This window comes from Chelonia mydas, chromosome 4 (assembly GCF_015237465.2).
Source record: "Chelonia mydas isolate rCheMyd1 chromosome 4, rCheMyd1.pri.v2, whole genome shotgun sequence".
In the NCBI taxonomy this organism is placed as follows: Eukaryota; Metazoa; Chordata; order Testudines; family Cheloniidae; genus Chelonia; species Chelonia mydas.
Genome location: NC_057852.1, coordinates 6,230,994 through 6,303,082, shown reverse-complemented (window position 1 = coordinate 6,303,082; position 72,089 = coordinate 6,230,994).

The window sequence follows — 72,089 nt, the reverse complement described above, 5'->3', positions numbered from 1 at the left end:
AGGGCCTTCCACAGGGGCAAGTGCATTTGGGTGTTGGGGGCAACCCACCATCCTCCCCATTGGGTCCACTGGAGTGCAATCCCCCCTCAAAGGAGGGCCAGGTACAGCTGCTGCCAGAAGAGGCCTGAGCAGTGTGGCAGCTCTGGCGCTTCCCAGATTCAGTGCAGACCAGGCTAGTCCACAAACCCATTTCCAGTAAGCAAACGTGTTTGATGATGGTCTAAATACGATTTGGTGAAACATTTGGATTGTTTTAATAAAAGTAGATAAAATCATTGCTGAAACATTCATGAAAAACAGCAAATTTGGGTGGTGTTAATATTTTTTCCTGAAAAGTTGAGTTTGGGGGAACTAAAGTCTATTTTTCACCAGAAAAACATATTGTGTTGAATATTTTGACCAGCTCTACTACAAACAAAGTTTTGACCTCAACGTTTAGCTGTTATCTTCTGAGTCAGTGAAATGAGCCTTTTCTTATGATGGGAAATACATGTTTTCCTTTCCACTCACCCATTAGTGAAAACGTCCCAAGAGATTTTCCTCACATACATAAAAATAAAATTACCTGGCAGAGCCCAGCCTGGCACCCTGCAGCACCACAGAAGAGCAGTTATGTGTGTGTAAATAAGGGTTTGGAATAAAAACTGTGGCCTTGTCCATACTGGCAATCTGCCCTGATTTCACCTGGGCAAGGAAAGCTGTGTTTGCTTTGGTGTCGTTTGCCTCTAATTAAAACAGGAGTCAGCACAGTTGGTGCAATTCCCTTGCATAAGGGATTGGTGCCCATGTAGCCCACAACAGCTGAGGATCAATTGCCTGGAGTTAGGGTACATTTCCAATGTAGACAAGAGGCAAGATTTTCAACAGCAATTTGTGATTTCAGGGCCCTGGTTTTTAGAGGGTGGGTGCTTAAGCCCCTTTATGGTGTCTCAGGTTGGGAGGGTGTCCCCCAAAATGAGACACATAAACTCACTAGTCACTTCAGAAAATCATGGGCAAGGCCTTTGCTGGGCACTACCAGAGCTTGCTACAGTGAACTCAACACATGGTGTTTACTCTGTATATATCCTATATATAACCTAGACTGCTTATACGCTGATTGATGTTGTGCATGTTTTGAAACACTGAGAGGGATATTTCCAAGGAAATTAATCAAGCAAACAGACCTATAGAAAGCTAGTTATAGCAACTCTATTGTATGGCAGTGAAATGTGGGCACAGAGGAAGCCTGCAAAGCACTGGCTCATACTTTCAGTGCTTGCCATCTTGGTCAGCTGCTCCATGTTGAGTTGCAAGGCAAGAAGAGCAATGAAGATATTCATAGCCAGCCTCACCAAACACCTCCATCAGCACTGGTTTGGTTTCGGCAACTTTCTTGATATGGATGAATTAGGATGGAAGACCAATGGGTTATGAAGGGCATTTACCAAGATATGCTGCTACATGGCCAGCGATCACCTGCTTGCCAGAAGCTCTGGTGGTGCGATAAGCTTGCCAATGACAAACACAGACTGAACGTCCAGCCAGACTGTCCTAAGCACCTAGCTAGAGATCGATGCAGGTGGTGCTTAATCTGCAAGGAGACCGTGACTCTTTGGGATTCGTCTTGATGATGATGATGATTGATTGGCAATGATGCAGAAGAAACTGCCATTCAGCACACTGAAAATCATGCTTCATCGTCTCCCTCAGAACGTATTAATCACATCTTCCAGGCAATGAAAATAAACAAAAGCATGGTAGTTCTGTTTAACACTAAGCCCTCTATTCTATCTATCTATCCTAACTACTTATAGGCCACTCTCCACTGTAATATCTGAACACCTCACAATTGTTAATGCATTTATCCTTGCAACACCCCTGTGAGGTAGGACACTGCTGTTATGCCCAGACAGGTACAGAGAGATTGGCCCAACACCATCCCTCCTCCCAGAAAGCAGCTTATGACCCAGATTTTAAAAAGAGCACAGAACAAACAATTGGGGGCAAGATTTTCAGAAGAGCTCAGATCCCATTTAGGCACCTAAATGAAGAGAGATTTTTCAGAAGTGCTCAGCACCCAGCAGCTCCCATTGTCCTTACTGGGGGTGCTGTGTGAACTTTGGAGATTCTGACTTAGGTGCCTAAACAGGAGTTGAGGTCTGAAAATCTGACCCTCAAATTTTGACACCCTGATTTAAAGAAATGCTATATTAAAGACATTGTCGAGGTTTTCAAATATACAACTTATAATTTCTCACTCCCTCTGAGGCCTGGGCTTGTTGTTGGATTTGTGGTGTTAAGATCATATAAATTTCAAAAAGATTTTTTCTGTAAATTATGTGACATGTATAATAGTGCAATAGAAAGATTTTGGCAAAACCTGGACGAACAACTGTGTTTTTCAATTATTGGAATTTTTGAAAAGTTGAAAAAAATCATTTCGAGTCAGCTCTAAACATTTAATTTGAATGGAAACAAAATGATTCATTTTGATGTAGAGCATTTTTATTGCCTTTGCATTTAAAAATAAAATAAAATTGAAGGACACTTGGCAATGAAAAGTTGTTTTGAATTGAAAAATTGACACCGTTAGTGTAAAAGAGGTTGAAATTAAATGTTTCAGGGCTTTTTGTGTGTGTGGTGGGGGAAAGGTGTCAAAATGAACAATTTGGCAAAACTGTCATGAATTTAGGAAATGTTTTGGTGCTGACGAATCTACATTTTTTGCCCCCTCCACCCCTCAGAAAAGTTTGGTTTAAAAATTTTGCCCTGCTCTAAATTGGGCTTCTTTGTCACTGTGGCAGTTTATAACAGCGGAGTATTTGGCATTATGTTGGCACATGTTGAAAATCACCTGAAAAAACTTGGTTGGGCTTGAGGCAAACACTCAAGCATCTGCATAATTTTACTCATGCAGTTAGTCCTATTGTCTATGCTGGCATAACTCATGTGGTTAAAGTTAAGCATGTGCATAAGGCTTTGCAGGATCAGGGCCTCATTTACTGATTTGAAGATAATCCTTCGGCCAAGAAAGTAAATGCAGAAATATTAGGTAAAATACTTGTTTTCATTAATAGTATTGTAGTCTGATTGTAGCAAAAACACAAAACATAAAATCCATGCTCCGCTTGAAAGAAAACCTTTTGGACATGTCTGTAAGTTTTTGTGAGCTTGGTTAGTTATTTCAAAATTAGAAATCTTTGCATTTGGCTGTTGGTAAAACCATGGCTATGTTAGCATTTGACACACTTTGAAGAGATTTAGGGTTCAGTCTGAAAAGTTTGGGAGTACCCATGTCCAATAGACTAGCAGTTCCAGATGATTTATTCTTTTTGACATAGAAGAGAATCATAGAATCATAGAATATCAGGGTTGGAAGGGACCTCAGGCGGTCATCTAGTCCAACCCCCTGCTCAAAGCAGGACCAATCCCCAACTCAGAGGTTCATTTCAAACTGTTTTAATTCAAGAGGACTCTTTATAACCAAAATAAAAAGCCATAGGTGAAAGCTGTCCAGTTTATGATGTTTAATACCTAGTTTTTATGGTGTCAGTCATTTCAGCATCACAACTGTATTAATACTTTATTTTTCATTTGAGACTTATTGGAGGACATTTCAGGCTGCAAGTGGCTGACACCGATAGATTTTTTATTATGGCCTGACTCTTTGCATCACGGACTTGAAAAGGCCAATTCAACCCCTCAGAGGATAACTGGAGCTCTGGCACACAAAGGTCTGGATTTATATAAACAAATAGAAGTTACAGAGCACAATTTAAAACATCCACTAGGAATTAACACAGACTGGAAGGCAACTAAGTAACTGATTGATAAAATTCACAAGTTTTGTGTAGGGCAGTGCTTAAAATATATGCTCAAAGGACAACTGTTAATTTGGAATCTGTATGCAGTGTCGTTGTAGCTGTGTTGGTCTCAGGATATCAGAGAAACAAGGTGGGGGAGGTAATATCTTTTATTGGACCAACTTTGGCTGGTGAGAAAGAGCTTTATGTAAGCGCAAAGCTTGTCACTGTCACCCGCAGAAGTTGGTCCAATAAAAGATATTACCTCCCCCACCTAGTCTCTCTAATCTGGAATCTGATCAGTTTCAAATATTCAATCCAAAGTAGTTTCAGGCACCACTCCTGTTTCTGGGTCCCCCGTCAAATTCTGTGGTTTCACACTTACATTTTTCCTTTGTTTTTAAATGCTTGGCTGTGGCAAGACCCACAGTAACAAAAGAGGAAATTGACTACTAACTTGAAATTACTGTCCAATGCAGCAAGTAAATAAACTGAGAAAAAGAACCGAACATAAGAACTGTCATACTGAACCAGACCCAGGGTCCATGTAGTCCAGTATCCTGATTTCAACACTTGCTGTTACCAGTCTGGGAGGGTGTCAAGAAGTCCCCACATGGACAAGGGGAAAGTCCATAGGAAAAGTTTCTTCTCACTCCTCCCTGCTCAGTCAGTGGCTGGCTTATGCCCTGCAGCATTAAGGTTTACTTTTTAAAAGTGCCTAAGGGATGTAAGAATTGCAGTGTCTAACTCCTAGGTGCCCTGCTGCCCGGCAGAATTCATAGTCCTATGTTGGGTGCACAGGATCTGTGTCCCTTGTATGGAAGAGTTAGGCACATAGAAAGGGTTTCTTAGAAGCCAGGACACTTGGGAGGGGGCCACCTAAACCAGCCAGGAGTGAAAATGTAGAGGAAAGAAGCAGGGGTTGGGGCCCAGATCTGCAAAGGTAGAAGCTCAGCTATCCTTGAGCTAGGCCTTAGGCTCCTGACTGACAGGCCAGAGGGAGGCACCAGTCTCTGCATGGGATTCTCAGCTGCAAACCCTCTCTGGGAGTTAGCTGCCTAAGCCAGGTCAGCGCCTTCTCATACAAATACAGAGCAAGACACCAACCATATTACAGCCAATAGACCAGTAGTCAAGGGCAGGACACTCACCTGGGAGTAGGAGACCTGTGTTCAAGTCCCTGCTGCAGAGAGCTTGAACTTGGGTGTCCCATATCCCAGGTGGATTCCCTAATCACTGGGGCTCAGAGGTGGTTTTTAGAATGTCAATGGCACCTAAATGGTGGACTTTGACACCTAAACAGGCAGTTGGGTGCCTAAATACTGTTGTGGATTTAGCCCCAGGAGCCTAATTCCCACCAATGTTTATTGAGACTTAACTTCCAAAGCACCTCAGTCGTTTTTTGAAAATGGGCCTCAAGAGCTTTCAAAAATGTTACCCTATATCTCTATGTCTTCATTCTATCTAATAAATCTGTGGATGTTGTCTTTTCAGTAGAAATGTCTAATATAGAGTCAGATGTTTGTTCTTATTTCCTTCACTAGAGCAATCTTGTGTGTTCCCAGGAAGAGTTGTAGCTAAAAAAGCCTAAAGAGGCATGATTTTTAACTTGACATTGTCCCTTTAAGTCTGACAAACAATTACCGTGAGGTATCATGTAAGCCGGACCCTGAACCACTTGCATGATTTTCTAAATGTTGATATATAGACACAGTATTTTATATATATATGCCGTAAGCATCATCCATTTCAAAAATAGACTTGTATCACTTGCTAGGCAGAGAATGAGACCTAATTCTGCCCTCATTTATAATGGGGCAACCGCAAGAATATTCACGCCATTGATGTTATAATAGTAAAGGGCGTTTTTTTTAAAATAGATGTGTTTATAGTGAGGTTGTTTTCTTAGTGAAAATGTTGGCTGGCCTTAGAAAATAGGTTTAAAGAAATACCGGTATTGGTATATACTCAGTGTTACTGCTGCAAAGTGAAATGAGCTGGAATAAAAGCACCTGCTTCATATATGTAACCTCAGGTCTCTATACAATCCTAGGGAGTTTTTTTGAATCACTAAGCAGTGATGCCCTTTCCACAACTATTATTACCTGCAGAAAACAGTAATTATGGGAATGGTGTCATGGGGCCAGCCCATCAGTGATCAAACTATGGCACTGTCATTTCTGGAAATGCTGTACAACACATAAGAGGAAAGTTGCTAATGACAAGAAATGTGTGGAAAAATAAATCCTGTGCCCTGGGCTCCAAGCAGCCTCATGTTTAGCTCACTCAGAGTTTCCCACCTTTTGTCATTGATTCATAGAAGAAGAAACTCTTAAAACTCCCATTTGAGAACACTGCCTGGTAGAAGTCCCCCAGACTCATGGACTCTAAGGCCAGAAGGGACCATTATAATGATCTAGTCCAGGGATCGGCAACCTTCGGCAAGCAGCCCATCAGGGTAATCCTCTGGTGGGCTGCGAGACATTGACCGTCTGCAGGCATGACCTCCCTCAGCTCCCAGTGGCCACGGTTCACCGTTCCAGGCCAATGGGAGCTGCGGGAAGTGGCGCGGGCCGCAGGGACATGCTGGTAAACTGGACCAGTAGCTAATTCCCCCCATTTTGCACCTTATTTCTTTTCTGAATTTTGTAGAATTTGCTAGTCTGTCTGTACCAAAGACATTCACACCTTCAAATAAAGGTGCATCAAAGGCCTGATCCAAAGCCCAGTTAAGTCAATTGGAGTCTTTCCACTGACATCAGACAGCTGTGGATCACAGGCCCCGATTTATGAAAAGAGGTGGTGTCTTGGGGGACATTGAACCTGCTTCCCTTCATTTCCTGTTACAGTTTCAAGTGTCCTGCTTCTGAGCAATGCAGTGGATTTGGCAGTCAGTAAAGAACTCCCGTTGTTAGTCAAGCAGCAGGGTAGCTTGCTATGAAAGGTAACACCCACTGCAGTGGGGAGCAGAGCTGAATTCTTCTTTCCCATTAGCTGTAATCAGAGGGATGAGCAATGATGAGCATTTAGTGCATTAAGAACTTCATGAACCGAAAGATAAAGCTTTTCATTCTTCTCCTTCTGGAGGCTCTCCCACCGACAAGGCAAGCCCCAAGCTGAGAATAGCTGGTAATTAAATGATTCCGAGGCAGCTGACTAACAACATGAAAGGCCTTTGGGATTTCAGTTCAAAACACTCCAGAAAGCAATGTAGCAACTTCATAAATTGAAGGAAGTGAATTAGCACTAAATTATTTAGAAATTTAGTTAGTTTCATATGCTTCATCAACAAACGTTATTAAATTTTAATGGGTAAAAACGGTGTAATAAAATGAATAAAGTTGGTTTCGCTAGCGAAATGCAATGAAGAACATGCACGTTTGTCGTTCAAAGGAAATACATGTGTTTAGCACAGTTTGTTTTACAACTTAATGAAAAGAGGATAATGGATTTTCATAGGATTGGCATAAGCAGCCAGTAGACGGTAAAGTCCATGAGTACAATAACTGTGCTCTTAGGTCTCAATCCTGTAAACACTGGCACATGTGAGTAATTTTGCACATGTGAGTAATCACAGTGAGCTCAATTAGCTAACGTGGGTTACAACAGCAATGAAGACCAGGCAACTGGGTTTTAACTTGAGTTGCTTAAATTCCACCTGAGGCTCCCTTATAGGCTTAAGCTGCTATCCTGAGTTAAACCCCAAGCTGCTGTGTCTTCACTGCTATTTTAACCCAAGTTAGTTAACCCAAGTTAAGGACTCATCTTTTTTGCCTTGAAGACGCTCACTAAGTGTTTATGGGACTGGGGCCTTAGAATGGTGGTGTCCTTTGGAAAATTTGACAGTGAAATAGGTTATGGGACACTAAACCATCTGTGTTGTAGTTCCTGACCACACCCCAAAACCCCTTCCCAAAATTGTTATGTCAGTCCTAGGCCTAGTAATAAGGATAGAACCAGTCACCATGGACCTAGAACCTGAGATTAAGAAGATGTTCCTGAAATGGTTCCAAAGACTGGGAAACCTAGGGGAAGAATGCCCCATTAAGCTCATACCAAGTGCAAACCCATTTGCTCTGTCCAACACTTAGGTCGACTTGCCTCCGTAGTGAAGACAAGCCCAAGCTAATGTAATGCCAATATTTAAGAAGGGCTCTAGAGGTGATCCTGGCAATTACAGACTGGTAAGTCTAACGACAGTACTGGGCAAATTAGTTGAAACAATAGTAAAGAATAAAATTGTCAGACACATAGAAGAACATAAATTGTTGCGCAAAAGTCAACATGGTTTCTCTAAAGTGGGATCATGTCTTACTAATCTATTAGAGTTCTCTGAGGGGGTCAACAAACATGTGGACAAGGGGGATCCAGTGAACATAGTGTACTTAGATTTCCAGAAAGCCTTTGACAAGGTCCCTCACCAAAGGCTCTTACATAAATTAAGCTGTCATGGGATAAGAGGGAAGATCCTTTCATGGAGTGAGAACTGGTTAAAAGACAGGGAACAAAGGATAGGAATAAATGGTAAATTTTCAGAATGGAGAGGGGTAACTAGTGGTGTTCCCCAAGGGTCAGTCCTAGGATCAATCCTATTCAACCTATTCATAAATGATCTGGAGAAAGGGGTAAACAGTGAGGGGGCAAAGTTTGCAGATGCTACTAAACTGCTCAAGATAGTTAAGACCAAAGCAGACTGTGAAGAACTTCAAAAAGATCTCACAAAACTAAGTGATTGGGCAACAAAATGGCAAATGAAATTTAATGTGGATAAATGTAAAGTAAGGCACATTGGAAAAAATAACCCCAACTATACATACAATATGATGGGGGGTAATTTAGCTACAACTAATCAGGAGAAAGATCTTGGAGTCATCATGGATAGTTCTCTGAAGATGTCCACGCAGTGTGCAGCAGCAGTCAAAAAAGCAAACGGGATGTTAGGAATCATTAAAAAAGGGATAGAGAATAAGACAGAGAATATCTTATTGCCCTTATATAAATCCATGGTACACCCACATCTAGAATACTGCATACAGATGTGGTCCCCTCATCTCAAAAAAGATATACTGGAATGAGAAAAGGTTCTGAAACAGGCAACTAAAATGATTAGTGGTTTGGAATAGGTCCCATATGAGGAGAGATTAAAGAGGCTTGGAAAAGAGGAGACTAAGGGAAGATATGATAGAGGTATATAAAATCATGAGTGATGTGGAGAAAGTGAATAAGGAAAAGTTATTTACTTGTTCCCATAATATAAGAACTAGGGGCCACCAAATGAAATTAATGGTAGCAGGTTTAAAACAAATAAAAGGAAGTTCTTCTTCACTCAGTGCACAGTCAACCTGTGGAACTCCTTGCCTGAGGAGGTTGTGAAGGCTAGGACTATAACAGGGTTTAAAAGAGAACTGGATAAATTCATGGAGGTTAAGTCCACTAATGGCTATTAGCCAGACGGGTAAGGAATGGTGTCCCTAGCCTCTGTTTGTCAGAGGGTGGAGATGGATGGCAGGAGAGATCATTACCTGTTAGATTCACTCCCTCTGGGGCACCTGGCGTTGGCTGCTGTCGGGCTGACCCAGTATGGCTATTCTTATGTAGAGAAGACAGGCATGACACTCAATGACAAGTGTGAATTCTTAAAAGATAAAATTAAGTTTCTAGGCCAGATCATTTGATGGAGCAGGGGTCAGACCAGATTGTACAAGAATGAAAGAAATTACCCACATGAAGGATATCTCAGAATATCAGTGAGATGCATCAATTCATGGCTATGGCAACACACCTGGCAAAATTTCTGCACTTAGTAGGGACGTCAAAGCCATTGTGAGATCTCTTGAGCCCACAAAATTCCTGGTATTGGGGAATTAAACAAACCTGGGCATTTACAGAAATAAAACAAGACTTGCACATTCCACCACTTTTGGCCCTATAAAACTACTGCAGTTTCAACAGATGCCTCAGCTTACAGGATGGGGCAGTCCTTCACTGTGGCATCTAAGACCATATCCCTCATGAGCACTCACCAATACAGAACAGTGCTATAAGCAAATAGAAGAAGCAGCCCTAGCCATTACATGGGCTTGTGAATGGTTCAGAAACTTTCTCATGGGCATAAAATTTCATGTGAAAACTGACCGCAAATCACTTGGAGGTTCAAAAACCATACATGAGTCACCACCTAGGATACAACATTTCTGAATGAGACTCATGAGGTTCCCATTCTCGATTACTCATATGCCAGGGTAGAACCTCACTATAGCTGCTATGATCTCCAGGGCCCTAATTCCCAGTGCACCACAGCAAGAGACTAAACCAGAGGAGCTGCTCATAGAAGGTTTTGTAGATGCCATACTTATTACTTTATAAATCACAGCAAAATGCCCACAAGAACTGAAAAAAGAAACAAGGTAGATGAAGTCCTGAGCTGAGTCATGACCCATTGCAGGGAGGGTTGGACTACCCAGAAATCTCCATGCACCCATATTGGGCAGTTTCAGGTGATCTTACCATAAACCGAGGTCTGTTGTTGAAGGGATCCAGGTTATCCCTACATCAGTGCAACAGGAAATCCTTGACAGACTACATGAGGGACATCAAGGTATTACATTATGCAGGGAGAGAACTAAATAGTCTGTTGGTGACCTGGGCTCAGCAAACAACTACAACAGAGAGTTAAGAAATGTGATGTCTGTGCTCGCATGAGAACCAACCCCTGGGAACCGTTACTGCCATGTGCTCTACAAGATAGACCAGGGCAGAAAGTCAGGACTTACCCTTTGCATCTGGATAATACAACCTAGCTTTTGGTAACTGATTATATTTTTCAAGGTGTACTGAAGTTGCCAAGTGGCTCAATACCACAATAGGTTCAATTGCTCAGAAGAGAAAATACATTTTTGCCTGTTTTAGGATTCCAGAGCAATCAGTCTCTGACAATTGTGCCCAGTTTCCCTCGGAGACTTCTGAGAGGTTTGCAGAGACCTAGAGTTTCAATCACTATACATCCAGCACCTTGCTTCCCCAGAGTAATGGGAACGCAGAATATGTGAAAAGACTCTCAAACAACTCCTTTTTAAATCCTCAGAACCTCATCTTGCTCAAGTAGCATCACAGGCACCGACTTTTCAAAGTGCCAAGGGGTGTTTGACCCCCCTCAGCTCCGCCCCAGACCCCGCCCCCACTCCATCCCTTCTGCCAAGGCCCCACCCCTGCCCCACCTCTTCCCACCTAGTTCCGCTCCCTCCCCCGAGCGCGCTGTGTCCTTGCTCCTCCCCCTTCCCTCTCAGCTTCCTGCATGCAGCAAAACAGCTGATTGCAGTGGGCAGGAGGTGCAGGGAGGGAGGGGGAGGCACTGATCAGCAGGGCTAGACGGGCAGGCAGGAGGCGCTGGGGTAGGGGGGAGGTTCTGATAGGGGGGCTGCCGGTGGGTGCTCAACACCCACCATATTTTCCCAGTGGATGCTCCAACCTTGGAGCACCCACAGAGTTGGCATCTATGATTAGCATACTGGCTGACACCTATAGCAAAAGAATTCAGCCCGGCAGAGCAGTTTTTGGAAAGGAAGCTGCAGACTGCTAGCCCAATCATCCCTTCCCAGCTAAACCCTTATTGGCTGGACTTCTTCAGACTACAGAAGAAGGAAGATCAATATAAAATGTGCCAGAAGAGGGACTTTGACAGGCAGCATAGAGTCAAATTCTTGAGAGTACTGAATCCAGGAGATCACGTGTGGATGAAAGACTCTCAGGATAAGGGGACAGTGCAGGGATGTGCCAGAACCCCTCGCTCCTACTTCATTAGTGTGCCAGTGGGAATCATCCCTTAGAACCAGGGTCATCTTGTTGAGTCATGCAGGAACCTCCAAAACACCCTGACCCCTACCCTGAGACAGAACCTAGGGACAACACCCTACTTGCCCACATAGAACTGCCAGCATGTCCTCCTTATCCTCTCCCTGCAAGAAGGTCTCCAGCTAGAGAAATACGACCTCCTGCATGCCTGGAGGATTACTTAAGCTCTTGAGAATCCAAGAAAGTCAGAGGACTCTTAGCCAAATATAGTGAAAGGTCAGAATAAGTCCCTGATGCAAGGCTGAAGTTTTGGGCATTCTACCCCATCCTTCCTCGTTTTTTTTATTTTTGTTTGTGTGGCTGTTTTATTTAGTTATATGGTGTTTATTTAAAAGTTTGGAAAAAGCTTTATCATCCTTCATCTTCAGAAAAGGGGGCGCGGTGTTAGTTGTGAAAAGACAGACTAGAGGCATACAGCCAGGAGGTAAAAGCCTGCATAAACAGGAAATAAAGTCAGTCTTGTGTTCACTTCTATCATGGTGTCCTGGGTGCCTCGCACCATGGGATACCATTCTTGGTTGATCCTTAGACACTTCTGTAATAAATGTGAGTTTTAACAATGAATAAGAGAATACCCAATAATAGTGAGAGGCCTCCTTGTACAGTTGCTTGGTGGGCTTTCCGGGCAGGGGGCACAGAAGGCAAAGGGGCCCTTCTCCGGAGTGTGTGCTGAAATGTGGACAGCCACACCATGGCACTGTGCTGGGAGAAGCAGGCAGTGCACCAATGTGGTTGCATTGGCTACAGTTCACAGCGATATCTAACACAGAAGACACATTGAGAGCATTCTATGTGTGGATCCACAGGGCCAGGTTTTCAAAGCTAATTAAAAACGAGGAGTATTTGTGGCACCTTAGAGACTAACAAATTTATCTGGGCATAAGCTTTCGTGGGCTACAACCCACTTCATCAGATGCATGGAGTGAAAAATACAGTAGGCAAATATAAATATACAGCACATGAAAAGGTGGGAGCTGCCTTACAAGTGGGGGGTCAGTGCTAACAAGGCCAATTCAATCAGGGTGGATGTGGCCTATTCCCAACAGTTGACAAGAAAGTGTGAGTATCAACAAACCCCGTTGCCAAATCTGTCCACATATCTCTTCAAGGGATTCCATCATAGGACTTAACCACATCAGCCACACCATCAGGGGCTCGTTCACCTGCACATCTACCAATGTGATATATGCCGTCATGTGCCAGCAATGCCCCTCTGCCATGTACATTGGCCAAACCAAACAGTCTTTGCAGAGCTGGAATTAATTTGTAAACTTGACACCATCAAATTAGCCCTGAATATGGATGGGTCACTACAAAAAGAAATTTTCCCTTTGTTGATACTCACACCTTCTTGTCAATTGTTGGGAATGGGCCACACCTGCTCTGATTGAATTGTCCTTGTTAGCACTGCCCCCCTCACTTGGTAAGGCAACTCCCATCTTTTCATGTGCTGTATATTTATACCTGCTTACTTTATGTTCCACATAAATAAATTTGTTAGTGTCTAAGGAGCCACAAGGACTCCTCATTCTTTTTGCTGACACAGACTAACACAGCTACCCCTCTGAAAGCTAAAGTGTCTACAGACACAGATTGGCACCTAGTAGGCTGTTCAAAAAGTGCCTACGCTTATTAGGTGCCTAACTCGTAGTGAAATCAATGGGAGTTAGGAGCCCAGTGCTTTTGAAAATTCCACTAGGTGCCAATCTGCATCTTTAGACATCTAAATAACTTGAAAAATCTGGAGCCTCAAAACCCTAATCTCTTGTTAGTTATAACTACGCCAGCTGATGTGCTGTTCCATAATGCTTTGCAGGTACTTGAACAGATGACAACACCAACATTCTCTAGTGTGGACAGGCCAATGTGTGCATCTTTAGGTGAACCTGGTTTTTGTAACAAAACCTGAAATACAATAAGGTTCATGCTGTCTCAGGCTTTCCTGTGATCATTCTGCACATCTCTAGATCATTTGGTAAAACTTATGTGTCTGTCCTGGGGAAACTATATAGCCACTTATGCACTGCTGAATAGTAGCCGCACAGAACTCCACTGTACGCTGGTTCACATATCAGGTGATCTACAGTACCTGCTGGGCACGGTAGTTATGTGGCAAGGAAATGTCAAGGCAGAAGGTGCATATGAAACTTTGTTCTCTTTGTGTGTATGTGTATGGGTTGATCTTCTGTGGCTTGCTCTTCTTCCCATTCTTCACCATCTCCTTTGTCCTGTTGCAATGTCACACATTAGACCTCAAGGTCAAGCATGCTCAAACTGTTTTTCACTACAAAAAATGGAACCAGGCTGCCAATCTGGATAATGAGGAGGTTGCTTTCTGTCTGGCAGCACATCTTTATTTGTGTTAGTGCCTACGCTGTGTATTCTGATCCTGCACTCTTCTCATTGTCACTTTTTAAATTTATTTACTTCCTTCCCCCCCCCCCCCATCTTTCTGCAGCCACAAAAACAAAATCATGTTTGCATGCAGTATATTTTATGTACCATAAAAATATATAACCCAGTTGTTAAAGAGCTGATAGGGAGGGGAAATCATTTTAACTGCAGTGCCATGGAGCCTCTGGGGTCATGCGTCAAAATCCAGCAAACACTCTGCAGGATCATAGCACCGAATTTTATACACTTAAGTCCAATTTTCAAAAGGGCTTAGCACCCACAACTGGAGCCGGCTCATTTAAAGAGCTTAGTTCTCTGTTAGGCACCTACATGAACAATGCAAATCTGGCCCTTATTTATGAGTTTATATGGGAAAAATATAGCTGTGGCTTTACCAACTACATGTGTCTAAATATTAGTTCAAAGGGTGTGTTCAACCTCTGAAAGCATATGGGTTGTTTCTTTTAATGTTAACAGATGTTTTGGCCTGGCTTTGAGACCACAAATATATAGCTATCTTTCTAGTGGTAGTAGCTATTTAAAATAAATAAAATTGAACCTGGCTGGATTTTTCCCCATGTAGGATAATACACACACACATCTAATCTAATCTAATCTAATCTAACCTAATCTATCTGCACCTGAGTTTAATACACTTTAACTAGCTCTCCCCAGAGAGAGGACCACAGCTTGCCAACCCAGTAAAACCAACAGGACAGCAAGAGTGTAACTGAGGACAGAATTTGGCTCCTAGCAGGTGCATATGAGCCGGGGGTACAGAACAGTGATTTTCTTTCCCCATTTTATTTATTTACTTCCATAAACATACAACAATGTTCCATTTACCAAAAGAAGAGAAGGCAAAAAATAATTCACTTGAGATGAGTAAACAACAGTAGGTGGAAAATTTGAAAAGGGAATGATTTTTCTTACAGGGGCTCTAGTTATAGGCACTTTTTAAAATTTCTCACAGCAATTGTTCCAAGCAAACTGTGTCACAGCTTCTGAAGTGAGGAAGTATGTTCATTTTAAAACATCAACCAAAAATATGATTACTTGAAGATCCAGAGCCAAATTCCAGTCACAGATAAATGTTGCACAGAGCCGTCTGTGTCCAAAATATACTCAGCCGGGTCCTGAAGTTTTCTAATGATTATTGGTGGGGGGAGGGGAAAGGCAACGAGGATGGTATTTGCTGTGTCTTTGATTAAAGGGACACCATGTGCCACTTTATTAAATCCCCATGGAAGCCCTTTCTGTGACTTCAGTGTGAGTTGGGTCAGACACATAAAAGGGTACACTTTACATGTGCTATATGGACCGCCACCAACTCACTATTCTCACATGAACAATCCCATTGACTGCACAAATAAAGCAAGAAAGGCTGGGCCGTATATGTTGACTCTGAGAGTATTCGTAGTTATTTTTGCTTCCTTGAGGGCTTGACACTCCCAACCAAATGTTAGGCCCAAATTCAGGATGGGTGTAAAGAGGCACAACTATGCTAAAGTAAATGTGATTCACTAGGAGGTTTAAATGTGACTATAGTCTTTGCAAATAAAAGGATTAAGGTAAATGCCTGAGGGCTAAACAGGTCATTAATAGCCCTTTAACTAGGAGCCAGGTTAGTAGCTGTTGTTTTCCCTTTACTGTTTCCTTTGCCAAGTAGTGCCCCTACCTGGTAGGTTTTGGTAGCAGCCTCTCTTTAAACGGAAGTGCTCACACTTGTTCTTGACTATAGGAAAGCTACTGCACTTGGAGCTGGGACTTGCTTTTCTGAGGATCCAAGCACCCAGACTTTCTATCCATGCTGACTGAGCTGTAAATGCCCAGTAGCTCTCAAAATTTGGCCCTGGTCAGGCACTGAGAACTGTACCTGCTCCTGTGGGAAGCCCTACTGACTTCATTGGGGTTCCCGGGGTGCAGCGTTTTGCCTGCATGCTTCTCAGTGTAGGATCAGGGCCTTGGTGAACTATGATTCTATAACCTCAGTTGGCAGCTGGGTTCACAACAGGGGAAGGTGAGATTAGCCAGTTCTGACTGGGAGCCACTGAGGGTGGTATTTTAAGGCACCTAACTCCCATTGAAAATCCCACACTGAATCCTGTCCTGTCACCCAGCTTTAGCAATTACTTTGGAGAAACCTATTGTAATTTCATAAGTTAAGAGAGGTGGATTTTTTTGTTTTGTTTTTTAAATTTCCTTAACATCTTTAATGGGAGGAATTTTAATGGCATTTTGCTTTTTTTTCTAAAATATTATTAAGTGTCCCCCGGCATTAAATATTGATGGTGCCTAGCTTGTTATTTGCCACTAGAAATTGTCTGTACCAATTAGCTGCTCAAAACCTCCCTCAAGCTTTGCATAAACTCTGTCTAACACCATACAAATCTTTCTTCAAGGTCTGCATGGAACTTGACGGCTTTGGTTTCATTATATACCGATTACATATATGTAGGGGAGTGAGAGAGAGACTTCATAATGATGCTGTGGGTGTATATCTCCCATTCTGCACCCTTCTATGTATCAGCCCTTTATTATTGTTATGTGACTAGTGCATACTTAAATCTTAATTAAAATACCTTTATCAGTCTTCATTTTACACCTAGCCACCATTATCCTTAATGGAATAGTTACAAGCTGAAGGATTCCCAACACTCCCCATCATGTATGATCATTGTCATGCTTTGCTGGATCTTTATGGAAGTTCTGGGCTTGCATGGAGTTCTGCTCAAACAAAGTGATCTAATATGTATGCAACCAGGCTAATGCTGAGGGTTCCTGGCTTAGGCTTTGTAGCTGCTTTGTCTGACACAGAGTAATAGTGCAGTTCTGTGGCTATAGCAGGCTAATGCTATATACATCACTGCTCTTCCTTATTGCCTCTCCACAAGGCCCCGGGGTTTAAATTTGATATCTGTGCCATGTAGGAGTTATCCTTGTTCTCTAATCAGAGATGAACTTTGCTATCATTTTCTTTATTGTTTGCTGGAGTCCATTGCACAATTGGATAAAGGTACAATAACATCACGGAAAGGACTTGGCTGTGGAGATCATTCTTCTATAAAGGTCAGTTTGCCGCACTTTCCATTTCCCAGGATGCAATACTTGCTGCTTGTGTTAAGGAAGTAAAGAACATTCCATTTGATTTGCTTATGCAGCAGACTTCAAAGAAACAAAGCAAAATCCATGGGGGAAAAAATTGCACTTGAATACAACAACAACTGAAACTTGATATCTACAACCATTTGTAATAGAAATCCTGTCCAAACCCATCTTTTACTTAACTGTATAAAATATATTTATTTCAATCAATATAGACAGTTGCAAGCTAGACATCAAACCTTAGAGAACAAAGATTCCAGATATTTCTCCTATATTGAGGTATAGCTATCAGAATATAAGATTTTGAATGGATGGGTATAGAAGACGTGGCTTGAGTCTAATTCCAGTAATAAATTAATGCAAGCCCAACCCTATTTTAGTTCCTTTAGCCTCCACAGGCTACTCAATACAAAACTAACTAAGAAGGACCCAAGAACAAGGCTAAAAAGATACAAGGAGGTTGAATAGCAGTCTTGTTCTCCTCCACTCTATGGCTTTGCCTGCATTTAAAATTAGATCGACCTAGCTATGTCTGTCAGGGCTGTGAAAAATTTCACTCACCGGGCAGTGTAGTTAGGTTGTCCTATACCCCGATGTAGATGCAGATAGATCAATGGAAGACCTAGCTACCACCTCTCACAGAGGTGAAAAACCATTTCTATCAATGTAGGAAACGTCTACATTATGGTACTACAATGGCACAGCTGCAGTGCCATAGGTGTGGCAGTGTAGTGGCTGTAGTGTAGACATACGCTCAGATGTGGAAGATGCGTCACCCCAGGAACAAAAACAAGTCAATGGGATTATTCACCTGAGTAAGGTTACTCATGTGCTGAAGCCCATGTAATAGCAGGTCCTAGATTTGCAACAAGACTGGCTGTATCGTCTTGGAAGATTTAATTGCAGTGGTGCAGCTGCACGACTATAGTTAAGTTCGCAACATGATGTCTATTTAAAGCTTGACCTCTCTATATCCTATATAAAATGTATATGCTTAGTCAGATTTTTTTGAAATTTGGTGTGCCTCAGGGGGATGAAGGTAGGGTTAGTGACCCAAATTTGGAGTCATTTGAGCATGGGGTTTGAAGGTATCAGTCCTGAAAATTTAGCAAAGCGGATTACATATTTATGCTGCGCATGCACCAATATAGAAAAACAGCTCATGGGTTCCCATTCCACCATTGTATATATTTAAATCTCAACTGTTAATTGGATTGCTTTGAAATTTCATGTATATCATGGGGACACAGGGTAGCATTAAGAAAAGGAGTACTTGTGGCACCTTAGAGACTAACCAATTTATTTGAGCATAAGCTTTCATGAGCTACAGCTCACTTCATCGGATGCATACTGTGGAAAGTGTAGAAGATCTTTTATACACACAAAGCATGAAAAAATACCTCCCCTCCCCACTCTCCTGCTGGCAATAGCTTATCTAAAGTGATCACTCTCCTTGCAATGTGTATGATAATCAAGTTGGGCCATTTCTAGCACAAATCCAGGTTTTGTCACTCCCTCCCCCCCCACACACAAACCCACTCTCCTGCTGGTAATAGCTTATCTAAAGTGACCACTCTCCTTACAATGTGTATGATAATCAAGGTGGGCCATTTCCAGCACAAATCCAGGGTTTAACAAGAACGTCTGGGGGGGGCGGGGAGGTTAGGAAAAAACAAGGGGAAATAGGTTACCTTGCATAATGACTTAGCCACTCCCAGTCTCTATTCAAGCCTAAGTTAATTGTATCCAATTTGCAAATGAATTCCAATTCAACAGTCTCTCGCTGGAGTCTCGATTTGAAGTTTTTTTGTTGAAGAATTGCAACTTTCATGTCTGTAATCGCGTGACCAGAGAGATTGAAGTGTTCTCCGATTGGTTTATGAATGTTATAATTCTTGACATCTGATTTGTGTCCATTTATTCTTTTACGTAGAGACTGTCCAGTTTGACCAATGTACATGACAGAGGGGCATTGCTGGCACATGATGGCATATATCACATTGGTGGATGTGCAGGTGAACGAGCCTCTGATAGTGTGGCTGATGTTATTAGGCCCTGTGATGGTGTCCCCTGAATAGATATGTGGGCACAGTTGGCAACGGGCTTTGTTGCAAGGATAGGTTCCTGGGTTAGTGGTTCTGTTGTGTGGTATGTGGTTGCTGGTGAGTATTTGCTTCAGGTTGGGGGGCTGTCTGTAGGCAAGGACTGGCCTGTCTCCCAGGATTTGTGAGAGTGTTGGGTCATCCTTCAGGATAGGTTGTAGATCCTTAATAATGTGTTGGAGGGGTTTTAGTTGGGGGCTGAAGGTGACGGCTAGTGGCATTCTGTTATTTTCTTTGTTAGGCCTGTCCTGTAGTAGGTGACTTCTGGGAACTCTTCTGGCTCTATCAATCTGTTTCTTCACTTCCGCAGGTGGGTATTGTAGTTGTAAGAATGCTTGATAGAGATCCTGTAGGTGTTTGTCTCTGTCTGAGGGGTTGAGCAAATGCAGATGTATCACAGAGCATGGCTGTAGACGATGGATCGTGTATTACAACTACAATACCCACCTGCGGAAGTGAAGAAACAGATTGATAGAGCCAGAAGAGTTCCCAGAAGTCATCTACTACAGGACAGTTGGGCCAGGCGAGATTTGGGGAGCTCAGGTGAGGGAGCTGCGGCATCTCACAGCTTCGCCAGTGCACCTCCAGCTCCCCTTTAATAGTGGACAAATAGGTGAGAGTGAATGAGTTGTGAAAGGTGGTGAAGAGCTTGAATATTTCTGCAACTGTGGAGTTGGCAGAGTAAAGGGGGTACCTGTTTTAATGGGGCACACTGGGGCATTTCCTAAAGAGAGCAGAGTTAATATTGCATGGGTAACCTCAACCGGGCCTTTTCTGGTTTCTAGAAATGTGAGTTTTCCTCAACCCACCATTCTGCAAGGGGACAATATACTATCAACAAAACATAATATGGTATTAATGCATTGCAGGGGTCGGGGATGGGATGGACTAGCAGATCTGGGGCGTGAATGGGGGGCGGGGTACATAATTGCTATTGAATAACAGAGGCTCTGGTTGAAAGTCCTTTGAAGACAATGGACATCTTTCCATTGATTCCAATGGGCGAGACACTTGTCAGCTCGACAAAGTATTCATTGTAGAAAGATCCTGTGTACACATTTGTCCTTTTAATTCAACCAGATGTGGAATACAAGATCTGAAATGCTCCATTAATTCTATTCTACTATCTGACATAACAACTTGCAATAGGCAAAGGATTTCAGCATATTCCATGCCATCAGCCTCTCATAAGGAGCCTTGATGGTATTAAACAGGGCAGATACATTCTGTAGCAATCTAAAAAAATAATAATTTAATTGATTCACAGGAAACCTAGGTGTTTTAATTAATTTGAATAACAAAAAGTCAAAGTCTAATCTGTAATTTCAACATTAATATTATGTATGATTAACTTAACTCAGTCTTTCTTATATTATTTTATATAATTACTTTTTGTAAGATGAAGGAAAATGTAATTTGAAATCATTTCTAACTGCACTGCTGCTCCTGCTAGGATGGATACTGGCATGAAATCTTGTATTGAATTTCTCCTGCTTTCACTGGGACTTGAAAGGAACCCTTCATCCCTGTGAATTCTCTTACAAACAAATGCATTTTATTGATGACACACTTGGGAAGATAACACAGGAAGAAAAGGGGCTCGCATAATGGAAGAGAAGTTGAGAAGGTTATTAACTTTTTTTTGAGAAAGAGAATAGCTGTTAATGGTTTTCTTGTAGAACAAGAGCTAAGAATTAGTTGGTGTAGCTTTGGCAAAATTATATATTGAATAGAGGATGGACCTTGTTTCTCTCAGCCCTGTAAAGAGAGCAGGCTCAGTCCTGAGATCATGCATGGGAATATCTTTACCCAGGGGAGTAAACCCCATTGGTCAGATTCTCCACCGCAATGCCTCCTGCATAATCACAGCTGTGTAAAGTCACTGCAAAATGCTATCATGCTGTTCTGGAAATGTTTTAGGTGCACTTTGGACTGGCTCAACTACTCTGTGAGATCAAAGTGATCCTTGTGTGTGTGTAGGACCAGGCTCTGACAGCCAAAGCAGCACTCAATTGCATATCGAGGAAGGAAGGGTGAAATCTGCATTGAGGGACGTCTTAGGAACCAGGGAAGCACAACACTGAGTCATCTGACTTCCCAACCACAGGGATTTAGTGATCTGCTTCTGTTGCTGGTATAAGACATAGAGCTGGTCACAGGAGACCTGGCATTCAAAATCCTCCTTAGCCTGGTTGGTGAACTCTGACAGTCTGGGCCTGCTCCTCATGGCTTAGAACCTCAAAATTAAGCAATACTTAAAGGGGCATCTGCCAGGACCTGAGCTATCCCAGCCAAAGAAAGATAATGAAGGGCTTTGAAGGCATTCTTCTCAGCATGGTCACCTAGAAGAGCTTGAGGCTCCTAAAAAGTCCTCACCTGAAAACAGGTGGTGATGAGCCCCTGGTTAGTTTGTGTTGCCCAGTGTCGTGTTCAATGATCACTCAGTGATTAACGTGCTGGCAAGAGAGCTGCTTTATTCTGTGTCCAGTTCCAACAAGAGTGTCACAGAGACCCACCCAGACTCAGTCTGGGAAGTTCAGACCTTCAAGACATGGTCCCCAAGACAAGATCCAGCACCATGGCCTTACCCAGGGTCAACCTCCCTGCCATGTAATTCATAAGCAGCAGGGAGCCCAGGGAAGTAAGGTCCAATGACAAATCATGCCAGGAATCAAGTGCAGTTTGGCCAGGTCATCTTCATCTCCTTGTGATGCACTGGGGGGTCTGGAGCTAGAACTGTACACCAAATGGTTAATGCCATAAAACACAAGGCTATATCTGAGTCTGACAAAATGGTCATCATTTCCCCTCAGCTTCATGCCCTCCATAGGGAGAGCTGACTTCTTTGCAAAGGTGGTGCCATGTTTGTGTGGCACATGGGTCCTGTAGCATCTCTTAGGCAAGAGGTAAAATATGGTGCACTGGCCTAATGAAGAGAAAGCTTCTAGCTTATCTTGGTGTCCCCTGACACCCCTCTTGATGTCCTCATGGAAAGGGTAGCAGGAGAATGGCTTTACCCTGTATGTGAACACTCTCTTTGTAGGGCCTGTCTGTTCTTGGGAATCCTCCCTGGACAAAATTCAGGACTGTGGACCCTCTATACCCAAAGGTGTCAAAAAACACCCTAGCGAAGATCCCAGCTTGCTTTTGGTAGTGCTCACTTTCCTCAGAGATCTCTACTATCCTCTGGGGCACCAGATAGATAATGCCTCTCCCCATCCTATCCGTTACCACAGCACTGGCCTGAGCTGTAAGGATGGTGGGGGTGAAAACCTGGTTACTTCTCACTCTCTCCCCTCCCACCAGCCAACACCTCCCCCTATATGCAGAAAGGATGTTTAGGGAGGCCATCAGCGTGGTTGTTAGCTGACCTGACTCCACACTCCTTGGCCCTGGTGTCTCCCAAATCGAACAGGCAACCTTCCCGGTGTCTGCCTGGGGCTGCATCTTATGGGGGATTGGCTCCCCTCAGGGGACAGTATTCCACAGAATGGACCAGGCCCTCTCCCCGTGTGCCACACCCCATGTGCCACTCTGACATTGCCACAGACACACAGACACAGCTGCCGCTCTGTCTCAGTGAGGTGGCAGAAGTCTAGGCCTGAGGGACAGAGGACAGGGTGCCAAAAGCCTGAGGACCAGCTGGGGTGGGATGGGGCGGAGTTGTCTGAGACAACCCAACAAGGAGCCACGGCTCAGAGTCCAGACGTAGGTGGTCCTTGAAGAAAGCCGATTCCCTAAAACAGGAGGGCCTGAGGGCGGCATAACCTGCCAATGGGAACAGACATACACTGAGTTTCCACTTGCTGAGGAATCTGCTCATTCTTACTTTGAAGGGGCTGTGAAGACCCCTCTGAAACTCATGGATTCCCTCCAGATCTTCCCAAGGATGGAAGATTCCCATTGGTTCTGCTGCACTACCTAACTGACCTGGCTGTTGGATGCTCAGCAGTTTTCAAAATGAGGTTATTTATTTAGGAACCTAACTTTAGGTTCCTATTTTTGAAAATTTTGGCCAGGACATGTGAGCACCTTCTTCCCTTCTTTCCTGAGGATCCTAACACATTCCACCATTAATGGCGGTATATATGTAGTACGATATATAACCTTTTCCAAAGGTAGATTATCTTGCAAAATGCTATCGGTAGCACCACCGTCTCCACCAGTAGACTGTGGCTTAGTTTCCTTAATAAACTGGAAGAAGGGAAAGCAGAGAGTATATATGGAATCTATGATGAAACTTAAATATCCACGCTGTGTTAATAGAGTTTCAGTTTTCCCTCTCCATAAATGGCAATATGAGATACTTAAATTTTTTTGCAGCAAACAAATCACCTTAATTGAGCAGAGTTTTCATCTGAAAACAAGCTGTGGAGCTTAAGGCTGAAGTCCTCCAGAGAAAATGGCCCTATGATTTATATCAGTTCTGTTAGAGCTAGAAGCAATTTGCAAGGTTGCACATGAATAATGCAGGGTGAGAACAGCACAGGATGAAACCATTGAAAAAATAGTGAATGAAATTCCTTTAAAAAGTGGTATATCTAGAGAAAAGTACTTTAATTTGAATTATTTACCAGTGCCAGTGATATTGCAGGAAGACCCACAGATCAGCAAATATTCCAAGCTTTAGGGCAGAATTGTTGTTGACAATTCCATAAAAAAATTTCCCCAATGACTAAAATGCATTAGAGCCAATGAGTATGCCAGGATATGTTAGAGATTGTCTGCTAAGTTCAGAATTTGAAAAAAGAATGGTATTGGGTGAACTCTAACATACTGTTTCCATCTGTTGCCTCAAGATCCACAGAGGCTGAGTCTAAGCCAGGTTGAGATACTGAGTGTCAACTGTTCTACAGAAACCATAACACGCGAACATATTTCAAATGTTGTTGACTGTAATGAGGTGCTGTATGAATTGGGGCAATTCTCAGCAACCCTCTAGAAATATGACCTACTGTTCTGTACTTGCAACCATTGGGTACATTTTTCTACTCAGCCAAGAACATTTACATTAAAAATGTTGTGGTGCAAGGTAGGAAGACTGTTAAAGCAAAATTAAAATGTGTGGACTAGCTAGGGCAGTGAATTGTAATAGAATATCAAGCCTTTCATCTCTGGGTGTTTGGTTGAAATTCAGAGTGGATTATGAGTGAGTGAAAGTCATTATTATCTCTCTGCTTTTTGGTGATGTAGAGGGGATGCAATCATAATTTCATTTGAATTCCTAGTGAACAGTTGTCCACTCATCACAATAGCCCCTAATTACCAGTAGCAGCCTCAATGTCAGGATGAGCAGAAAGACAAGACCGAGGCCTTGTCTACCCACAAATCTGTACAGATTTAACTGCACCTGTTTAGAAACTGATGTAGTTAAATGGTGCAGCTGCTATTTGTGGGCGCCCTTCCATTAGTTTTAGAGTGCCTTATAGCAATCTAGCTTAAGTCTATTCCATAGGCGTGGTCTATACAGAGACTCGAACCAGGTTAACTAATGGAGTGATTTTAAACAGATTTAGTTCAATCAGTGCAGCTTTGTGTGTGTAGACACTATCCTTGCTCATAGCAGTTTAGCTTGACCCTTATAAAAGTGTGTCTTTGCAGAAGTTTGCACTTGTGTGCAACTGAGGCCTAAGGAATAGACTTAGGTGTTTTGGAAATACTGCCTCGAGCCCAAGTTGCATTTTCAAGAGTGATTTAGGGGCTTAGGAGCTTACATCCAATTGATTTACTGTAATATATGGAGGCCCAGAACAGATTTGAACTGAAATAGGAGGAGATATTTTATTCCGATACAGGTTCATACAGACAACTAACAGGCTCCATTTTGAAAAGCTTCCTTACCGCTAGGGAACATGTTCAAACAGCCTTTGGGCTTCTATCAGGAAACAGCTATTCTCACATTGGCCACCAGGTGTCAATAATCATAACAAAGTTACAATATCACACTCCTGCCCCTTTAAATTATTAGTAATAAACTTAAAATATTAACAGGATTACGCCAAAAAAATAATCCTAAAATGTTGGGCTAGACTACCCTAATCCTCAAGCTACTCAAGGGATTATTCCACCCCCTTTTACAACTACAAGTCAAGTGTGTCTCTAGGTTTGGGAGATCTTCTGGAATGGCAGGGTGGAAACACCTGTAGTCGGTGATCCACAGCAGGCGCTGAAGGGCTTTCTGGTAATACAACCATATCTATAGTCTTACTTCCAAGTCTGCTGTAGTGGTTGGTACGGGATCCTCAGCAAACTCTGGATGCAGCAACTGGACAATCAACTGATTCCGTTAACACTTGGTACTTCAACATCCAAATGGGAATTCTGGACAGATAACTCCTCATTGTTCTGCAGATGAACCTGAATTGAGATGCCTACAAATGTGCCTCCCATCTGGTAACTCAGTCACCCAAGAAAGTGATCCCTCCTGTGCTACAATATGACCTGATAACCAACAACAGCCATTGCAAAAATTAAGATCATGTACTGCATTACCTACACCTTATATTCTTGGCGATGCCTGTACATCATAACTTTTCTGCTGCATGCTTTTCCCTGACCTGAGCAGCTTCGTCAGGGTGCACGGAGTAAAGCTGAGTTCTTAGTTTCCTTCCCATTAAGAGTTCTGCTGGTGCCTGTCTTGTTGTGGCTTGTCATGTTAACCAAAGGGGAAAAGAAGCCTGGCCAGCTTTTTACCATATGTCGTCTTCTTCATTCCGTCTTTTATGATTTGCACAGCGCGCTGCACTAGGCCATTTGATGAAGGGTGGCAGGGCGCAGTTCTAACGTGTTCAATTTTTTAAAAATAAATTCCTGAAATACAGCACCAGTGAACTGGCTCTCATTGTCATTTGCCACTGTCTCGAGCAATCTAAAAATGGAAAATAAAAGTTGAAATTCATCAGTTGAAGCCATGTCTGTAGAGGAGGGCATTATGTATTCCTCAATCCATTTTGAATGAGCATCAGTTAAAAAAAAAATCTTTCTCATACATGGACCAGCATAGTCTACATGAAGCCTGGCTCATGGTCACTGAGGCCATGCCCATGGGTGCAAAAGAACTTTCAGTGGAGCATGGCTGTTGGATTGGCAAACCACATACTGTCACATAACAATCTCTATTTCCCAAGCCATTCCTGGCCACCACACACAACTGCATGCGAGTCCCTTCATGCGCACAATGCCAAGATGTGCTCCACGTAACAACGTTAGCACCACAGGTCTGCTTATTGGAGGAATGTTCACCTGGGACCCTAATAATAAGCACCCATCCTGGATACTTGAGGACTCCTTTTAGGAGTAATAAAGTTGGCGTTCTGAGCTTATCCATGCTGTCCAACCATTTGTAACCATGCTCTGCAGTCAAGACAATAAATGGGCCTCTGTATTTGTGTTGCATTGATTAGATAATGACTGTGGTTTCTGTAAGCTGAGGTACTCTTGGTGGGCTCCTGGTAAAGGACATCTACTCAGAGCATCTGCATTATCCGATGCTTTTCCAGGTTTATAATCAATCTTGTACTCATAAGTTGCTAAGGTGCAAGCCCATCTCCAAATTCTGGTAGACATTGTAGGGGGTACAGGTTTGTTCTCCCCAAACAGACCTTTCAGAGATTTACGGTCTGAATGTATAACAAAATGCCTGCCACTATAGTTAAGAGTGGAACTTCTTTATCCCCCAAACCTTCTTGTTCTAGTGGGGGATAATATTTTTCTATGGAAGCTAGTGACCTTTATGCATAACTAATGGGACACTCAGACCCATCTGATATTTGGTAGGCTAGTACCACTCCCACCCCACATGGAAAGACGACACAAGACAATACTGTTATCATAATGAACTAAAAAGGATGAGGACCTTAGCAATTTCTTCGCTTCTGCAAAAGCTATTTTTGGTTTTTCACTGCACTGGAATTGTATCCCTTTTTGTAACAATTTATGTAATGAAGCCAGTACGGATGCCAAGTTGGGTAAAAACACTGTTTATAGTAATTTAGCAGACCTAGAAAGGATTTCAATTTGGACACTTACATTGGTGGTGCCTTGGTAATGGCCCATACCTTCTCCTCTAGTGGATGTAAGCCAGTTGCATTAATTTTGTGTCCCAGGTAAATGACTTCAGCAGCCTGAAATATACACTTAGACTCACAGTGTCATAGAAGTGTAGATCTGGAAGGGACCTCGAGAGGTCATCTAGTCCAGTCCCCTGCACTGATGGCAGGACTACTAGATCATTTCTGACAGGTGTTTGTCTGACCTGTTCTTAAAAATCTCCAATGACAGAGATTGCACAACTTCCCTAGGCAATTTGTTCCAGTGCTTAACTACCCTGACAGTTATGAAGTTTTTCCTAATGTCCAACCCAAACCTCCCTTACTTCAATTTAAGCCCTTTGCTTCTTGTCCTACGTTCAGAGGTTAGGAAAAGCAATTTTTTCTCCCTCCTCCTTGTAACAATCTTTTATGTACTTGAAAACTGTTATCATGTCCCCTCTCTGTCTTCTCTTCTCCAGACTAAACAAACCCAATTGTTTCAATCTTCCCTCTCAGGTCACGTTTTCTAGACTTTTAATCACTTTTGTTCCTTTCCTCTGGACTCTCTCCAATTTGTCCACATCTTTCCTGAAATGTGGCACCCAGAGCTGGACACAATATTCCATTTGAGGCCTAATCAGTGTGGAGTAGAGTGGAAGAATTACTTCTCATGTCTTGCTTACAACACTCCTGCTAAAACCGGACGCGGGCAACCCTATCTGGGACCCTCCCACCTCACAGAGTCCTAGAGCCAAAGCTCCAGCCCGAGCCCAAACATCTACATTGCAATGAAACAACTCCTTAGCCTGAGCCCCGCGAGCCAGAGTCAGCTGGCACAGGCCAGATGTGGGTTTTTAATTGTAGTGTAAAGATACCATTCATCATTTTTTGAAAATTTGACCCTTAAGCCAAAATCGTTATGAGGCACTCTTAAGGCTGTCCACACAAGGAAGTTACACTGATTCCACTACACCAGTTTCTAAATTGATTTAGTTAAATTGATTCAAATTTATAAGTAGATGTGGCCTGGTATTCTGTCTAAATCAGGTTTATGGGGCAGTCTGAAATGTCTTGTTTTGCCACTTCTCTTGCTATTCTCAATCTATGACTGAATAGAGGAATTTCCATTTTCTGGGTACCTCTTATTGACTACAATAATGGGCTTGATTCATCACTGTGTTACTCCAGTTTTACATCAGTGTAACCCCACTGAAATCAGTGGAGTCACACCAGCAAAACCCAATGGACAATCAGGCCTAAAGAGTCTTTCCAACAGAAAAGTATGATTAAATCTCCCAGATGATGGATCCCATTGTCTGTCCCAGGCACATTCCAATTACAAAGGGCAGTAATGAAATTGATGGAAGCTCAAATGATGACTCACAAAACAAAGTGATAATCTGCAGCTGTTGGATTTCTCTCCTTTTTCTAGAGAGCAGTTCAGCATAGAACTATGTGAAAAAGAAAAATGTTTTCCAGGTATTGTACAACAAAATTTCCCTCATTTCATTTCAGGCCATTAATGACTGAAATATTATTTTCACTACCTATTCTTGAAATGGCCCCAAACATGCCACTCTCAATAGTTTGTATGTTTCCGGTGTGACTTGATTCCTGAAAGGAATTCTGATGTATCACAATGTCACTTGTTTGAGGGGGCGGAGGGTGAGGAGAGGGGAAGCAGGAAAAGACTGTTTGGGAGTGAAAACTTGCATTTCCACTCTGCAATGGTCCTGTGACTTGGTAAAAAAATCTTTTAACAAATTCTAATTTTCAATAGTGGTCCTTTTTTTGCCCAAACCACACATAATTGTAAAGAAACAAGATACTATATTTCAGAAGTTGTTGCATTTACTTTTGAAGCTATTTAGTAGGCTCAGTTACTGTTGAAAATCCAAGATAAATATTTTCTCTTCTATTCAATAGGAAATTATTTCAGGTCCACAAAATCTCTCATAGGTTGAGAGGCTAATTCATCTCCCATTGAAGTCAATGAGAACCTTTTTTGTTGAAGCTTTAATGGGCTTGGGATCAGGCCCTATATAAACAACATTTGTAATGGTTTATGGAGTGGTGTAATTTTATAATAATACAAACTATACAGAGCCCAATTCTTATCTTCATCACATGGAAGTAAATTTAGAGTAACTCCCATGAAGTCAGGGAAGTTACACTAGATTTTCAATGAGAGCAAAATTTGTTCCTAGTGCCACTTTCACTAGGGAAAAAAAAAAAAGAAACTCAATGAATTGAGCACAGTGTATGCGGACACATTATACTCATCAGTATGGCTCATATAAGTGAGGCAGGCATGATGAAGCATTGTTGCTCATCTTTCTTGCCAGACAGAAACTAAGGGCCAGATCTTCAGCTGGTTAACTCAGTGTTTCTCCATTTAAGTCAGGGGAGCGTTGCTGATTTACACTAACTGAAGGTCTAACCCAGCGTCTGTTGTTTTGTACACTTGAAGCTATTTATTAGAAATTCAGGCATGTGAGCTGCCTTATTCTGCAATGCCTATTAGTGTCAATGTGGTAAATGACACAGTTTTCTATAGAAATCTACGGTTCAGGGTCTGTGCAGTCAGATAGTGGGAGGAGGGTAAAAGCTAAGGAGTTGGCAAATGCAAAAGAACATAAACAAGAACAATACTGAATTCAGAAGTAACTAATTTTTCCCAAAAGTATTATTTAATATCTGTGGGTAGTTTGACAAGACAGCTATTTCATTGCCCACATAGCTTCAGTAAACATTGTACTTGTCTTTAGATTATATAGTTAGCATGTGAGCAGCCAACTCCATCCAGAACCAGTCAAGTGCTCTGAACAGCTACTTGAATGTTTCACATAGTGGTCAAAAAATAAATCAACATGTATCTTTAAGTCTGTCTTCCCAGGGGATGTTGTAGGAATTCAGAATGGGCTGGTATGAGGGAAAGCTAGAGGAAACACAGTCCCCATAAATATTAATTGCTCTGTGTTAACAAGTGGAAGAGAAAAGAAATGCAGAGGCCTTCTCATGTTAAATGTTTTCCAAGGCATGTTTGCAGTAGCCATGCTGATCACAGGATATGAGACAGACAGGGTAGGTGAGGAAGTATTTTTTATTGGACCAGCTTCCGCTGGTGAAAGAGAGAAGCTTTCGCGCTGCCCATAGCTCTTCTTCAGGTTTCAAGACATTTGTCTCGTCCAATTTATGTTGCTATCACATCTTGATATTAAGTGTTATAAAAAGCTTTTCCGGTGAGGCACAGGCTAGAACAACAGTGTATCTATTATACTCCACTCTTTAATGTGCTTATCCTCACAGTACCCCGTGACATAAGAACGTGCTATTATCCCCATTTATAGATTGCAAACTAAGGGTATGTCTTCACTACCCGCCGGATCTGTGGGCAATGATCGATCCAGTGGGGATCGATTTATTGCGTCTAGTCTAGACGCGATAAATTGACCCCCAAGCGCTCTCCCGTCGGCTCCTGTACTCCAGCGCCGCGAGAGGCGCAGGCAGAGTCGACAGGGGAGCGGCAGCAGTCGACTCACCGCGGTGGAGACGCTCTTCACGTAGCTGAAGTTGCGTAACTTAGATCGATTCCCCCCCTCAATGTAGACCAGGGCTAAGGCTCAGAGAGACTGAGACGCAGACCCTCAAAAGGTATGTAGGCTCCTAACTCCTCTTCATTTCAGACCCACAATCTAAGAGAAACATTGCAGGCTTGAAATAAACATTGTTAGTACTACTCAAGAATAGGAAAAAAAAGCTTTTATAGTTTATAACAGTGGGAGTTAGACACCTGAATATCTCTGAGGATCTGGCCTTGAAATCTATAGCAAAGCAGTAGATTGAAGCCAGGTCTCTTGTGTGCCAGGTGAGTGCCCACCCATTGGACCCTGCTTCCTTCCACTAGGAAGGTGACTGCACTCATAGAACTGTGTATATGAAATGAAATGTAAAAAGTGTACAAATGCTATATCTGCAAAACTACTCAAGCGCCAAATGCAAAACTGACCTTACTGCCAAGAATCTCCTGATGAAAAACAACCCAGTTTGCAGTCTGATTCTTCACCCACTGAAGTCCAAGGTCTTGTCCCTGGTGTGGACACATCATTTATATCTGTGCAAAGGAGTGTAAAAAGCTATCAAAACAAAATGGTGCTGGTTCACACTGCTTCTGCATTCACATTTATGCCTAGTCTATACACAGTTTTTGTCCCTGTATAACTATTTTGTTAGGGCACTGATGTTCTACCAGAATAATCTATCCCAATACAACCCCTCATGTGGGAGAGGTTACACTGGTATAAAATTGCCTTGTAGTGATGTAACTCATTCCCCCTTCCATATGGGAATAAGCCATACTGCTATGAGCGCTTTTCTATCGGTATAACAACTCTGTGCACACTATGACGATTGTACTGCTTTTGGAGCTGGTCAAAAACCAGAATATCTGTTCCATGGGAAATTGATATTGCCCGCTGAAGGTAGAAGTAGTAGTAATGGGCTTAATCTGCAGCGAGGGAGATGTAGGTTAGGTATAAGCAATAAATAAATAAATAAATCCTAATTATAAGGATAGCTCTGGGATAGGCTTCCAAGCGAGGTTGTGGAATCCCGGGAGGTTTTTAAGCACAGGCTGGACAAACCAGCCTGCCAGGGATGGTCCAGGTTTACTTGGTCCTGCGTGAACACAGGGGCTGGACTTGAGGACTTCTTGAAGTCCCTTCCAGCCCTACATGTCTATGATTCTGTGATTTTTAAAGGGATAAAACTGGAACAAAAACCTTAAGTTTTAAAATTCCCTGCTAACTGAAATTTTTGAGAAAAAATTGTTTCAGAGCAATTGAAATATTTAAAAAAATGCTTTGTTTTGACTGATATTTTTTAAATTTTAGAATTTATAATACAATACATTTCAAAACAACAGCATTTTGAAACGAAACATCAAAATGTTCCATTTCAGAAATGTTGAAACTTTATTTTGATGTGTTAATACAAATTTGTGTCAAAATTGACATTTCCCCATTGATAGGTTTGGTTCTGGTGAAATGGCATTTTCCAATGAAAAAACATTCTGTCTAAAAATTTTCTACCAAATCTGTTTTGACTATACTGCTATAATTAAAGCAGTGCAATCCTGTATTTTGACAAGACCTTGTATACATAAGAACAGCCAGACCAGTGGTCCATCTAGCTCAGTATTCTGTCTTCAACAGTGGTCAATGCCAGGTGCTCCAGAGGGAATGAACAGAACAGCTAATCATTGCGTCATCCATCCTGTCCTCCACTCCCAGCTTCTGGCTATCAGAGGCTAGAGACACCCAGAGCATGGAGTTGCATCTCTGACCATCTTGGCTCATAGCCATTGATGGATCTATCCTCCACGAACTTGCCTAATTCTTTTTTGAGCCCCATTATAGTTTTGGCCTTCAAAACATTCAGTGGCAAGGAGTTCCACAGGTTGACTGTGCTTTGTGTGGAGAAATACTTCCTTTTGTTTGATTTAAATCTGCTGCCTATTCATGTAATTGGGTGACCCCAGGTTCTTGTGTTATGTAAAGGAATAAATAACACTTTCTTATTCACTTTCACCACATCAGTCACGATTTTATCGACCTCTATCATCTCTCCCCTTAGTTGTCTCTTTTCCAAGCTGAGAAGTCCCAGTCTTTTTAATCTCTACTCATATGGAAGGTGTTCTATACCCTTAATCATTTTTGTTGCCATGGCCTTCTCTGCGCCTTTTCTAATTCTAATACACCGTTTTTGAGATGAGGTGACCATCAAGTCAAGTGCTCAAGGTGTGGGCATACCATGGATTTATATAGTGGCATTATAATATTGTATGTCTTATTTTCTATCCCTTTTCTAATGATTCCTAACATTGTCAGGTTTTTTGACTGCTGCTGCATATTTAGCTGATGTTTTCAGATAACTATCCACATTGACTCCAAGATCTCTTTCTTGAGTGGTAATAACTAATTTAGACCCCATCATTTTATACGTATAGCTGGGATTATGTTTTCCAATGTGCATTACTTTGCATGTATCAACAAGTAATGTCATCTGCCCCTTTGTCTCCCAGTTACCCAGTTTTGTGAGATCATAGAACCATAGAATATCAGGGTTGGAAGGGACCTCAGGAGGTCATCTAGTCCAACCCCCTGCTCAAAGCAGGACCAATCCCCAACTAAATCATCCCAGCCAGGCTTTGTCAAGCCTGACCTTAAAAACCTCCGAGGAAGGAGATTCCACCACCTCCCTAGGTAACGCATTCCAGTGTTTCACCACCCTCCTAGTGAAAAAGTTTTTCCTAATATCCAACCTAAACCTCCCCCACTGCAACTTGAGGTCCCTTTGTAACGCTTTGCAGCCTGCTTGAGACTTATCTTTCTTGAGTAGTTTTTTATCGTCTGCAAATTTTGCCACCTCATAGTTTACCCCCTTTTCCAGATCATTTATGAATATGTTGAACAGCACTCGTCCCAGTACAGATCCACGGGAGACAACACTATTTACCTCTCTCCATTGTGAAAGCTGACCATGTATTCCTACCCTTTATTTCCTGTCTTTTAATCAGTTACCTTCCCCCGTAACTCATTACTGCCAACTTTGATTAAGAGCCTTTGGTGAGGGACCTTGTCAAAAGCTTTCTGAAAGTCAAAATAAACTATATATACACTGAATCACCCTTGTCCACCTGTTTGTTGACTTCCTCCAAGAATTCGAATAGATTGGTGAGGCATTATTTCCCTTTACAAAAGCCATGTTGAATCTTTCAACAAATTGTGTTAATCTGTGTGTCTGATAATTCAGTTTTTTACTATAATTTCAATCAATTTGCCTGGCACTAAAGTTAGGCTTACTGGCCTGTAATTGCCAAGATCGCCTCTGGAGCCTTTAAAAAAAAATTGGTGTCACATTAGCAGTCATCTGGTACAGAAGCTGATTTAAATGATAGGTTACATTCCACAGTTAGTAATTCTGCCATTTCACATTTGAGTTCCTTCAGAACTTTTGAATGAATGCCATCTGGTTCTGGTGACTTACTACTGTTTAATTTATCAAAGAATGACTGCAAATAGGGCCAGGCTGCAGATAATCAGGCTTATTATCTTGTACGGGAGCCTTGGGTTGCTTTGCATTTTTGAAAAGCATGCCTCTTATTCTGGACAATAATGGCCTGATCCAACTGAAGTCAATGGGAGTCTCTCTCTGGTCTCTGGCTCCGGCCTAAAGCTGGGATATAGGTGCCTAGCTTCAGGTTCCTAGTTATGAAAATGTTGGCCCTCGCTTCTGTAGCATTCGCAGAGGAGCGAGTATAATGCCAACAGTGATGACAGGAGAGGAATTGTTTCCATCTTCATTTTACTTGGCTATTGCTGGTTGAGGGCCAGGTGGAATTATTGGCAGTAATAATGAAGGGAGTTGCGATCACTGTGTTTTAAGCAACATTAATGGTGATGGATAGCTGCTTTTATCAAAAGAACAAAGGACATAAAGAGCAAAATGAATTTATTTAACAATGCTTGGTTTTTATATAAAAACTAAAATAGCTAGTACAAAAGGTTCTGAATGAATGGCAGATTTTTTCTTCTCTCCCATGTGCCAGTTGAGCATCAAGATTCCAAAACACTTTCATATCAATTGTTCCTTCGTATAGCCTTAAAAAAAAAAAACACATTGTGAATAAAGAGACACAATCAAAGTCAATGTTAGGGGAAGCATTGCAATGTATTACAGCTGAGAAAGAGACTCTGATTTATCAATGTGAGTGCTACACTTGCAAAGGATACATTTCCAGGATTCTGAGCATATATGAAGGCACAATTTAATGTTCAATCCACTGAATTATTTTTGTAAGATTTATTGGCATTAAGTGCCTGATCCTACAAGCCTTATGTGTGGGAGTAGTTCTTAGCCAATGAGGCCTTGATCCTGCTCCCATTCAACCCAATGGAAAAATTCCCAGTGACTTGAACAGTGGAGGGCCATGCCCTGGGAACTCCGGGGTGTGAAAGGAGAGCTCACGCAACTAAAGTTTTCAGGCTCCAGCCAGGAGTCTCTTCTCCAGCAGGGCCTTTGGAAAATGTGTGTGTTCGTCTGGGCATCTAAAGGAATCTGCAGTTTAAACAAACATCCTTAGAAACCAGCTCATTATGAAATCACAGATGTGGCCTGACACACACAGAGCCAAACCCATAGGGGAGACTGAGGCAGGCTAAGAAAATCTAGGGGGGCGCCTAAGGCCTTGCCTCCATGGAGAGCTGCACTGGTTTTACTAACGGTGTGAATTTAAACTGATAAAGACCCCTTTGCAAACTTGCTTACTTCAGTTTAAACCAGGCTTATTTCAGTTTTGTTTAAATCAGCTGGGAATAGTTTTGAGATAAAGTGAAATACTGTACTTGTAACCCAACATTACAGCATCAACACTGGGGGTTGCACTGTTTTAACTAAGCCAGTTTAACTACAGTAGTGTAATTAAACCAATACAAGTTGGTGCACAGACAAGGGCTATGTTGGTGTATCTTGCACTCTCTCCCAGTCCCTCACACTGTATTTCACATTCCTAGGTTTCCCCTAGACTTGCACACATTCATCTCTGAACTTGACTCACAGGGCCAAATTGAGTGATGAACTGCGAGTTAAATCCCACTTATGCTAGTTTAAACTAGCCCTGCATACTAACTCAGGGGCACTCTGCCCCTGTACAGGGGAGTTTGAGTGCTTGCAATTTAACACAGCCAGGAGGTGGAAGAAGGTGTATGTTAAAGGTACCCCCAAGCAAATTTAATTGATCCCTTGAGGCCAGTGATGTATATGAGAGCAGCCAGGTATGGAGCGAGTGTAGAATCAAACCCCAAACCAGGGACACAATAGCCTTCTAAGCACTACCACACTCTGAGCTGGACAGAGCTAAGGATCTAGCTCTTCAGGACTGGAAATGTACCATGGATAAAGTTATGAATTGTGAATAGTGTTTCCCATTGGAAGAACACTCTATAACCAGCACACTACTTCTTAGTATCTATCACAACACATCTGATGAAGTGAGCTGTAGCTCACGAAAGCTTATGCTCAAATAAATTTGTTAGTCTCTAAGGTGCCACAAGTCCTCCTTTTCTTTTTGCCAATACAGACTAACACGGCTGCTACTCTGAAACCTATCACAAAGCTGTATTTGGCTGAGAAATGTGTATAATCTTCTTAAGAACATAAGAGCGGCCATACTGGGTCAGACCAATGGTCTGTCCAGTCCAGTGTCCTGTCTTTTGACAATGGCCAATGCCACGTGCTTCAAAGGAAATGAACAGAAGTGACCCCCTGTCAACCAACTTAACTAGCTCTTTCAATGAATTCCCAGCAGACAGAATTCACCATTTGAACCCAACAAGCCCAGGATGATATTGTTCCAGCTCTTCCTTTAAAAACAATAAAGCAAAAAGCCATCTGTGCTCCAGGGATCATTGAGGCACGTCCATTGTGACAAAGCAAAACCCAAAGCAAAGCAAGACAATTGATAGTGGTTTTTCATTTTCAGTCTGACTTATTTACCGGGGCAGGGTCTCATCTTACACAGCTAGGATATAAATCTGAAGCTGTGGATTGACTCAGCGTGTGACATCAAAACCCCAAAACAAAACTACCATCAAAACCACATTTATTATCAGGTATCTGGATGTTAGGGATGCAGCATAAACCAGGATTATGAATTATCGGAGTCTCAAATTAGGTGCCTAAAACTATATTTAGCAGAATTGGTTAAAAATGTTTCATCAACATTTTTTTTCTGACAAAAATGGCTTTTCAGCTATTCGATTTTTTTCTATTTTTTGTTAAAAAACTAAGCATTTTTCAGTGAAGAACAAACAAGCAAAAAAATCTTCATTTTCACCAAAACATTTTCACAGGAAAAACATTTCCCAAGCAGCTTTAGGGTGAAATTTTCGTCCTGTTGCAGTCAATGGTGAAACTCCCATCACTTTGATAGGGTTGACATTTCAACCCTAAAATTTAGGCTCCTGCGGCCTCCTTTTGAAAAGTGCTAAGCATCCAGCACCCTTCCCTACTGAGGCCAGCTGTCTCAGAGAGTGCCAAGCACTTTTGAGACCAAACTTATTTAGGAGCTTAAAGATGGACTTAGGAGCCTAACCCCATGCACTCACTTTTTAACATTTTTGGCATAGATAAACTTGGAGCAGGCTCTAACAGGAGAGTAGAATAGGCTGTTTTGGACCAAAAGGGGAAAAGCACATTCCAAAGGTGAAGTGCTCTCACAGGGAATGCGCTGCTCGCGGCTCCTTCATACTTACAAACTCCAGACAACTTTAATGTGAAAAAAGAAATGAAAACATATGTTCTTAACTCAAGAAAACTGGAGCACAATGGCATGAAGCAGCACATTTCTAACCCCATGCAAAGCACAAGATCCGAATGGAGAACTGTAAATGGTTTGGCTATGCCTACCTCCCACACCATTGCTATTATTATTTGTATTGTGGTAGCCTCTAGGAGACTGCTTCATGTCAGACAACAGCAATTAGCAAGAGCGGATGCACTTAAACAGCTCTCAGGTTTACATGGAGTAGACCCAGAAAGCCAACACATGTGGACTATCGCAAGGCTTAGCTGTTTTACCAGGCTTTCCTTGAAGTGCTGGGTTAACTGGAATTGAGGGTGCTAGCGTGGGGAGCATGTATTGTGGTGAGATGTGAATGTAGGCATGAGTGCCATTTGATTGGAATACAGGTTTGTAAAGTGTTTGTACATACATGGAGGGTTCTAAAGAGACAGTAAGTGCATTAATTATTATTATTTAGAAACCAAAATAATCATATGATAATGAATAGTATGGGGGAGTCTATTTATTTTTTAAAGGGGAGGGTTGTTTGATTATAAAACAAGGCAGGGCAACTAAGGGATCTGGAGGGAAAGCCTGCAAAAGGTGCACAGGGTTTTTTTTAATAATAAAATCCCTGGCTGATGAGGAGTGCTAACCTCATATTGGACGCCTTTTTTTTTTTTTTTTTTTTTAAATGCTGTCAAAGCTATAGCAAAATACTTGCATCTAGTGGGCCCACGGGAGTAGCCTAGCGCTTTAGGTGAATTTAAAATGATACTGCTGGGAAAAATTACTCCATACTAATATAGATTCTGCTGAAGTGCCTTTAATATAGTTACCCACACTGTTTAGGAGAAAACTTGATGCTAGTTTGTGATGATAAAAAGAAATACAGGGAGGGGGGGACCCTGTATGCTAGACTGATATCCTGCTTGACAAAGACACTTAAAAGAATCGATTCTAATTGCTTTCTGAAGCCTATGCTTTAGCAAGGAAGCACAAAGCCATATTTTTTGTTCTGCTCTTTGTATTGGGATATTATACACTTCCCTGATGTACTTATGTGTTGCGGTTTGACCAGAGGGCGGCAGGGGAAAAGATGGGATGGATTCTGATAAACTGTTGGAGACAAATGCATGCACGGCTCTGCTGAACTCAGCTGTAGCTCTGTGCACTTAACGAAGTCAGTTGAAGCATCCAATAGCAGAACCTTCTGGCATGTAATCCATAAGACTTGAAATGCAGACAACAAACCTGAGAGCTTGTAAATATACATATACTCTCATTTCTGCATCTTTTATCAAATCATCTCTGTGCAGAAATTATAGCCACAGGCTTGCAATGGACTGTTAAACTAATAGGCACAATATATGGGAATAACACTTCTCAGCATTAATAAAAGTAGCACGTGTCAATCACTGTGTGTTGAGATGAGATCAAAAGTTCAGCTAAAGTTTATTGCTAGAGCTTTGCCAAAAAGCTGGTGTTCAGGTTTTCATTCAGATAGGGTTTAATCACTGGGGGAAATCGGAGTCAGGGTTTGCATTTCCCACCAGATCGGTTCACATTGCAAGTGTTGCATCATTCTGGGATTAAATGAAATGATCAAGAACAAAGATGTCACAGCCTGAGGACTGCATCAGTGTAAGAAATTATTCTGAAAAACATCAAATGTAGGCACACCCGAAAGGTAATGCCTAGTGTTTGATGGCATTTTTGCTGACGCAAAAATTTTGCTGGAAATACTGGCCAAGATTTTCAAATGTAGGAGCCTGAAATTACACTCCTAGGACCCAGTTTTTAAAAGAGGTCAGCATCAGAACACGTCCTATGTGGGCACCTACATCAGATTTTCAGAAGTGCTCAGCAACCAACAGCTTCCATTGTTCTCGATGGGAGCCGTTGGGTTTTAAGCTCTTTGAAAATCTGGCTTTGAGTGCATTGTATATATTGTATTTAGTTTGCATTACAATTTCTCGCTCACTCTCTGCTCCTTGAATAGTGTCTTTATATTGGCTTACCACGCTGCCCACTCTCGGTTCCATTGGTCATTCTATTGTGCTGTCGCCTTGTCCCCTCCCCCTGCACATTTTACAGTCTCCCCTAAACGAAAACCCAATAACATTTGAGTCAGTCAGATTTTTGAACACACATTTCAGTTGGCTTCAAGTATAGGCAAAACCCCCACAACCCCCCCCACCCCAACACCCTAGGCAAGCTCTGGCAGGAATTGAAATTTTGCACAGTTCTAGTTCTATCCCAGTGAAACATATTTGGATTGGAAATAACGTTGCCTTTAGACTGTAAGCTCATTAGCTCAGGGGCGGTCTCTTACTATCATACAGCACCTAGCAGAATGGGGCACTGATCTTACATGGCAGCTCTAGAACAAGCATTATCCATCCCTTTTTCCCCACTTGGACTTGCCTAACAATGTTGTCCTACCAGAAGGGGGGTTCCAAAGAGGATGGAGCTCGGCTGTTCTCAGTGGTGGCAGATGACAGAACAAGGAGCAATGGTCTCAAGTTGCAGTGGGGGAGGTCTAGGTTGGATATCAGGAAACACTATTTCACGAGGAGGGTGGTGAAGCACTGGAATGGGTTCCCTAGGGAGGTGGTACAATTTCCTTCCTTTGGGGTTTTTAAGGTCAGGCTTGACAAAGCCCTGGCTGGGATGATTTAGTTGGGGTTGGTCCTGCTTTGAGCAGGGGGTTGGACTAGATGACCTCCTGAGGTCTCTTCCAAACCTAATCTTCTATGATTCTGTGATGTTATAATCTCACTCATGGGTTTCCTAAGGCAGTGATATGCACATGCCAGCACTTCTGTGTGTGTCCTGGGCTTGATCATTTGATCCTCTTTCTTCTAATTTATTACTTGTATTGTGGGAGCTAGTCATGGATCAGAACCCCATTGTTCTAGCTGCTGTTCTTAGAAAGGTTCTTCCTACATGAATGCTCACCTGTAGCTCTGCCCGGGACTTACTCAAAGCAAGAGTACCAGCAGTCCCCTTAACTGCCTGCTTATGCATAAGGTATTGTTTGGGGAGCTGTGTTTTATTGTAATAGCCACGCATAGCTAGTTCTTCTGTAGCATTTTAATTTGTAGACCTCAAGAACCCAGACCAACAGAGGTAATAGGTGCCCAGATCCCAGTCCTAGGCACCAAAGTCTTGTTTTTGGCTCCGCAAAACTCCTGCCGTATCCTGTAGGTGCCTAAATTCACTCGGTGACTAAATTTTCTGGGTAGAAGTTCCCTTTGCACCTATGTTTCTGCTTCTGGGCTTGTGTACTGCTGCCTCACTCTAGGCATCTGGATGCCTGTCTCCTGCCTAAGCCCCAGAGCGATTCATGAACCAGGAGAAAAGAGGCATCTGGCCACCTAAGCTGTGTGAGGGGCCTGATCCAAAAGGTGTCTTCAGAGGCTGCACACTGCTTTGGGTCACATTCCAAACCCAGCCAGGTCTCCTGAGTGTCAGTCCACTGTGTTAACCCCTAGGCAACACTGTATCTCTAGTGACCCTCCTATGAATCTTTCAGCACTGTAAGATACTCCTCAAAATAAGTTACAGGGAGTTGGTATCCTGGCTCCAGATTTTAAAGAGAATGAGAACTGCGGATGCTTTAAACAGATACAAGCTAGTCTTTCTTCATGTAGAAGCATGTGGTCCAATCTTGTGACTACTACTTATTACTCGCATGAGTAAGGGCTATTTATGCAAGTAATGATTTGCAGGGTCAGGCCATTAATCTCAGTCAAGTGTAAAGCAGTAAAGGGCATGAGGAGGGCCTGACCCAAAGGTCACTGAAGTCAATAGGAGTCTGTGCATTGATTTCAAGCAGCCCTGGGTCCAGTCCCAGATGCGGCAGCATGGGGGCTCATGTTCATCTGGTTATCCCCCATGACTGCTAGGTCCTTTTCAGAGTCACTGCTTTACAAGATACACTATGTTGTGTTGTCGGTCAAGCAGGAGCCGAGAAAGACAAGTGTCAGTACTTTATTAAAGCTAACCAATGTTACAGCGAGACCGACAGGGGATTGTTTCCATACTTTACGGCACAATCCCAAGAGTGTACAAATTACACTAGCCCACATCATGCCAGGTTTTTATGCCATGTAATTAACTGAAATTATTTTAGAAATAATTCTGCACCTGTAAAGCCAGGAAGGGCAGTGGCTAAAACATACTGTTCTCCAGCTATTTGCAGCTGGTGGATAGTCCAGGGGGGGGGGGGGGGCAGATCAGTAGCAGCTGGCCCAGATTAGAGCAACTCCTGGACTTATATTTGCTTCCCGGGTCTTTTACATTCACACACCCAAGTCTGTTTCTTCAAATGAGCATTAGCTAGAGTATTTCAGGTCTGGCACATCAATAACAAATTTCTTCTTGAAATGTGTTTGTATCTGAACCATTTAAAAGTGCCTCTGCATTCATTTCCTGCTTTTTACTGTGGTGAGTTACTCTTTTGTATTATAATTGATTTAATTAATTATTCTTCTGGTTGTTGGTTTGACAGTCTAGGCTGACTTAATCACTGCATTATGGTGCCCTGGCTTCCCAAATTAGGTCTCAATGAATTGGTGAGTTGACAAACCTACTTCTCTTTTTCTTGGGACTTGTCACAAAATTTACTGATTAGCTTCAGAGATTATATTAGCTGTTATGTCTTGTCTTCATTTGAGTATAGCTTCACAGCTATATACACATACACATTTCTTTTGTCTTACAAGTTAGCAGTACTACGACACTGTGGAGATGAATATGCTAATGGAGTACATCTGTGTATATATTATATATATGCAAAGAACAAGTCAATAGATAAGGTACTTTCTGTTTTACAAGGTAATATATAAGCAGGTAAAAAAGCCAATGATAACCTGGCTGTCTACCACAGGGCTTCACTCACCACAGGAGCACCTCCTTGTGGCCAGGCATGGTGTACCAATTGTTTTTTCATCTGGCTCCCCATCACTACGGTGATCTCTCTTCCCATTACTTGGCCCTCCACCCAGGCCACGATGATTATGTCTGCCCCTTTCAAGGTAACACACTTTCAAGAAACAGAAACCCAACAAATAGCTCCTAGACCTTGAGTCAGGTCTCCAGCCCCTGACTCTGGGTTCAGTGGTCATCACACCCCTGCAGGCTCTGAATTAGCCTTATCCCTTTGTCAGGGGGCCTTTTGCCACTTTCCCAGTGGCTGATAGGGAAACCCGGGCCCTCCCTCTGCATTGGGTGCCAGTCCAGGGACCCTATAGCCAGCAGACAATATCTGCACAGTCCCATTCCTTGCTGCTGTTTCCCTGGGTACCTTCCTTTCTCAGACCCTCTTCCGCACAGCTTCTCTGGGTTGACTCTTCTTTCAGGGCTAGGATCCCAGGGCTTATTCTCTACTTTGCACTTCCTCCTCATCACCTCTCTATTCCCAGAGAGTAACTACAGACTCTTGCTGTAGCCCCCTGCTGCTACAAACTTCCTCTCTTTGTATTAACCAGCCTGCTCCTGCCCAGCTGGGCTTCATGATCAGTTAAGCCTGAATCTCCCTCCAGGTGCAGCCGGGTACCCTAATTGGCCTCTTGGGCTCACATTAACCCATACTGGATGTGTGGGGGGTTCACACCTCATCACAGTCATCCACACCTAAAAATGCCAGTCTGACTTCTGTCTCTATGGGCTTTCACATCCAATTGATGTACCTCCAGCCAGCTTTTGCTCTCTAATCAGAGAAATAGTCAGGAAATGGAAGAAAAGAAATTTCAACCAATCAGATATAGGGTAAAATGTTTAAAAGCACTTAAGTGGTTTAGGTTCCTAAATTCTGTTTTCAAAAGTGAGTTGGGCATTTTAGGAGCCTAAGTCTCATTGAAAGTCAATGGGAATTAGGTATGTAGCCTGCTTGGTTGCTTTTGTAAATCCAACTAGGTGTCTTCTGCATCTCTTAGGTGTGTAAATATCTTTGTAAATCTGACCCTACGTGCCCAAGCTCTTGTCTGCACACAAGTTGTACCATTTTACCTCTATGGAGAACAAATGTTTAATAATGGACACTACAATCTAGCAGAGAAAGGTCTGCTAATGGCTAGACAAATTCAGGCTGGAAATACGGTGTACACTCTGAAAGGTGAGGGTAATTAACTATTGGAACAAACTACTAAGGGTTGTGATGGATTCTTCATTACTGACAATTTTTCAATCAAGAGTGGATGGTTTTCTAAAAAATCTGCTTTAGGAATTATTGTGGGGCAGGTCTCTGGCCTCTGTTTTAAGGAGGTGAAACTAGATGATCACAGCAGTCCCTTCTAGCCTTGAAATCTCTGAACTCTACTGGTACAGGAGGCTGGGGCTGGGGAGAGGATTTGTGCCTATCTGATATTTTTTATATCTATGCTGGTCGGTTGGATGGAAAAATGGACATTGAAAAGGCATGATGCAGCCAATGTCCTAAGACAATCCCATCCTTAAACCATTCTGTAGTGACGATACATTAATTGTTGGGTCATGATTGATATGTACACCTGGGAGTTGCAAGTGGGGTGATCATGTCCCATGTGCACTGCGGAGCCCAAGTGCAAATAACTTATACCAGCCATGAAGTGTCCAACAAACCTGTCATTGTGAAGATGTGTTGATGATTGCTTAAAACTTCTTGGGAAGCAGGCTGAATTCTGACCGGTGCAGCGATACACCGACAATATATGAGGGAGACAGCGTGGCCTAGTGGAGAGAGCATGGCCCTTAGGAAACCTGGGTTTTATACCTGGCTTGTGGGGTGACTTTGTGGAAGTCACAGCTTCACCCTTTGCCTGAGTTTCCCCATCTGTAAAATTGAGATAATGATACTGAACTCCTTCATAAAGTGCTTTGAGATCTAGTTATGAAAGCTGGGGATGAAGTTCAAATCTGAGAGGAGAGAGAGACTTTGAAATGTGCTACTAATTATTTAGATATCTTGACAGCTCAGTGATTTTGTGTGTGGAAAGCCAAGACAACCCATCACCCTTATCCACCCATTGCCCCTTAGCTCTCTAGCTCTTCTTCTTTAATGTTCTTCTAGCTGAAGCTAAATTACATGCTGCTACATTTCTAAAGATACCAGCTTGTGCAAATGACTCAGTGCATCTTGGGGTGAATGCTTTGCATATACAGAGCTGTTCAGGGAGCTATCACATTTTCATGGGCAGCCCATAGAACAAGAACACATCAGCAACTCTAACTTCAGCATGTTCATTTTCAACCACTTCACATAAGTGGGAGGAAGCAGATAATTAGGCAGCTGAACTTTCTAAATTGTGATAGTGAGTGTGTGGAGCACAGCTGCTTCTGGTGCAGCTGCCTATTGTCAGAACCTGCTCTTGTGCTCTGCTTCACTTGTGCGTTGCCTGACTGAGAAAGTACTGGCCTGATCTACACCTAAAAGTTGCACCCTCTGAACGATTGGTTTAGCTGAACCAGAACTGACCACAGTCTAGCTGTAAGCGTAGGTGAGGGCAAACCATGGTTAGCCCCTGTTCAGCTAACCTAATTCTTGAAGAGAGCTATCTCTAAGTATAGCAAGGCCAGTGAGATAGTGAGAGTGACACCAAATGTCAAGAACTGTCATTGTGAAAGGTCAGAATGACCTGACTGCGGACTGCAGAGCAGACATGGCATGGAGCCTATGCAAAACGGTGCCACAGAATAAAACAGGTTCAGCTAGCCGTGGACAGATCTATTTGCAGACAGGCACAACAAGAACTGACAGAACTACATCTCCAAGTGAAGGGACTTGGCATCAAGTGCCCTGGATGGCCTCTCACAGAAAGGAGCAAGAGACACCAGTACTTTTCCCACCCTGGTCACTGAATCTGTCCAGAGAATCAGGAAAAGGAAAGCAGTCGTGATGTTCAGAGCACCACATTGGACTGAATGACCATGTCAGTAGATCCCCCAATGCACCTTCTTTACAGGGCAGCAAGTCCTGCCGGCTGTACTGCCTCAGCAGTCATGGAGAGCTGTGCTCTCCGTAGTGGATGTTGACTGGGGGTAGGCAGTGCTGCGACTATCCCTTTGTGCTGCAGGACAGGAACATTTGGGGTCAGAAGAAAAAATATTGTTCTTCAAACAAGGCCGGTCCACAGATCCGCCTCCTGCAGGTCTAGATGGGGATGAGGTTTGTCAGTAGCAGGTGGGGAAAAGCAAGTCCTGTTGTTCTGCAGTGTGGCATTGGTTGGGAACAACAGGACATAGGAATTGCCGGGCTGGATCAGACCCAATACCCAGTCCTGTATCTGTCTGTTAGAGTGGCAATCACCAGATGCTTCAGAGGAAACTATGAGAACCCCTCAACAGCGGATGTGGGACAATCTGCCCCCCCAATGTTAGGTCTCCTCCTGATCTTAAATACTTGGGGATTAGCTTAAACTCTGGAGCACAAAGTTCAATATCCCTTCCAGATTTCATGTTGTCATTAATTAGGATAACTCTGAATAATCCTGATATCCTTGTAAACATCTAACTCCTTTGTGAAGCTGGTTCTCACTTCAGTTCACTGGCCATTGTCCTACTTAATGTTTATAGAAGAGGAAGCTAATTATTAACTTCCAAAGTGAAGGTAGCTTGTAGCCTGTCTCCATCTCAGCCACTGGGATGAGGGCAGTCTAGCCTAGTGATCGGAGTGGGTGTCAGTAGCCGGGAGACAGAGCCAAGGGTCAAACCGGTGGGCAGGAACTGGAGCTAGCACAGGGTACCAGGCAAGGAGGGGCTCGAGACATGAGCAAGCACAGAGGTGGGCATGGGCGTTGAGAAGCCAGCGAGCTGCTGCCTGTTGGCCTCTGCAGCCTGTCAGGTGGTGTGGTTCAGCAGGGGGTCTGCTGGCCAGATGTACTGATGAGTCAGCCTGGAGACTAGCTCTGCTGCAGGCCCTGGTTCCTGACACTCCAGAAGGATGGGTCCTGCCCTGGCCACTGAGTGGCAGGTCTGGCGCTGCCAGCAGGCTGACTTATTGGAAGTAAGCCACTGTTGGGGTAAGTCTATTCTCCATCAGCCTCCTCCCAGGCATATGGCACGTGATCATGTACTGTCTCTCCCTCACGGGGTGGAGGGAGGGCATAGGGGCACCCTGACCTGCAACTGCATCTCCACTCCTTAGGGGCGAGAAGACCTGGGTCTTGGCTACCAGACCCTATTGGCCCACCCACCAAACTCCTCCCCTGGTGTTTGTGTTCCACTGCCTGGTGACTGGACACCGGAAGGTGCAGACCCTGGCGTCTTGCTAGGCTGTCAGCGCAGAGGAAGTTGTGTTCTGGTTGCTCACTGAAGTGCTGTATTAGCGAAACTCCCTGCAGGCCAAAAGTCCCTGCAGGAACTACCCACTGTAAAGGCTGAATTCCAGCCCTGGCTATGGGATAGAGCCAATGCTTACTGAAGTCAATGGAAAGACTCTCGCTGACTTCATCTGGCTTTGGGTCAGGTCTTATAGCATTTGGTGGAACAAAGCATAGCACAAAAGAATAATCGTCCTTCACATTGCTATGCCAATGGCCCTGAGTCCTGATCCCCTGCGCCACAGCTTTCCACGCTCTGACCCTGGCCACGGCCGGCTGACTGACATGCCATAGTGTGCAGTGAGCATCTGAGGCGCGAGACAAGAGTGCTGAAAAAAATCATCGGAAAACACTCACTCTTACATCTGATGAAGTGGGCTGTAGCTCACAAAAGCTTATGCTCAAATAAATTTGTTAGCCCTGGTCTACACTAGGACTTTAGGTCGAATTTAGCAGCGTTAAATCGATGTGAACCTGCACCTGTCCACACGATGAAGCCCTTTTTTTCGACTTAAAGGGCTCTTAAAATCGATTTCCTTACTCCACCCCTGACAAGTGGATTAGCGCTTAAATCGGCCTTGCCGGGGTACTGTGGACACAATTTGGGGTATTGTGGACACAATTCGACGGTATTGGCCTCCGGGAACTATCCCAGAGTGCTCCATTGTGACCGCTCTGGACAGCACTCTCAACTCAGATGCACTGGCCAGGTAGACAGGAAAAGAACCGCGAACTTTTGAATCTCATTTCCTGTTTGGCCAGCGTGGCAAGCTGCAGGTGACCATGCAGAGCTCATCAGCAGAGGTGACCATGATGGAGTCCCAGAATCGCAAAAGAGCTCCAGCATGGACTGAACAGGAGGTAAGGGATCTGATCGCTGTATGGGGAGAGGAATCCGTGCTATCAGAACTCCGTTCCAGTTTTCAAAATGCCAAAACCTTTGTCGCAATCTCCCACGGCATGAAGGACAGAGGCCATAATAGGGACCCGAAGCAGTGCCGCGTGAAACTTAAGGAGCTGAGGCAAGCCTACCAGAAAACCAGAGAGGCGAACGGCCGCTCCGGGTCAGAGCCCTAAACATGCTGCTTCTGTGATGAGCTGCATGCCATTTTAGGGGGTTCAGCCACCAGTCTACCCCAGCCGTGTTGTTTGACTCCTTCAATGGAGATGGAGGCAACACGGAAGCAGGTTTTGGGGACGAAGAAGATGATGATGATAATGAGGTTGTAGATAGCTCACAGCAAGCAAGCAGAGAAACCGGTTTTCCCGACAGCCAGGAACTGTTTCTCACCCTGGACCTGGAGCCAGTACCCCCCGAACCCACCCAAGGCTGCCTCCTGGACCCGGCAGGTGGAGAAGGGACCTCCGGTGAGTGTACCTTTTAAAATACTATACATGGTTTAAAAGCAAGCATGTGAAAGGATTAATTTGCCCTGGCATTCGCGGCTCTCCTGGATGTACTCCCAAAGCCTTTGCAAAAGGTTTCTGAGGAGGGCAGCCTTATTGCGTCCTCCATGGTAGGACACTTTACCACTCCAGGCAAGTAACACGTACTCGGGAATCACTGTACAACAAAGCATTGTAGTGTATGTTTGCTGGCGTTCAAACAACATCCGTTCTTTATCTCTCTGTGTTATCCTCAGGAGAGTGATATCATTCATGGTCACCTGGTTGAAATAGGGTGCTTTTCTTCAGGTGACACGCAGAGGTGCCTGTTCCTGCTGGGCTGTTTGCCTGTGGCTGAACAGAAATGTTCCCCGCTGTTAGCCATAGGGAGGGGGGAGGGTTGAGGGGGTAGCCACGCGGTGGGGGGAGACAAAATGCGACCTTGTAACGAAAGCACATGTGCTATGTATGTAATGTTAACAGCAAGGTTTACCCTGAAAGAGTGTAACCACTGTTTTATAAAATGTGTCTTTTTAAATACCGCTGTCCCTTTTTTTTCCTCCACCAGCTGCATGTGTTTCAATGATCACAGGATCTTCTCCTTCCCAGAGGCTAGTGAAGATTAGAAAGAAAAAAAAATGCACTTGTGATGAAATGTTCTCTGAGCTCATGCTGTCCTCCCACACTGACACAGCACAGACGAATGTGTGGAGGCAAATAATGTCAGAGTGCAGGAAAGCACAAAATGACCGGGAGGAGAGGTGGCGGGCTGAAGAGAGTAAGTGGCGGGCTGAAGAGAGTAAGTGGCGGGCTGAAGACAGGGCTGAAGCTCAAATGTGGCAGCAGCATGATGAGAGGAGGCAGGATTCAATGCTGAGGCTGCTGGAGGATCAAACTAATATGCTCCAGTGTATGGTTGAGCTGCAGAAAAGGCAGCTGGAGCACAGACTGCCACTACAGCCCCTGTGTAACCAACCACCCTCCTCCCCAAGTTCCATAGCCTCCACACCCAGACACCCAAGAACGCGGTGGGGGGGCATCCGGCCAACCAGCCACTCCGCCACAGAGGATTGCCCAAAAAACAGAAGGCTGGTATTCAATAAATTTTAAAGTTGTAAACTTTTAAAGTGCTGTGTGGCATTTTCCTTCCCTCCTCCACCACCCCTCCTGGGCTACCTTGGTAGTCATCCCCCTATTTGTGTGATGAATGAATAAAGAATGCATGAATGTGAAGCAACAGTGACTTTATTGCCTCTGCAAGTGGTGATCGAAGGGAGGAGGGGAGGGTGGTTAGCTTACAGGGAAGTAGAGTGAACCAAGGGGCGGGGGGTTTCATCAAGGAGAAACAAACAGAACTTTCACACCGTAGCCTGTCCAGTCATGAAACTGGTTTTCAAAGCTTCTCTGATGCGTACCGCGCCCTCCTGTGCTCTTCTAACCTCCCTGGTGTCTGGCTGCGCGTAACCAGCAGCCAGGTGATTTGCCTCAACCTCCCACTCTGCCATAAACTCTCACAGATATTGTGGAGCACACAGCAAGCAGTAATAACAGTGGGAATATTGGTTTCACTGAGGTCTAAGCGAGTCAGTAAACTGTGCCAGCGCGCCTTTAAACGTCCAAATGCACATTCTACCACCATTCTGCACTTGCTCAGCCTGTAGTTGAACAGCTCCTGACTACTGTCCAGACTGCCTGTGTACGGCTTCATGAGCCATGGCATTAAGGGGTAGGCTGAGTCCCCAAGGATAACTATAGGCATTTCAACATCCCCAACAGTTATTTTCTGGTCTGGGAATAAAGTCCCTTCCTGCAGCTTTTGAAACAGACCAGAGTTCCTGAAGATGGGACCATCATGTACCTTTCCCGGCCATCCCACATTGATGTTGGTGAAACGTCCCTTGTGATCCACCAGAGCTTGCAGCACTATTGAAAAGTACCCCTTGCGGTTTATGTACTCGCCAGCTTGGTGCTCCAGTGCCAAGATAGGGATATGGGTTCCGTCTATGGCCCCACCACAGTTAGGGAATCCCATTGCAGCAAAGCCATCCACTATGACCTGCACATTTCCCAGGGTCACTACCCTTGATATCAGCAGATCTTTGATTGCGTGGGCTACTTGCATCACAGCAGCCCCCACAGTAGATTTGCCCACTCCAAATTGATTCCCAACTGACCGGTAGCTGTCTGGCGTTGCAAGCTTCCACAGGGCTATCGCCACTCGCTTCTCAACTGTGAGGGCTGCTCTCATCTTGGTATTCATGCACTTCAGGGCAGGGGAAAGCAAGTCACAAAGTTCCATGAAAGTGCCCTTTCGCATGCGAAAGTTTCGCAGCCACTGGGAATCGTCCCAGACCTGCAACACTATGCGGTCCCACCAGTCTGTGCTTGTTTCCCGAGCCCAGAATCGGCGTTCCACAGCATGAACCTGCCCCATTAACACCATGATGCATGCATTGGCAGGGCCCATGCTTTGAGAGAAATCTGCGTCCATGTCCTGATCACTCACGTGACTGCGCTGACGTCGCCTCCTCGCCTGGTATCGCTCTGCCAGGTTCTGGTGCTGCATATACTGCTGGATAATGAGTGTGGTGTTTAATGTGCTCCTAATTGCCAAAGTGAGCTGAGCGGCCTCCATGCTTGCCTTGGTAAGGCGTCCGCACAGAAAAAAGGCGTGGAACGATTGTCTGCCATTGCTCTGACGGAGGGAGGCGCGACTGACGACACGGCTTACAGGGTTGGCTTCAGGGAGCTAAAATCAACAAAGGGGGTGGCTTTACATCAATGAGTATTTCAGGCAGGACTTCACGGAGGGTTCCAATAAGAAATGGTGCACCTAAGTAATTGTTCTTATTGGAACAAGCAGGTTGGTCTGGCCTCTGATTGATACATGGCTAGATTTACCTTGCTGCACCTTCTCTGTGAGTGACTGCAGTGTGACCTAGAGGAATGAGTCCCCTAGACGGGGGGCGGGGGGGAAGCAAATGCGTACAAAACAAATCTGGTCTATTTCTTGTTTTGATCCACTCCATCTATCTTTTACATCTTTGGCTGGCAGCAGAGTGTGCAAAAGGACTGGAAGCCATCCACATCTCATGGCTGCTCGGCAGAAGATGGTGCAGTAGGACTGCTAGCTATCCTCATCTCTTGCCTGCCTGGCAGAAGATGGTACAGTAGGACTGCTAGCAATCCGTATCGCCTGCCTGCTCACCATAAGATAGTTCAATAGGACTGACTGCAGGACTAAAGAGAATGACCTGGTCAAGTCACTTCTAATGTAGTCCCTGCACCCATGTCTGCCCAGGTGCTCCTGGCCGACGTGGCCAGGAGCACCTCGGACATGACGATGACGGCTACCAGTCCTACTGCACCGTCTGCTGCCACAAGGCAAGGGGTTGCTGCTGCTGTGTAGCAATGCAGTACCACGTCTGCCAGCACCCAGGAGACATACGGTGACGGTTATCTGAGCGGGCTCCATGCTTGCCGTGATATGGCATCTGCACAGGTAACTCAAGAAAAAAGGCGCGAAATGATTGTCTGCTGCTGCTTTAATGGAGGGAGGGAGGGAACGGGGGACTGATAATATGTACCCAGAATCACCCGCGACAATGTTTTAGCCCCATCAGGCATTGGGATCTCAACCCAGAATTCCAATGGGCAGCGGAGACTGCGGGAACTGTGGGATAGCTACCCACAGTGCAACACTCCAGAAGTCGACGCTTGTCTCGGTACTGTGGAAGCACTCCGCCGAGTTAATGCACTTAATGCACTTAGAGCATTTTCTATGGGGACACACACACTTGAATATATAAGAACAATTTCTAAAAAACCGACTTCTATAAATTCAACCTAATTTTGTAGTGTAGACATACCCTTAGTCTCTAAGGTGCCACAAGTACTCCTTTTCTTTTTGCGAATACAGACTAACATGGCTGCTACTCTGAAACCTGTCACTCTTACTTTGCAATTTCCATCTTCAGTTAATCTCTCTTCTCCGGGATTTATTTCCCCTTCAGATATACTCTACAGAGGATATTACATGCTTTACCACCAGAGGAATTTGATTCCCGGGAAATTTCTCCTTTATAGCCTAAAGGGAGTCTCTTTAAAATGTGAACCACCTGTAGTCCCTGCTACTGTCAAAGAGTATCAGACTCCCAGCTCTCCATTATCCTCTTTCTAGCATAAGCTTCTCTCACCCAAATCCCTTGGCGTAAGTGTTTTCAAGAGAAAATTTTTCTCTTCCGCCACTCATAGGTAGGTTGTAGGGGCTGTCTTGTCTGCTTTTTATCTGCTTTGTTGATTTAGGCCTAATTGCTAATCCAGCCAGGATTTACAATAGCTAGCTTGTTGTTGTTCACTATCTTTAGCTAAATGCATTCTTCTGTGAATCCTTCCAGATGCTCTTTGCTCTTGGACTTCTGAAGCAATCCGGGGAGAAATAAATAAATAAACAAACCAACGAGACACATGGGTCAGGTTCTCTCCCCTTCTTGTCTTTGGACTGCAGGAGAAGCAAACTTTTCAAAATAATTTGTTTCCTACTGAATGATCTGATGCTAGACCTCTTTATGGAAAAAAGATCTTTCTCACTAGAGAGTCATATATCCAAACAAATGCAGTGCACTGCAAACACTACCCCGATTCCTATTACACATTGCTTTGGTATAAAACTAGACAGATGAGAAATAGTTTAGAAATATTAACCTAATAGTCATCTCTTGAATTCCACTGAAAAAATATAAAGTCTCTTTGACCTGAAAGAAAAATGTTGGCGGAGCTGAAGCCAAGGTCAAATATTTTCCTCAACGGACAATACATTTCAGTTCATGATGATACAAGTATTTAATACAGGTTTTGTTACATACATTCTGAATCTCTTCATCTGAAATATTTGGCCTACTCGTTATGGCCAGGAATTTATATGTAGGTATTTGCTTTTTAAAAAAACATTGCATAGGAGAGATTTATTTAATTTATTGGCTCTTCTAGGGTGCTTATCACTGTAGCATCCAAGTGCTGTGTAAACATAAAGGAATGGATTCTATTCTCCTGAAACACATGGGAGGCAGGGAAATACTACCCCCTTCTAATAGATGGATAAAATGAAGCAAAGAGTGATTAAATGGCTTGTTCATTATTACAGAGGAAGTCTATGGCAGAGTCCAGAATAGAACCCAGAGCTCCAGATTTTGAGCGTCATTTGAGTCCTTCATTTAATAGTTGCAAAGGTAACCTTCCCAATGCCTTCAGAAGACAAGCCTGGAAACTTGAATTCATAACTCTGCTGGACACTAAAAAACATGGACATAATGGAGACATTGGCTTTATGGCTCATTACAACAATTTGTAACACACCCTGCCACCTACTACCCTTCTTTGCCTTATAACTGAAGAGATGTTAATTGCCCATTTCATTGTAAGTGATCTCCAATAGCATACGTGAACCCCTTATGCTTAACAATATGTCCCCCCTTGTATTTAGCTTGGACACTCTGGCTACCTTCCCCAGAGCTGAGGAAGAGCTCTGTAAAGCTCGAGAGATTGTCCCATCCATCAACAGAAGTTGGTCCAATAAAAGATATTGTCTCACCCACCTTGTCCCTCTCAAAAATAACATGGCAGCTTCCACTGAAGTGTGATAGACAGCCCATGTTAACTAAAGGGTGAGCCCATGATATATATTTGATAGTCTACAGTACAATCAAAGTCTAGACTTTTAACAGGCATTTGAAACATGCTTTTATTTTTCAAACTAATCAGACGAGGATTTTTCTTTTGTAAAATACTAAGATGTTGCCTGTTCTTTAAAACAACATCTTGTCCAAGAGAGTACATCTGCACTGCAATCACATGTGTGAATGCAACTCGGGTAGGCATGTCCATACTATCTTTGTCATGTTTAGATGTGGCTTGTAATGATTAGAATTGGAAGCACTGGCTGTTGGGAGTCTGAAAGGACAGGAAGCAGGAAGGAGGGGGGAGGAGTTGAAGAGGCTGAGGGAGAGCTACTGAGGGTGCAGCAGCAGCTTGGAAAAGAGGTTTCCACTTTATTTTTTAAAGTTCTGTTGAAGTTTGTTAGTACCTTGCCCAGCTACTACAACATTTTGGCAATGAGGATGGCTCTTCTGCCTCTGCACCCACCTGCACCCTTTCTACAAAGCCCAGGTGAGCCTCCAATTGCTTTTACTGCCTGGATCCATATGTCTGAGACTTATCTGCTTGCAATCAGTGCTACAGAGATTTCTGAAGTAAGAAAGCATGCTCTGCTAATCCACTGCCTTGGAGCAGAAGGGCAGCGTATATTTTACACTTTCCCCCTTGCAGATGATAAATATGAGACTTCACTCACTGCATTAAAGAACTTTTTTGTACCAAAAGTGAATGTAGTAGCTAATCACTACAGATTTCGCCAGCGTGAGCAGAAACCAGGGGAGACTATAATGCAGTATATTGCTTCCCTGAGGAGTCTGATTGTAACTTGTGACTTTGGGAATATGGCAGATGGGATGATTAGCTCATTGAGAAAACAACCATGCTTCATGTAAGAGAACGTTTACTTCTAGAACCACAACTTACACTAGAAAAAGCAATAACCTTTGCTACCCAGATTGAGTCAGCTACAGCTGAAGCCAAAATAATGAGCATGGATACAGGAGGCACAGTCCAGGCTGTGACTCCTTTGAAGAAAAGTTCACTATCACTGCAGACAAACAATTACAAGAGGAAAACTAATGAAAAACCACCAGATCAGCAAATTCAAAATACAGTAAAAGCATGCTTTCGCTGTGGATCCCCACAACACCTTGCAAGCTACACAGGATGTCCGGCAAAAGTAGCTCAGTGCAGTCATTGCAAAAAGATTGGACATTTTGCTAAAGTATGTTGCAGCAGCCAGTTCAATCAACAGGTGCATGCAGTTACAATTCCAGATGTTACTGTGCTGAGCGTGGACAAAATCACTACTACACATATGCCAGAACAAATAAAGTGCACGGTAAACATTTCTGCCATACCCTCAGGCAAATCACACTCTATTCAGCTAATGTTGGACACTGGCTCAGCAGTATCTATACTATCTGATTCCATCTATTTGCATTACTTTAAAGATGTGCCTCTTACTGAACCCAAGCTTCACTTGGTGTGCTATTTGAAAAACCATATTTCAGTACGTGGCTGCCTGCCAGCAATAGTTACTTTTGGTGATTGCTCTGTAACTGCAGAGTTCTACATTGTCCACAAAGGCACTCCTATCCTTAGCAGAGATTTATTGGCTGGTTTAAATCTCAGGGTAGTTAATGGACAAATTGTTCTTCCTCAGCAAAGCACTCTTGCGGTACACACACCAATTTCAGCTGGGGCCCAACACTAGGTTGAGGAGAAACTCGGCTGTGCTTATGTGTTTCTGCATAAAGTTAAAATGCGGAATAATGTGATGCCTGTACGACAGAAATTACGGCGCTTACCATTTTCAGTCAGGGAAGCTGTTTCAGAGGAACTTAGAAACTTGTTCAAGAGGACATTATTGAAGAGATTAACTCTTCAGAATGGGTTTCACCTATAGTAATGACGCAGAAGAAGGGAGGAGGCATTCGTCTTTGTGTGGACTTAAGGGAGCCAAATAAAGTTATTGTGATTGACAGCCATCCTCTTCCTCACATAGAAGAAGTATTTGCAGAACTCCGTGGAGCAAAGATGTTTTCTACTCTTGATTTGCAGAGTGTATACCACCAGGTTATATTGCATGAAGATAGCAGAGACCTCACAGGATTTATTACACATGAGGCATTATTCTATTTTAAACATGTTCCATATGGTCTCGCATCAGCCCCAAGTGCCTTCCAAAAAATGATGTCATTGATTTTGAAGAACCAGCATGGAGTTCAGTGCTATTTGGATGATATTATCGTGTTTGGAAATATTTTGGAGGAGCATGACAATAACCTGCAGTCTGTACTAAACTGCATCAGCAAAGCAGGCCTCAAGCTCAATAGGTCCAAATGCAAATTTAGACAAACTGAACTCTCCTTTCTGAGGCATAAAATTTCACAGGCTGGACTAAAACCTGATCCGGCTGGTATCCTGGCAATTTCAAATGCTCCTCTTCCAACAGATTTGCAAACCTTACATTCCTTCTTGGGTCTTACCTCCTGGTATGCAAAATTCATTCCCAGTTATGCTTCTGTCATTGAACCTTTATGAGAATTACTACAGGGAAGTTCAACTTTAGTGTGGACAATGGATGCACAAGCTAGTTTTGAAATGGTAAAAGACTTGATTGTACATAGTCCAGTACTTGCAGTATTCAGTCCCGCATTGCCCACAATTGTAACTACTGATGCTTCTGATTATGGACTTGGGGCTGTCCTCACACAACTTCATGAGGACAACACAGAGAGGACTGTTACATTTGCTTTAAGGACACTAAGTAATGCTGAGAGAAAATATTCTACAGTCGAAAAAGAAGCACTTGCTTGTGTCTGGGCTACTGAAAAATGGAGAACTTACCTGTGGGGCCACATGTTCAAGTTGCGCACAGACCACAGCCCTTTGACGACGTTGCTTACCACGAAAGGACTGGGAAGAGCAGGATATCATATTGCTAGATAGTCTGTAAGACTACTTTCTTTCAATTATGAACTGGAATAGAAGCCTGGAAACCAAAATGTGGTAGCTGATTGCCTTTCTCGCCTGCCTTTGCCTTCGCCAGATGGTCCACCAGAGGATAAGGATGTAGTAGTTGCACTTATTACAAGCACTCTTACTGCAGTTACAAGAGAACAATTTCAAGCTGCTTGTTCAGCGTGTCCAATTCAACAAAAACTACAGGAATTTCTGACAAAGAGATGGCCCGGTAACCCTAAAAACCTTGACCCAGTTTTGCTGCCTTATTTTAGAGTTTGGGATGAACCTTCTTTGCTCGATGGCTGTGTGCTACGAGGTACACACCGGCTACTTGTGCCAGAAGAATTACAGTCAAAACTCATACACCTGGCACACAATACTCATCAAGCAATTGTCAGAACCAAGCAATGACTATGGGATCTGTAGTGGTGGCCAGGGATGGACTCTCAAACTGAAGCACTCATAAAATCCTGTGCCACTTGCCAAATGCATGATAAGACAGCAGTGACACATACCCCTCCATTACAGCCTGTTCCTCTTCCTGAATCTGCATGGGAAAAAGTGGCAATTGACATTGTAGGACTCTTTGATACTGCTCCAATTGACTGTCGTTATGCCATCACCTTAATAGACTATTTCAGTATATGGCCTGAGGTAGCGTTTACATCGCAAATCTCTTCTGCTACAGTAATTAAGTTCCTCTCTTCAGTTTTTAGCAGGGAAGGTAACCCCAAAGAACTGGTTTCAGATAATGGTAGTCAATTTACTTCCCTGGAGTTTGAAACTTTTCTAGTAGAGAGGAACATTTTACACAGCACGTCATCCCTATACTACCCTCAAGCCAATGGGGAAATCGAACGGTTTAACAGAAGTTTGAAAGAGAGTTTGCAAATGGCTACAATGGAAGGGCGATTGTGGATAACCTTCACTACTGATTTCTTGCAAGCATACCGGGCTACATGACATGCCACAACACAAAGGTCATCCACAGAGTTACTGCATGGGAAACAGATTAATACTAAACTGAACATTGCTGGCACGACCTGAGGCCCCAACTGAGGATGATGTGAGAAAAACAGTTGAACAGAACCAAGCAAAGTATAAGGCTTTCACAGACAAGCGGCGGGGTGCTAAGGCACCAAAGTTTCAGTGTGGTTCCTTCGTTAGAATATGAAAACCTGGAATTTTATGCAAAGGGGACCATAAATTCACAGCTCCTCTTAAAATCATAGAGAAGAAGGGACCTTACACCTATCGACCTTCTGATGGGCGGGTATGGAATGTTTCTTATCTTGCACCTGCCTATGCACCAAGATGAGATTATGCCAACACCCAGTCTGCATTGGATGACTTCACCGTAGTACCAACACAACAAGACATTGCACTGGAACCGGGGCTTGAGAGATGGCCTGTCAGACCCAGACAACCACCTGTCTGGACTAGAGACTATGTTATCTATACTGTATCTATAGTGTTTTTAGTGTAATAATTCTGTCAACAGTATAGTGCCTTGTTTCCTATTTGTTCCTGTGGTTAGAACAACGTTTATTGTAATTGGGAGAGTTTCTTAAGAGAGGAGGGAATGTGGTGTTTAGATTATTAGAATTGGGAGCACTGGCTTTTGGGAGTCTGAAAGGACAGGAAACAGGAAGGAGGGGGGAGGAGTTGAAGAGGCTGAGGGAGAGCTACTGAGGGTGCAGCAGCTTGGAAAAGAGGTTTCCGCTTTAAAAAATAAAGTCCCTGTTGAAGTTTGTTCGTACCTTGCCCGGCTACTACAACAATCTTTAATCTAGCTCGGCCAGCTAAAATGCAGGCTTCAGTGCAGACTCTAGAAGCATGCCTGGAAACCTGGATATGTATTCACTTTGCCAACCTGGGGCTGAAGCCTGTGCCACGGTGTCTTCCCTGCTTTTTACAGCTGGTGCTGGTATGCCTACCTAAGCTGCAATCACACCTCTAATTGCACCAGACATACCCAGCATGAATATGACACTTGTATTAAATAGCAAGTGTTTCCCATTTGGCCTCTGCTGGGAAATGCATGGGGACTAATACGCAGGGATTTGATCCCATGAACACCCTAAACTCCCAACAGAGCCAGTGGGAGTTGAGGCTGCTCAGCATTTCACCCAGTTAAGACCATTATCCTACTCCCATAGCCCTCAGTAGGAGTTTTGCCATTGACCTTAATAGAGCAGGATTGGGCCCATACAGAGCAGTACACTTCACCCTTTCACTCAGTGACATCTGAACGTATGGTACAGCAATGGCATTGCTGAAAACCAGTGATAGATCCCAAAGCCCAGAAAACATTCTTTGAGGCCAAATCAACAGTTCATAATCCAGGAAATTGTTTACAGTGTGCAGCAGCTGAGGGAGTGGTTGCACTCATGCAGGATACATGATATTGGGTTGTGAGATAATTATAAAGCTGCAATTGCAGTGTTTATTCCATACAACCGTGCACACAACCTAAAACCTGGCTGCTGAGGCTTGTTATTTATGCCTATGTACATTGTGTTATCATTAGACTAGAGTAAACTGAATATATGTATATTTATTACCTATGCCATCAGTTCAAAAGGAGGAGACTGAGCAGTTCCCAAGTGGTTTAAAAGCTCTTTCATTCTGGATAAACTTAAACTTAACAACGAGAGACCCAGTTCCTGTATATTTGCTCACTTATAAGCGATTCCAGGGTAGGCAGAGAAATAAGTGGGGGAAACAAAGAGTGCACATGGAAGACAGAAAGCTAACAAATGCAAATGAATGGGGTGTGCTTAGTCAAACTGAGAAAATAGAGATGTGTGACAAAACTGCTGTGGATGCCACCAATTCACAGATAATGAGCAATACCCAGATTAACCAGGCATAGATGCACAATTCAGTGCGGATTACAGAGATCTATGTAATAGCATTCAATATTTATTGTCCAGAGGTGCTTGAAAACTACCCACAATACTGGAGTTACTTTAAATAAAAACAAATTTGGGGAAATTCCTGCCCAGAAAGTGAGATTTCTGGGAGTGATGTTATAGTAAAAACAAACAGCAAATTATCATTTTAGAAAGGAACCAAACTAAACGATAACGATACTTTAAAAAAATGGTGAAAATTTGGTGTCCATAAAACTAAGGGGCAGATGTTGGTTGGCTGCCAAGGTCTGATAGGGGGCAGATGTCGGTTGCATACAGTGTTCTGATGTGGGGGGCAGATCTCAATTGCATGTGTTCTGATGGGGTGACAGATGTAGGTTGGATGCTGTGTTCTAGGGGAAGATTGTTGGCTACCATGGTCTGATAGGGGGCAAATGTCTGCTGGCTACCATGATCCAATAGAGGGGCAGATGTTGGTTGGATACTGATGAAGGGCTGTGTCCTGATAGTTGGCAAAGAGCATGCAAGCTCAGCACTGATTTATGACACTCCAGCTCTCCTAATCGTATGCAGAAGTGGGTCAGCATCAGAACACCATATTCAAACAGCAAACAGTTTCAGTCCGGATCTGAATCTGGACTCCACTGCCAGTGCCCAACTGCATTGAGTAACCTGAGTCTGAAACAGAAAAAGCCAGAGCAGAACCCCCTCAAAATTGGGTGACTCTCAGATCTGAATGGGAATTGTGTGGATCAGGCCAAACCCTATGTGAGACCTGTCCTAAGCACATATTGCCAGTAATGCTGAACTGTGTTGGCTTTTTACTGTGGATTAGGACGTCAAGAAAATCATCATCATTGTTGATTAAAATCAGCATTTAAATCCAGGTCTCTAGAAGTGAAAAATCAGTTGTCCTGGGCCAAGTTAATAGAATGGTGCTACACAGTATTAATGCGGTTTTGTATCATGATTTTATATATAACTATTCTGAAGATGAATATATAAAGTAGCTTGTTTGTAAAATGTAAAGTCACTGCCCTTTGCAACGGATACCAACAGAAGCACTGCCTCAAGCAAACCCCTAGTTATTAGAGCACAAAGTGTATCTCTTAGGTTTCTAGTACACTGCTTGCTTGGTATCCGAGAAAAACTTCCCGAAAGAAGCAGTAACGTTCTCCTGACAGACAGATAGCACAATGCTGATGTTCTACCTTGGAAACAACAGTTACTGAATCATGATCTGGAGTTGAGGAGTGAGGTGCTGGAACAGCCTAACACACAGGAAAAATAGTTTCACTGGCACCATATAAAGCTCCTGGAGTCCATTCTTAGCATGTTTCTATCAGAGGCTGCCTTTCAGTACAGGATGGCTCCCTTCTTGCTGTACACAGTGTTGTGCTGGTTGTGTCTGTCCCAGGGGATTCGAGAGAGAAAGTGAGTGAGGCAGTATCTTTTATTGGACCAACTTCTTCAGGTGAAAGAGATGAGCTTTTGAGCTACACAGAGCTTGTCTTCAGGTCTGGGAAAGGTACTTCAAGCAGCATAGCTAAATACAAAGTGGAACAGATTGTTTAGCATAAGTAGCTAACACATATTGTAAGAGAGAATTCAAGGGGAAGTGGTTAGTTAACATCTCTGCAGTCTTAGGACAAAATAGGGGTTAGTCAGTTACAGATTGTTGGAATAAGCCATACATCCAGTGTCTTCATTAAGTCCATGGTTTTTACTGTCTAGCAAAGTTGTGAATTTAAGCTCCCAGGCTCGTCTTTTGAAGGTGTTGTGCAGGTTTCCTTTGAGGATGAAGACTGACAGGTCAGATATGGAGTGATCGCTTTGTGAAAAGTGTTTACCATGATACGATATTTCGTCTTTTATCATTTCTCTGTGTGAGTTCTTTTCTCTTGTTTCAGACACACAGCTGTTATTGGGATATTTGGTGACTGGATGAGATACACCACATGTTGTGATAGGGATATTAGGGTGGAGTTTTCCATGATGAAATCTACTTCTCTGGTGGAGTGTCCTTGTTTGGTGAAGGCAATTTTAAGTGCACTAGAGTGTGTATCTTGGACTTTCTCCTTGGAGCATGTTCTATGTTATCTGAGTGCCTGGCTGTCGATAACAGATTTCTTGATGTGTTTGGGGTGGTTACTTGATCTGTGAAGTTAAGTGGGGTGTCTTGTATATAGTTGTCTCTGGAATTCCATTGCTGAAGCTGACTGTGGTGTCCAGGAAGTTGATGCTGGGGGAGGGAATGTTCTAGAGAGAATTGGATGGATGGATGGGTGGTGGTTGAAGCTGTGGTGGAAATCTATGAGGGAATTTACATCATCTGTCCAGAGGATGAAAATATCATTGATGTACCTCAGGTATATCACTGGTTTTGTGGTGCATTAATCCAGAAATTCTTCCTCAAGGTGTCCAATGAAGATGTGGGCATATTGGAGAGCCATTCTGCTACCCATGGCTGTTCCTATGGTTTGGACAAAGTGTTTGTTGTTCAAGGTAAAATTGTTATAGCTGAGCGTGAAATGGATGAATTTGATGATGTGTCTTGGGTTGTCCATTCTTGCTAGCATTTCTGACAGTAGAGGGATAGTTTTTTTTCTCAAGAGGAGGAAAACAAATGGATAAAAATTAGGGGAGGGAGATAGGAAGAAACTTCTGCAGATGATTTGGATTCTCTTCATACTTAAATTGGTGTTGCTCAATTTTCTGTTTAACTGATACAACTACTAGGAGCTCGGGAAAAGCCAAGGAAATTAGCTAGAAATTGGTCAAGTTCATATTAGCTGTTGAGAAGAGACACACAGTAATTGATTTTATAGCTAAACAAAAGGAAAAGAGACGGTCACATGGTTAACTTTGCAGCGTGACAACCTGTGAACCTCAAGAGGTTGAGAGGTTCTATTCAGCTTACATATGCCACCCAGGAATCTGGATACTTATCTGAACTTTGTGGTCTGCAAAATTTCTACTGCAGTCTTTCAAGAACAGGACCTCTCCCAGGGCTCAATGCTGCCCCCTTTCCTCATGCTGAACAGGACCTCACAGAGTAAGGTTATGCACAGTGCAAGTGTGTCAAAATCTGACATTTATTGCTTTGACATTGCCACTTCTAGACTATAGGATGGAATCAGAAAGCACCAAGGTATGTGGATATAAATAATAATGGGGTGGAGAGGGAGGGAGAGGAAATTTACCTGAAGTTTTTGAAACTTGAGTAGATATTTGGTTTCAGTTTGGCTCTTATTTTATTTTTAGAAGGTCACCCCCTTCTCTACATTGAGGTTGCCAATACTCACCACCTATTACTCATACAGATGCTGTCACTGAATGTTTTTTTCTTTATCATCATTCCCTGCTGTCCCACTTTCCATGAAGGGTATATTTATAAAGGGTTATTAAGTGCTCAACAGCTCTTTTAATAAACAGCTAATCAAATGTTATCTATAACACATGCTAGTCATCTCTGTCATATGCTTATAACATCTAGGGGTGTTATAACTGCAGGGATTTGACCTGTTTGTTTTGTATGAAAAACACAATGTATCATCCCCGATAGCACTTCTTCGAGAATTTACCAGTAAATCCATTAATAAGTTTATTACATGTATCTCTGTATAGTGCAAACTACAAATAGAAGGTTTTGTTAGAATTTCGACAGTTGAATGCCATTTTCTTCTGTTAGCTATTCTAGGAGTTCTCTTTTTTATTGTACTGCATTTTAGTGGGGCGGCTGCCCCACTCTCATGCCAGATTGTATTACAGCAGGCCAGAGTGGCTGCACAAGGCGGCAACCAATCAGGGAGGGCCTGTTAGAGAGCCAATCAGGACTGAGCAAGAGGCAGCCAATCAGGGCCAGGCTAGGCCCTGTATAAAGGCTGCCCAGGCAAGAGGCACTCAGTCTCTCCCAGGTTTCAGAGTAACAGCCATGTTAGTCTGTATTTGCAAAAAGAAAAGGAGTACTTGTGGCACCTTAGAGACTAACCAATTTATTTGAGCATAAGCTTTCGTGAGCTACAGCTCACTTCATCGGATGCACCGATGAAGTGAGCTGTAGCTCACGAAAGCTTATGCTCAAATAAATTGGTTAGTCTCTAAGGTGCCACAAGTACTCCTTTTCAGTCTCTCCCAGACCTTCAAATGGGAAGGTCTGTCTCCTGAGCGAGGAGACCAGCACCTGGGACAGCTCAGTGCTGGGCAGGCTTGTGGGAGCAGAAGGGAACTCCAGTCTGGTACCTGCCAGGCTGCAGGTCCTGGTAGAAGGGCCCACAAGGTTCAAAGGGGAAGCGGCCCAGGGAGGAGAGGCAGACAAGGGGAGTGAAGGAGGGCAGGGAGGCTGTTGCCAGAGGGTCCCTGGGACGGGACCCAGAGTAGAGGGCAGACCTGGGTCCCCCCCTTCCCCCTTGTATTACATCCAGCTGTAAGAAGTGGCCATAGTGGACTGCACCCTACTTTCTGCTTCCAGCTCTCTGCATGGGTTGCTAGAGCGCGCATGTGCCATTGTAGGGACTCGGCTGACTGAGAGTCTTAGCCCTGGGCTGACCACAGGTTCAGGGAGCAGCCTGAGTATTTGGTCACCATGTGTCAAGAATCAGGGCCTGCAGCAGAGCCAGTCTCCAGGTGACTTAACAAGTATCGTTGGCTACTGGACCAGCTACAGCGCCTGATGGCTTGGAGGAGTCAGCAAACTGGCTGGTAAGCCCAGCAGCAATTCAGCAGCTGCTCAAAGCAATTGCCCACAGCTGTGCTCCTTGTTCCCAGCCCTGCTCCTGCCTTGCCTTGCTCCACATAACCAACTTGTGATCCTCAGCTCTGGTTACTGACCTCTGGCTCTGGCCGTTGATATCTGGCTACCAACTCCTACCACTAGGCCTGACTGCCCATATCCCATTATCTGACATCATGAGCCTCCGCAGCACTGCATGTGAGGATCAGCCAGAGCCCAAAGGGAAGGAGGTCCCTGAGACAGGACTGGGGCTGGCTGTTTGCTGATAGAGGGGACTGTTTGTTTCTGATAGCTGTATTGGGAGGGGTGGATGGGTTTTTCCTGCCTTCCCAAAGGCTGTAGGAGGGGTGAGAGTTTGGAACTGACTATCAGTAAGAGGATCTTCTACCACACTCTCAGTGAAAACTTGCACTAATGGCTTCAATTAAAAAAAAGACCCACACACCCCAAAAAGGAAAAATGGATCAATTTTGATCTCTGTGAAATGGAAGCAAAACTCTCTCATTTTTGATTAAATTAAAAATAAATAAATAAAAACTTTTGCCCAGCCCTGCTCACCTGCATAAAGTTCTGCCTCTGACTAAATGTCTGCATCACTGGGGCTCCGTTCTGCTCAGGAGTTTTTAAACACACAAACTTTAGCTCCGTAATATGATTTGAGAAAGTGCCTGCTTTGCCAATGGATCAGAAAAGGGAGAATACTTTGCAGATGTTTTTATATGGCACCATCTCTTTCTTATTTATTTTGCAAAGCTGCTGCTGCTTCCCATTTGCACCCGCAGCCAAGCATACACTGCCTAAGGTGCTCTGTATCTTATGTTGGGCATACATCAAAATGGAGAAAGGCAAAAGCAGGCTTTTAACTCTGCTTCTCCGTACAAAGGACAGGAGCAGCATGGTGAAAAATTCTGCTCAAAGTCTTCACAGGGACCCACCTTTTCAGGGATAAAAATGTCCTCAGTTGGGGATATGAGCAATGCTCCAGCATTTGCGCTTTCCCCCTGTTGTGCTTCCAGCCTTCACTATTCTGCTGCCAGCTGGCCCATTTAATGTAAAGCTTACTTATAAATGAAGAGGCCTCCCTCATGTTCATTAAAGTCCCAGAGTATAGGGAAGGCCCTGAAGCAGGAATTAAATTACAAATACACCTTTGTGTCTGAACTCTCTCTTGATTCCAGAATAAATCAAGCTAAATATATTTCCAAAACTACCACTTAAAAAAAATAAATAAAAAGTTGACACTGAGCTTTTAATGTGTAGTGAAGAAATAAGTATTTTCTCTCAGTGCTCACTAGAGCTATAGGTTACTTAATTTGACTTAAAATTGTCTCTTTCATTAAACTAACACTGTATGAGCTTCCATTATCTGCTGATAATGAGAGAGACAGAGAGCCATTAAAAAAGCTTCCAATACATTTGCTGTACATATGCATCCTTTAGTGTGCTTCACCTTCTCATTGTTCACTGTCATTTAGATATGCTCAGTTACTCATCTTTAAAACTACCATTAAAATAATATTCCTCAGGGCTTTACAGTTGCAAAAGTGCATCTACCAATGAAAGTGTATGTAATCAACAACATTATAAATCATCTTTAACCTCTGATTGGTCAATCGACATTTCAATTATCGGGTTTCTGATTATCAGGCCAAATTCTATCCTCAGAGGTGCACATATAGCTCCCTGTCATGCATACATCTGAGGGAATGTGATCCTTATTTTGTCCTTATGTGTGCCTGAGGGAAACCTGGCCCTTATTTTGCTGAGTGGTGTCCTGTGTGGTATGTTGAGGACTGTGTTTGAAATGGCAAGCTATCACTTTAACAGTGTGTCAGGGGAGGGCAGTGTTCCTAGTCCTGCTTGCAGGCTAGGGGGCACTGTAGAGAAACATGCAATCAGTTTTGCAGACTGGCAGCCTAGTGCAACAAGGGGGGAGTTGTGCCTCTTTGTTTTTATGGAGCAGCCTGCTTTGTCTCTCTCTGATCTGGGGTTCTTATGTGTTTATCATTTGAATTCTAAGATTAAAATAGCACTACACTGCACCCTTCGAGCAAAAGTACTTTGAGTTTTTTTAATCTAATTTCTCTGTTTGTATTGCATGACACACAACATTCTGTACAACTCCCAGAATAAGAAAGGTGATGTTCACCTGGAGCAACACTAGTTTTAATCCTGATCAAAATTTCTAATCTAACAGTTTCACCTAGGATTTTCTCTCATTTAAGAAAATTACAAAAGGGCCAAAAGGCAAATAATTAGACCTGGTTCCAAAATGGAGGAAAACTGCATAAAAATTGCCTCCATTTGTCTTCCATTTTTAAGCAAAATTTGACATTTTCATGGCAATTCTGAAAGAAACTCGAGACCATGAACGTGAAAGAGTTTTACAGATATTTTCTCTGTCAAATCACTGTCATGAGGATGATCAATAATAAACCTTTCGGCTAAGACTTTCAAAAAGAGGGGCTTACATTCAGACACCGAGGCTGGGATTTTCAATGAGGCCTAAGGGATTCAGGCGCCTAATGCCCACTGAAAGTCAGTAGGAGTTGCAAAGCTTCCATAGACGCTTTTGAAAATACTGGCCTAAAACTCAGTGTAAGCACCTAAACAAATAACCTGATTTTCAAAAGGGCAGAGCAGCCAGAAGCTCCTGTTGAAATCCATGGGAACTGTCAGGTGATCAGCATCTCTGAAAATCAGGTTACCTATTTAGGTCCCTATTTATTTAGGGGTCAAATGTAGGCTGTTAAGTGACTTAGTCACTTTTGACAAGTTTGCCCTAGGAACCTCATTTTAGCCTAATGTTAGGCTCCTATATTTGAAAATTGTGGCCTTTAATTATATCCTTCTTGTGCTGTCCGCACAATAGCCAGAACTGCAAGCTTGATAGTTCTTTTTGTTCTGAATTCATACAGCACCTAGCACAGTACTCTCCTACTCTGTGACTTGGGCTCCTAAGTGCTACTGCCACACATGTTAACATAATTCGTAACACAGAATAAGTCTCCCTTAATAATTCTTCCTCATATATTTTTCATGCGCTAACACTCTTCTGTGTAAAATGTCCCTGACTTGTTCAGTGCAGCACGTACTGATTTATTCGGTGTACATAGCACAGCGTTTGTTTATTCTGATTTCCTCCAACAAGGCTTTCTCAGTGTGTATGGTGGCTTTGCTTGCTCCTGAAGCACAGTGCTCTGACGCTATTATGAAACAAGACTGTTTTATCCCCTCCCAAGGCAGCCTCTGGTGGAATGGGAATATTTCAAGGACTTTGAAAGTGTGCATAGACTATCTGCTCTATGCACTAGTACAAGACAATCCTCAGACCCTTCACAATCACTTTGCCACTTGCTCCGTTGTTGTACAGCAATACCATCCATTCAGTTCTATCGGTGGCCATTCCCAGCTTCATAAGTAGCATGGCAGCCTTACCTCAATTAGGAAAAGTGATCCATTACATTTTATAACTTCAAGTGCCCAATATGCTGCCACTGCATGCATGTGTTATGATGCCTGTGGCTGGCTAGCTGGAAGAACCCAAAGAAATGAGAGGGAAAAAAAATGGGGCAACAGTTCAAAGTGTTCCTTCTGCAAATACTAGTGAATATTTTACTAAAAATAGTCCCTAGGATCAGATTCCGTTCCTCTTACTCATGCCACATTGTGCTTTGCTTGCAAATACACCCACTGATTTCCATTAAGATACCTGTGCAGTAAGTCGTTAAATGTTGGTAAGGGCTACAGGCTCTGGCCTAATAAAAGTTCAATTGTCCTATGAAGAGTTAGTGGGCCAAATTTGGAAATGAAATCCAATAATCACCGTGTGACACAGAGGAACATTCTTCCTGATTTAGGGACTTGATCCAGTTACCATTGATATTAGGGTGAGTCTTTTCAACATGTACGGCCCAATCCAACACATCTGTAACTGTGGAGTCACTACCAACGCTTCCATGAAATACACAATGTATTGTTTCAATGAATCATTTTTGGCTATTTCCACTTTCACGCACTAAAAGTGGGGTGAAATCCTGGCCCCATTGAAGTAAATGGCAAAACTTCCATTGGCTTTAGTAGGGCCAGGATTTCACTCGTGGTATTTAATATCTGTCCAGTGACATCCACCTCGGATACTCATTGGAGGTGAAGGGAGAAGCATGGGTTGGGTGCTGCTCCCCCAGACATCAGAAGTCAAGGGTACCTTTCCATAATGTGTATTATGCTTGTAGCTCTTAAGGACCAATCATTTAAAATGGTCATTGGATCCAATGGCAAACACTCCACACCCACCCACCCACCCCTCTATAACTGTAACTGAACAAACACTGATTGGTTCCAAAGGGATACAAGCATAGCCTTGCAAGCATTTATACACATGCTTAATTTTATGGATATGTGTATTCCCATTTAAGTCATTGGGATTACTTCCGGAAGTCAAGTTATGCAAGGGTTTGCAGGATGGGGGCTATAATGTGCATTGCACTAAAGGCAGCGCTTCTCCTTCGGTGAACACCTCCGATACTAAGAGGTGCATGCCTATTTAAATACCATGTCTCAAGGGTGAAGCTAAATCACCAAAAGGGGTTTATTTCAGACATAAATTGCTTATTTTGTAAGCAAACAAGGTAAATTCACAGTTTAAGTAACTGCAGTGGAATACAAAGTAAATTGGACTTGTAAAATTGTCTGCCCCCTGTAAAAGAGAGCACTATAACATTATCAAGCTGCAAGTATAAACTATGTAGGAACTTCAGCTCTGCGCTGCATTGCATAGGCATGTGCGCATCTGCCTCATGGTAAAACAGGAATTTAGTGAACAGGGTGGGAAGGCAGTGCTATACTTTTGGGGGAGGAAAAAAATGTTGAAGATCAAAATACAACAGATCTGGGATGAGATGGAAAGACCAGAGAGTAAGGTAATTACAGAAGCAGAAAACAGCAGGTGAGGAGACATTAAGCACGTGTATAAATGCTTGCAAGGCTATGCTTGCATCCCTTTGGAACCAATCAGTGTTTGTTCAGTTACAGTTATGGAGGGGTGGGTGGGTGGGTGTGGAGTGTTTGCCACTGGATCCAATGACCATTTTAAATGATTTGTCCTTAAGAGCTACAAGCATAATACACATTATGGAAAGGTACTCTTGACTTCTGATGTCTGGGGGAGCAGTACCCAACTCATGCTTCTCCCTCCACCGCCAATGAGTATCAGAGGTGGATGCCACTGGACAGATATTAAATACCACGAGTGAAATCCTAGCCCTAGTAAGGGGGGAGTGATAGCTCAGGGGTTTGAGCATTGGCCTGCTAAACCCAGGGTTGTGAGTTCAATCCTTGAGGGGGCCATTTAGGGATCTGGGGCCAAAAATGGGGATTGGTCCTGCTTTGAGCAAGGGGTTGGACTAAGATGACCTCCTCAGGTCCCTTCCAATTCTGATATTCTATGAGACAGCCAGAGACTATAAGGGATCAGGCCTGTGAATGAACTGATGGTTTATAAACTGAATTACATCTGAAAAAAATGTTCAATGCATGTTAACTTTGAAGGAGCATGACCCCTTCACCTGCTGAAGGTCACCCATCAGATCATGAGAATGGTAACGTGTCCACCACAGACCAGATTGGAAATGTGAAGACCTGTTTTTGCATTATGTTCTCCCACCTTCTGATTGCTGCCAGAGAAATGAGGGGACTTGAATTGCCTTTGTTAATGGTGGGTTTTATTCACCCTGAAAGGAAAGGGTAAAGATAATGCTAAGCTGGGGGTCTATACCACAGTCATGGGGTGTGATTGCAGCTTGTGAAGACATACCCATGCTAGCTTTAATGGAGCTAAATCCTTTACCGGAGCTGTGAATCATAGAATCATAGGCTATTAGGGTTAGAAGAGACCTCAGAAGGTCATCTAGTCCAATCCCCTGCTCAAAGCAGGACCAACACCAACTAAATCATCCCAGCTAGGGCTTTGTCAAGCCGGGCCTCAAAAACCTCTAAGGATGGAGATCCCACCACCTCCTTAGGTAACCCATTCCAGTGCTTCACCACTCTCCTAGTGAAACAGTTTTTCCTAATATCCAACCTAGACCTCTCCCGCTGCAACTTGAGACTATTGCTTCTTGTTCTGTCATGTAACACCACTGAGAACAGCTGAGCTCCATCCTCTTTGGAACCCCCCGCCCCCGTTCAGGTACTTGAAGGCTGCTATCAAATCCCCCCTCACTCTTCTCTTTGGCAGACTAAATAACCCCAGTTCCCTCAGCCTCTCCTTGTAAGTCATGTGAAGCCCATCAGCACTCACTTTAGCTCAGGCTAGGTGCCTGAATAATTACTCAGGGTTCTGGGATGGCTTGGATAGCCCATGATGAAGCACTGCACCTAAGCCAGTTCAATGAAAGCTAGCTTGGGTCTGTCTGCTCAAACTATACCCACACGCCATGACTGTGATGTCAATATACCTTATAAAAAGAAAAGGAGTACTTGTGCCACCTTAGAGACTAACAAATTTATTTGAGCATAAGCTTTTGTGAGCTACAGCTCACTTCATCGGATGCATGTAGGATCACAATGGTCCCTTCTGGACTTGCACTTTAGGAATCTATGAAAACTAAACCTTCTTCTAGACTGCTAGCCCATTTTACAAGTCTGTGGTCTACTTCCATAGCATTACTCAAGAATGTTCCATTTGATGGGTTTTGCAAGTTGGCAACCTGGACTTCCATTCACACTTTTTCCAAGTAATGTGCCTTGCTACATGCCTCTAGAGTAGATGCTGTGACTGGCAATGCAGTTCTGTTTTCTATATTAGACTCTGTTCTGAAGCTCTGTCTTCTTTATGGGGCTACTGCTTGGGAATCATCTGAAGCGGAGCACCCACAGTGATACTACTTGAAGAGGAAGGAGAGGTTATTCAGCTCACGAAAGCTTATGCTCAAATAAATGTTAGTCTCTAAGGTGCCACAAGTACTCCCTTTCTTTTTGCGAATACAGACTAATACGACTGCTACTCTGAAATATACCTTATGTCACCACTGGCTCCTCACCAGACTGATGAGGAAGAAATGTGTGTCCCCAGTGTACAGCATTGCACAGTCATGTTCATTGATGAGTGTATGGTGGGGTGAAGGGGGGAAACTCTGTCCTTTGGAACATTAGCAGCCATCTACACCACAGTCACATAAGAACATCCATACTGGGTCAGACCAATGGTCCATCTAGCCCAATCATGTTACAAGTGGAGCTTGCTTTGTAAATGAAAATTACTTGTGAAACATTTATGAAGTTGACAAGAACTACTTTATCAAATAAACTATCACAAAGGCTTTCCACCCAGCTCTAGTCACCACTGAGTTGTCCCTTGACTCACCATAGCTCCTGATTCTCACTGGCACCAAGGCCATGGTACACTGCTCTGGGAAGAGCACTTCACATGGAAGTAAATAGAACTAACACCCTCCTGAAGGTGGGGTTGGGCCCCTTTGCACTGCCATAGTGGGGTAAAGTGGCCTTGATGTCAATGAGAATAAGACTGTATGTTTCCACATGTCACAGGGGCCTTGGCC